This window comes from Epinephelus lanceolatus, chromosome 9 (assembly GCF_041903045.1).
Source record: "Epinephelus lanceolatus isolate andai-2023 chromosome 9, ASM4190304v1, whole genome shotgun sequence".
Classification (NCBI taxonomy): domain Eukaryota; kingdom Metazoa; phylum Chordata; class Actinopteri; order Perciformes; family Serranidae; genus Epinephelus; species Epinephelus lanceolatus.
Genome location: NC_135742.1, coordinates 27,738,247 through 27,799,194, shown reverse-complemented (window position 1 = coordinate 27,799,194; position 60,948 = coordinate 27,738,247). Strand labels below are relative to the sequence as shown.

Here is a 60,948-nt window from a genome sequence, read left to right as displayed (position 1 = left end):
GCAGTGCAAAGCATGGCATGGCGTATTTGATGTGAGGAAAAGTGATCTGAAATCAAATTTCATGAGGTCAAAGCCCCCCTGAGCCTGACACCTTGGAAAATAGAAAACCTGTGACTTTTATCCCCGACATCTGTCCTGGATTATCTAAGAATGGCTGCTAAGTAAATTACAGAGCTCAGGAACATTCCCATAATCCAACATCTTAAACCCCCATGCCACTGACCCACAGTTGAATACCAGTGCATGAGTGTGTATGTGTGCTTGCATGTCTGGAGCAAGTTTGTCCAGAGTTCACAGCTTGTGCGCGTGTGCATGTGTGAGCTTGTGCATCGGTGCATGGCAGTGTTTGTGTGTGTGTGATTGGGTGGTCAGTTTGTGTGTGTGTGTCACTGTTGGGCAGCCATTGAACAGACCCCCAGCTGCTTTTTAACACTGAAACAGCCTCTTTTTTTATATGCAGCTTGCTTCAGACTCAGTTCCCATGAAATTGGCCCTCCTTTGGCTCGGTCAGATTGCCTGCACTGTAAATGGCTTCTCTGGAGTCTGCCAAGGGCCAGAGGGGGCCGATTCAAAGACAAAAAGAGACAAAGACAGACTGACAGATCCAAAACTGCCTCACTGCCCCTGTAAACCACATTAACAATACTCTGGATTTTTGCTCAAATGTAATCCATCACAATTATGTGGGAAAGCTCGCAAAATAAATATTTTTATGTGCTTATTTTATGCTATTGACCCTCAGCTATCATGCATTTGCTGGTTGCATTATGTAAATAGTGGTGGTATGGTGCAATAACTGTCTTTCAAACAGCAAAGTGTATAAAAGTCGCAGTGGAAGGCAGCTGAAGAGCAGGCAAGTTGCCTTAAGAAGTGAAAATCAGGACAAGCAGGATGCACGGAGCAGTTACGATCAGTACGTGTAGCAGAGCGGTTACGTTTCCTCCAAAGTGACCCAGCTAGTGAAGTCATTATGCTTTCCACTCTCTCAACGGGAGGTGGGGCTTTATAGTGAAAACTTCTTCTACCCCGCTGCACAAAGACCAGTGTGCAGTCGCAGTCTCCTCCACGCTGTGAGTGCGCAGCGCCTGCACGGATCGCTCCAAATTGGAACTTAAGCCCACATTGCATGACCCCGCATAGCTTTACTGCTGTTTTCTCGGCCGTGAACGACCCTCGGTGTTCCGCTGTGGCTGTTTTCCAGCACGTAGTCCGACCCCGAAAACCGTCGGGACCAGTGAAGAGAGAAGTTGCGGGAGTGGTCTGGAAACTTTTGCCATCATGAGCTCGCAGACGGTCAACCTTGATACCTACAGCCTGTCGCTGCTCACGGCCAAAGAGGACATCATCAACCCCCGTTCCTCCACCAACTGGTAACACTGAGTGCTCTTGCGTTAAACTGCATGGGAATCCTTTTGGTGTGCATCTTAACATATAAGATTGAATGCCATTTTAAAAAATTCTGCGCTTGTAGAATGAGAAATAACAAAGACAAGACAACTTTATGAAACTTTAATGTTCTCCATCTCGTTTTACTGTCGTAGCTGTTTACGCACATCCAGGTTAGCGGTTGCGTAAGAAGAGGCTTGATTTCAATTAATCCAATGCGGGTTACAGAACTGGCCAACACAGGGACAGCACGCAACCTGGACTGTCTTTACAAGTCCAGTAAGGGCAAATGCATACAGGCTGGTTTAGTATCGACTCTCTACATCCCCTCGGAGAGCTGGCGTGAGGTGTGGATAGCCGTCCATTACGCACGCCAGGCGGCTGGTGTGGCTCAGAGCGCAGCACCTGGCCGGCGGCCCGCTGCCCTCACCGGGGCCTTGCCGCTCCATGACTTTGCTATTCTCCCCCAGGAGCTGTAAGGTTTCATTCTTTGTGCTGGGGATCATGTTTCTGTTGATGTGCTGATCTCTTGACAGGGGTTGTCTTTCAGGGAGAGGCTCTTTAATTTGACAGACAGAACGCAAGAGTACCACACACATGACTGACCAATAATACAGAATTGATGATCTATTACAGTGTCCAAGGTTATTTAAGAACAGAATCCAGGGCAGAGTCATCTTAGAACATGGATACAGAACCAGAGTTCAAGTATAAGGAAACACATGGAGTGTTTTCTCAGAGGCACTCACTCACTGCTTTAAATTTTAACATACATTTAGACTCTAGATGACTCTTAGACACATGAAAAGTTGAAATATTTCATTTATCCTGCTCTGGCAGAATATGTGAGACCATGCACGTCACGCTGTAACCTGACCACCTGACACTTGGCTTATTCTGTCCTTTTGTCACATAGTTTGGCTGGTCTGTAACCACAGTGATCTATCCATCATTTCCAAACAATACCCATCTCCCTGTCTCATTATCTTTCTCAATTTTCTTCCTCTCTTTTACTGTGTGTGTGTGGTGTTGTCATCTCCAGCCACAGACATGGGAGAATTAGATTAGATACTACAGTATGACCTGACTTTCCATGTAACTGCTCGCTTTGATGAAGTTATAGTTTAGAGAAATAGGCCAAGGCCCGAGCCCACATACACACACGTGCTCATGTGGAAGTAGAGGACTGATTCTGTCCATCTCTGTTTCATCTTCCTCTGCCTCACATCCCTCTCTGCCACAGGCTCTTCCTGCCCACTTACTTCCTACCTTCTTCCTGGCTTCTCATGACGCCATGCACACTTGATGAAATGGAATTCAGAACACTATGAGTTAACCCTGACAAGCTAAAAATCTGACATATTCTTGAATGGAAAGAAGTTCCCCATCCAGGCAGAACATGCTCAGTTTCCATTCTTTCCTGCATTTGGAAAATCTCTTAAAGTTTCCATGTTCAGTATCACTATGGAGGTTTACTCCCATGGCAACACCTCATGTTGATACTTCACTGATCCAGCAGTTTCTCATTGGAGAGCTTTTCTCTAAAGTTTCAGTGAACAACAGATCTGGATTGTGTCTTTGCCAACTCTTTGCCTGTCAAACAATCACACACACACACACACACACACACACACACACACACACACACACGATGCATCTTTCCACAACAAGCACGTGTTTGGTTGAGCTTACAAGAGAATAAAAAGAGAAAAAGACAAAAATCCCCCAGCATTCACTGAGCCCACTTTAGAGAGGCTAAATAACTCCGCTGTGACTGAATAGAGAGGTGGTAGGGGGACACGATGATGTCATGATTCCCACTGTCAAACCACCGAAACAGACCACCTCGCGTGCGTGCGTCTGTGTGTGTCGAAGGGATTTTATGTGAGTTTGCATGTGAATATATTTGTCACTGGGTGTGCATATGCTTCCTGCAGAGACTATTAAAGTGAGTTGGGGGTGTTGAGAAGTTTGCACGGAGAGGGGTAGGAGGCTTGTTTTGTTGAGCGGTCCCGCCCCCACTGTGTGGCCTTGAGGTCCCTCTGTGTATTATCTAATGACCTTGTGTCCTGAATGGGAAACAGACCCTTTGTGGGTGAGACTCAGAAGAAAAGAGGTGCAATTTCAATGCATCCTTCATTCAAATCTCTCTGCTCAACATACAGCCTTGGAGGTCTCTCCTCAGTGTCCCAGACCACTGAAGACTACAAAGTGTCTCACTTGTAGGCTGGAAACCTGCACTGTGTACATGTGTTTTGTGTTAGTGTGTGCTTTGGGAGACAGAAAGAAAAAGAAACAGTGATAATGCATGTTCCCAAGGACATTGTCTAATTCTCAGAAAATACGTCTAATTCCTAACAGCAGAAATCATGATTTATGTCCAGTTTGAAACTAATGACTCAAATAGGCACATTAAGTGAGGTCACTGTTGCTCAATTGGAAATGTATGTTAGCGACTATGCTGACATATTTCTAACGTATGTTGTAGTTTTAACACAAACTGAAAAATACTTTTAACAGTTCAATAAAAGTACCTCAGTGAATGGTTTGCTCTGCACATTTTACACTTGTTCACCTCCAATAAGACCAAAGCAGCATGCAATACCAGAGGTGTCTTCCTGCCAAGTATCAAATAGAGCAGCACCAGTTTAGCCAAGCATGATAAAGAGGAGGAGAAATCATAGAAAAATGTTTGCGCATTGTTTCGGCCTTACAGAGCATATCAGATGTGAATTCCCGTTGAGCTGTGGAGCAGTTTGACCACTAGTCATCATACTCGGGTGTAGGCTGAATCCAGACATCTGTGGGCCGTGGTGACTTTGAACACACCTTCACAGACTTCTGTGTTGCTGTCCACACTTTGAAGCTGCCTGTGCTGTGCTAAGTGTTTCACTGTGTTCTCTTGCAGGAGATTATAGTCAGCAGCCAGGGAGTGACGCATAAAGTAAATATCTGATTTCATTGTAGTAACAGAGTGATTCAGTTTATATGGAGTATTCACAGAGCAATTCATCTTGTCTTCATTCACTCTGGGTTGAAAGTCTAATTCTAGACGTAGGGCAAAATGTACTGCAGCCATATATTCAGAAAGAAAACAAGCTGCTTAGAAAATGACATTACAGTTTATTTTATATTACTAAAATGCTACATACTCTAATACAAATATCCTCCTAGATTCCTGGAAGAGATAAAAACATGAATCCTGTTTTAGCGCGACGCTTTTTGTGTGTGTTGGGGGCGGCACTTGACTCACGTCAATGATGCCGCCGGTGTGTTTTGGCCTTAAGAATTTCCTGAGAATTTCGGAAGAACAAATGTCATGCCTTCACTTGCAACTTTTTTTTTGTTTGGCAGAATGGTAGCCACAAAGTGATCTGTCATCAAATGATAATGATGACGAAACTCGAGATATTAAAGGTCCATTGTGTGGGATTTAGGAGCATCTATTGACAGAAGTGGTGTATAATATTTAACTATTATGTTATCTTTTGAGGGATTGTTGTGTTTTTGTTACCATAGAATGAGCTGTTTACATCTACATACAGAGATGGTCCTCTACCACATAGTCCGTCATGTTGTTCAACAGTAGCCCTGCAAACACAGGCTCTAGAGAGGGTCATTTGTGTTTTTGCATGTTTCCATGTTATGCACATGGGTGAAGTTTCAGTTCTCAGTACTGTTCTATGTTTAATATTGTTATGAAATAAAAAAAATAGCTGTGGCAGCACTTATTTTTAAAGGCCTCCACTTTATTGCAGTAACACTCTGTAAATAGTATCCAAGTTTTTGTTCTTTTGCTGCTGTTAGAAAAAAACTCTCTAGTATAATACAACACACCATTTAAGCTTCTGACTTCATTAATAGTCTGGCTACAGTTAATTTACCTTCATTTATCTTTTCTTTGATTTTGACAGTCTGTGGGAAACCCAAGTAATCACTTTTACTCATTCTCATCTAAGAAGCACCACGCTATCCTCTCCTCTCCAGGCCTCTGATCTCCTGTGAAGGGACTCTCCCGTTGATAAATGTCGGAGCCTTTATTTCAGCATCAGCCCGGGGTGTTTGCATTGCTGCTACTTGCCAGAACTTCCACAGGCTCATGCATGATTAACCGACACCTAAAGAGTTCCTTGCTCTAAAGTTACACGCTACATGAAATACACCTGTGGTTGTGGGGAGAGGATGGGAGGGAGAAAGGTAAAACGCAGGGCGGCCATTGTGTGTGAATGCACATGCTTAATTGCCTCTGCTTGTTTGTAGATGATCAGTATTTCCTGATTCAAGATGAAGATTATATCTACAGCAAGTCAGTTATCTTGTTTGTAAAGATAAACAACGATCATCACACAGTTATCAAGAAGTTGCTCACTGCCTAACTTCCTTGCGCAGGTTCTGCTTTTTACCCAGTTCCTTAATTATTCACAAACACCTACCTGTCAAAAAGAGACCGAATGGCACATTAATGGCAGCTGTCTACACATGAGCTGTCGTATAATCCTTATCTAGCTTGATAAAGGTTGCTGGGGCTTTGTACATTGAAACAAATTCCTCTGATCACCTGACTTTGGAATCCTGCAGATGAAAAAAACAAGCAGTCTGGTTGGTTTCCTATTGCTGCTCAGGAAAAGGCTTCAAAGACCACACATGGTGTTGTTATCAAGCTGAATGGCAACAGGACATGTTCGATTGATCCTTGATATAAATAGCATATGCTATAAATGGGAAGTCAAAGGGCGACTACAGTGGACCAATGCCCAGTCCCCTCTCTCACTATCTCTGTCCCGTCGAACTGTGTCTCTGTCTGTCTGTGCTTCCTGTGCAATACTGTGCAGTAGCTGTCTGTGATAGATCTCCAATGGTTTCCAAAGAAGCATGCATGCTATTGCTGAAAACCTTGAAGCAAAAACACACACACTATTTTGGTGTATTGCAGTTGCAGTAAGGCATAGGCCCTAAAAGCAAAAACATAGGGGCAGCCATTCACACAAGGAGCAGCAGTGAAAATCACAAAGAATTCCAGATTAGGAGAAATTTTACCCTAAGGTCACACCGCCGTTGCAAGAGCAAGCAGGACAGGAACTTGGCCCGACCTGAGTGGCTTTACTTCTTGGCTGGACACTGGGGCACTTGAGCACTAACTTGGGCTGACCAGAGTGGTGCTTGGGGCCATTCAAGTACCTGTAGTGGGGCACTAGGGCCGAAGTTAAGCATGTAAGTGTCTCATTAGGACACAGGCATATCCTGGTTGAATAAAAGTTTTTAAAAAGCGGTTGCATACCTCCAACATAGTTCCTGTTTCAAAGATGACAACAGCACTGTGTAGGTTGTGCCTTCTGCAAAAGAGTACCCTCAGCTTACCTAGTTGCTTGTGTGAGCGTGTCTGTGGGTGGCATGTTGGAAGATGATGGCTATAATAGCTGTTATATGTCTTTGTTTAGATGGATTTAGAGAATGATTCTAACAGTAATCACTAAACAACTGCTTACTACTCCTCTAAACATTGTTTTAGGTTCATTTAGGGTCTAAGATGAAGCTGCAGTGTAATAGTAGGTCTCAGGCATGATGAGACATGACTGCAGGAGTTTATACTGTACGTGTGTATTGTGTGTCTCTGTATGTTTGGGTTCCTTAGCGTGCAAACTGTTGGGTGCAAGACCACAAATTGACACCGTGTTGAAGTGTGACTTGTAATTGCCCCATAGAAGATGCAAAAGGTTGGTAATAAATGATTCATGACTTGGTGGCACTGCAGTGTTGTTATTCTTCTTGGTGTCAATTTTCTGTGTAAAGATAAACACAAAAGAGCTGCTGCCATGAAAACGTCATTGTATCTCGCAGGTGTGGCATCCCTGTTTTTATTATTGTGAATGTTTTATATAAAGATCGCTGTGAACAATAACCCTTGACGTTTTTTTGTCAGCCGTCCTCACACCTGACCTTTCTATCAAATCCTCCTTTTGTTCGTTCGAGTGCCTCGGAGCAGTTGACCTTAATCCAGATGCCCCCTGCACATTGTTTCCGCTGGAAATCTGTCCTTTTTTATGCCCACAGCAGCGACCACAACAAATATGTTATTGTTTCCCGTCGCAGTTCAAGATCAAGGCCGAGACGCTCTGCTGGAAAACTTTGGCTGCGTGTTTGTGAAACCAGATGAATTGTTCATGCAAGTGCTATGAAAAATGGAAGCTAGATTGAGCTGAATTGCTTGTTTAATCTAACTAATGAGCCTTGAGTGCATCATACGGAGTGGTATTTCCAAGGGTGTGTCAGATAGCTGACTAAAAACATCTGTATTTCAGTGTTTCTTCAAACATTGGCAAGAGGATGAATACAGTGCATGGTGTGCATGTGTTTTGGTATGTGTGTCCTACAGCCAGCTGAGGCACTTTTAGGGGAACCACAAAATGATATCACAGAAATAAAATCTTCCTCTGATATTAACTTGTGTCTTAGCTGCACAGTTTGCCAAAGATGTAATCTGTGGCACCAAGCCATCAGCACTCAAGTTCATTGCATCTCATATTATAACAGATATGAGTGTGAGCTACCTATCTTAATGTTGTCACCACGCTTGGATTGCAAACTGCTGAAGCAGGAGATAGTGAGACACAATGTTCTCTTGAGTTGCTCCCACATCTTCCAGAGTAGCTCCCACACAGCTGTTTAATTGCTGAAGAATTAACTCGGGAAAGATGGTCTGAGAATCAGGCCAAATGAGGGGTCATCTCTAAAAGATCCTTGTGGGAGAGATAACAGGTGTTTTGATGTATTTCCAGAAACAAACCAAATACGTGACATCTAGAAAATACTCTACATCATAGAAAAGTTAGGACGTGTTTTAAAAATCCATCACTTTTTTTCTGGCATCTGTAGCTGCTGAATTAGCCACAGCCTGCATGAATGTGGTAACCAAGCACACGCCGAAACATCACGTCATGTTCTGTGTTGCTGTGTCTCGTGTTTTTGCGAGCCTGCCAAGCACAACACCAGCAGCCAAGAATCTTTTGACACACGATAACATATTTATTGTTATTTCACTCTTAATTACACGGTCATGAGATCATCAGGCAGACGCACTGACACCTTCATACATATTTTATACAAGCGTGCATATACATGCAAAAACATGAAAGTGCACACACACAGACAGACTGAGCCACTTCAATAAAGACGCACCCCTTTCTCATTCCCATAGCTGTCCTGATGCTGTGAGGTATCATCACTACGCTTGCCAAGTTGCTTAAACAATTTCCTCCACTTCACCATGGTTACAAAGGAGGACCTTGGTTATAGTCATGACATTCTCAGGGTTAACTATTAGCGTCTTGCAAAGTCACACTGCAGGGCCTTGACTGGGAACTCCCCTTTCCTTTTTGCTGTCTTGTTTGTTCGCTTGCCGGTGGTGGGATTGGGCCGCGGGTGAGGAGAGCCGGGGAGCTCCGTTGTCCTGACGACCCTGGTGGGAAAGCTAGGTTGTTTGTTGAGAGAGACTGAATGAAGCTAAGGGAGATGAGTGGAGAGGGACTGAGGAGGCTGGGAAGAAGGTGCAAATGAATGGGCAAGGACACTTGGTAAGAAATATAGAGGAATAACGAGATGAGAAAGGACAACGCGTGAGAGGGAAGAGAAAGAATCGCAGTGAGTGAAGACGAGTTCAGTGGGGTGGTCTTGACGAGAGGCTGTTGAAAAGCAGAATCATTGAAGTTGGGGGAGTGATGGAGCTAAGAGGAGGGGAATGTGAGAGGACAGGTGGAGGGGTGAAGAGGAATGAGAGGAAGATCAAAGCATCAAGAGAGGCAGCAAAGAAGACGGGCCAAATTAGGTCTAAGTGGGTATGTGATACTTGAGAGAGTTTACTTTAACTGAAGGAAATGGTTGACGATAAGATGTCATCGTGTTTTTAATGGTCGCATAATAACTGTGATATAGAGACATGAGGCTGTGTGTGTGTGTGTGTGTAGCAGTGTGGGACAGCATGCACAGGAAATGCCAGAGCGATCCCAGTGGACCAAGATTTTATAGGATTTATCGTCATTCCTCTCCTCTCCTCTCCTCTCCTCCTCTCCTCTCCTCTCCTCTCCTCTCCTCTCCTCTCCTTTCCTCCCCTATAGTTCTCTGAACAAACCATATACCTCCCTTTAAGAGTCATAACAATTTACCCCATACAGACCCCTGTAATACTTTCATCAGCACACTTACCCCCAAAAACCACATACTCCTCTGCCCCCTTGGAAACCTCCAATACACTCTGGCTGTGTCCCCATTGTGCTCCATTGTTAAACGCGCCCCTCTTACCCTATCCATTTATACCTATCTACATCCCCTGGTGCCTTTCATTGCTTTCCCCAGTGTGAACCCTATCTTTGAGTGGCTTTCTCTAACCTGAATAGACTGGTGCTCCGTCTCCATGTGCCCCATCACTCTTAAGCCCACACCCTCCTGTCATTAAACTTCCTGCACTCATCTTATTCTAAACCCTAAAAAAAGAAAAAAAAAAAGATTTCACCACTGTTTCAGCCCCAAGCACTGCTGTCTTTTATTAACAAAGTCAAAAACTGGGCAAGACCGAAAATGCTTTATCTTACTTTAGCTGTATGTTTGAGTAATGTCATATATCTCTCTCACTGCACAGTGTGTGCACAGGGAGGGCCACGTCAGCTCTGCTTACACATTTTAGTCAGAGGGGAAAAACTTTTATTATGTAGTAATATTTAATAAAGGTTTTTGATTATCTTAACTCCAGTGCTGCATTCTCTAATGCAAATGCTCAGGTTGATTTTAGAAATAGGAAAGTTCAGGCAGGTAACTCAGCTCACATCTCAGCTACATCAGCTGATCTCAAACAGCTCAATCAACTGATTGATGGAAGGGAGTCAGCTGATAGATCACATGATTCCTTTCTATGCAACCAGTTGGCAAATCTCATTCAAGGCGCCCTATTTAAACTGCTCTGGTCTGCCTACTGTTGCTGCTTCCTCTGCAAGCCCCTTTGCAACTCGCCTCCACCCCAGCTCCTCCTTTTTATGTTGTGTCTGACTTATCAGTGTCATTTCTGTTTGTCATTGATGCTGGCTCTGTTTGGGAGGTCTTTACTGCTGCTCTCCTTGCCTTAAGCTTTCCATGTAGGCACATGGAAGGGCAGGGAGGTTTGCTTTCTCTGCCTCAAGCTTTCCTCATTTGCACATGGAAGGGCAGTGAGGTGTGCTCTCTCCACCTAATGCTTTCCATGTAGGCGTGTGGAAGAGTCTTTCTGCATAGGCCTAGGAAAGGCAGAGAGGCCCCAGAACAGAGCCAACCGCCAAATATAATACTGCAAATGGAAATAAAGTTTTCTTTGACTAAAGTGTTCCTGACTGAATTATGTTTAGTGCTGAGTGTTGACTTGGAGTTGAGTTGTGCCTTTGAGTGAAAACATACCTGCATCATCTCTGTGAACAGCTCACGTTTGACACACAACCGGGGGGGTACTAGACTCTTTCTCCTTGCTGAATTGATGTCCAATAGCTTTGAAAAACAAGGTATGGTTTTTGTGAATCCAGTGAAACTGAGCTGCTCCAAGCTTCAAGTTGTTGTGGTCATAAATGTTGCTCTCTCATTCTGTGTCATTCAGACACTCACCTATACTGACAGACACTTGCCTGTATGGAAAATGCAGATTATATTACACAGAGAGAAATGTGGAAGCTAAGTAATTCGTACACGTTCAGCTCTATTTACACAGTGACTGACTAGTGTTATCTGTGGATGAACTCATGGCTGTAACATGAGACCAACTGTTGTCCGTGCACCACTCCACCTACAACCTCCCAGTTCATCACCTGATGACATGTTCACTCCCATTCAGCTGTGTCTCAGTTGACGTGATAATGCTGTGTGCTTGTTGCAAGTTTTGAGACATTTTGAATCAACGACTAACATACAGCAGCATGCTATTTGTCCCCCTTTCTGTCTTTGTCCATCCCCCGCTCTTTTCCATCTGCCTCAACACACAGAGGGCTGTTTTCTCTCACTGGGCCTTGGCACTGATTTAATTACTTATTTGTTTAGTTTGTCATATTCTAAACTTCTCTGGCTCTGTGTTTTGCTGAGAACAGACATTTTCCTCCCTCCTCTCCTCCTGTCAGCATTCCATCCTGTCTCTCCCTCTGCCCCTCACTGCCTCACCCCCCACTGACTGATATTGTATGCACTGTGTTGTTATCTTTTTTTTTTGTACTTTTATAACCCAAGTTCTCCTACATTTAGTCTAGCTACAGTTTCTGCTCTTTCTTATAATTTGGTGCTCCATCGCCTCTGTCATTTCTCCCACTATTTACCATTCTCTTCAGGCCAAATAGCTTCAGTGGTCTGTAATAGTCTCCAGGGGTGTCTGCTGTGTCCTCCACCCAGTCAAACACCATACAGATCAGTCAGTGTTACTCAGAGGGTGGATCTGAGCAAGTAGTCTTATGGGTCAAATAGGCAGTCAGCTTATACTTCATATTGACTTGCGCAGCTGTCATCAAAGGAGGAGTTAAACATGATTTATCAACAGTATGAGCATTTCTCCATCAATGCAACATAATAAAAGCAAAGACATACTTTCATGCTTACAAAGTGCAGGTTACTGTAAGTTCTCCTTTTCAATACATGCATGTAGATCATTTTAGAGTTGAGTTTTACATTCATTTTTGAGGAAAACACCTAAGATAATCCAAATCTTTGTGACGGTTGGACTAAAACGAGGTCACATTTCCACCCCAGCATGTCTCAACATCCTGCAGGCCAACTGTCAAAGTTTTCAAAAGTATTTGAAACATGCAAAGCAAGCAGTGGTTTTTGCATTACTTTGCTCTGGAGTCACTCAAGTTTACTCAGTTGGTAGATTTCTGTTGATACAGTGAGACTTTTTAAAATATGTGTATAAAAAGTACCTCAGTTGTACATTAGCACAATAGCAGAGCCTCACATTGGCCAGGTGTTTCATTTAAATTCCATTAATTCAGAAGTGTTTCTATGGATTCATGTTTGATCCAGAAGTTTTGTGTGGATCTGAACTGTCAGGGTGTGAGGTGAAGCTTTTCAAAAACTTTTTTGTTTGTTGCGATTATGGTACTATTACTGTAGGCACCTGGATTAAACACAAGTTGAAGATCAAGTTTTTTTGTTGTGAAATGTCACGGAAACATAGTGGGTTTAACAGATGCATTGTTCCCCGTGTGGCATCAGTTTCACTATTAAAATGGAAAACTCTAAAGTGTTTATTCTCAGAGAGTATAAGTCTTTCGTCTGCAGTAACACTGCTGTAATTTATTACACCTAATTAAACCCTAATGTAGAACATTGACTGAATTAAACTCAGTGTGTGTGTGTGTGTGTGTGTGTGTGTCTGTGTAGCTGTGTGTGTGTTTCCAGTAGGATATCCTGACAGTTTGGCAAGTGTTAATGCTGTTGATTGGGACTTGGCACGGTTTGGTTATTGGATCAAGGTTTCTGTACTAGGCACTACTGTCACATCATAACCGAAATGTCGAGCCGCTGCCAGAGGTTTACATAAAGCCTTTTCCTGGAGCCAGATTTACTGCTGACACAATAATACCTGTGGCATAGACCAGACACAGACTGGAGTTTGACAGCATATGTTTTAAAATGAAAACATACTCCTGCTTATTATTTCTAGCACAAACGATGATTTCTTTGTACACTGCCCTTGCCGCGGCGCATTACTTGAATCCCATCTCAGTGGGAGAGCATTGTCTTCAGTTGAAATGACAGCAAAAGGATATTGCACCTTACTTGACAAACCACATAGTGCTTGCGAATGTTTGGCTTGTTCATGTGTAACTTCACGCCACAAACATCGCCTTAGTGATTTTCTTTGGTTTCTGTCTGTTCTGCCTTGTCACTCTATCAACAACATTGTTTTCCAATGAGTGATACATTCAAATGTAAATTATATTTCCATTTTTAATTAATAACCAAGATACGTTTCATATAAAATATAATTTTAAATGGTCTTTTAGGAGACTTCAGTGCTGTGTTTCAATCCCCTGCTGCTCAGCAGCTCGTATTAAGGGGCCCTGTTGCTTGGTTTGCAGGGATTACAGTGGTTACAGCTCACTCTCTGTAGGGCACCTGACTGAATCCTCTGTGGCCAGCTGCCATGAGCATGAGAACCAAGACTACCCCTTTTCTGCGTGCTTCTCCCCTCTCTGTTTTCTTTGCGACATTCTTCTCTTATTACCTGCTTTTCAAGAGACACTGTCACATCCTTTCTCTCCCTTGCTCCCTCCTAACCCTGTCTCTGTTTTTCTGGCACTCTTTCGGCAAGTGGGATATTTAATAAGCACAGAGAGGTGTTCACATAAACATCAACCCTCAGCAGCACTCTACATCATTCTGACATCCATGTTTGATCACTTAATGAGGGGCCAAAGAGAAAAGCACCCATTGGGTCACTGCGGTTTTAAGCACTGGGGATTGTGGGGGATTTTTGACAGTCCTTATTCCATGTGTAGGTTTTTTTGAAGCAGAACAATATAAAAACAAATGGCACTTTTCTTTATTTAAAGTGTCTATGTTTCCTAGCAACGTCTGTCACCACATTACAATAGTCCGTGCCTGTGGTCTACCATGCCACGTTTTTCAGTCATGATGTTTACAGTGATGCATCACCTTGGAGCACACTGTACCGCTCAAGCCAGACAAATGTGCCATTCTTTCCTTTTCCTGTTCTCTACTTCTTTGTATCAAATGGCCTAACACTCTCTTCGCTCCGTCACTTCCTGTCTCTTACTCACATTTCTCAACCTCTACCCATAAACCTCCACATGTCTCTGCAGTCCAGACGGACGTAGGAATGTGTGCACCGCTGGGGTCGCTGCATGGACAATATATGAGTAACATGCCGGACAAGGGGGGGGAAAATGACTTTTTCAGCAGTCGGGTCTGGCTGGACTTTTTTTGCCCATGTTTGGCGAGAGGAAATGAGCGCTGTGCGCTGTGGGGACGTCTCTGAGTTCCCCACTCCAGCACAGACAGAGAGGTAGACAGAGAGACTAAAAATAGCACTGGGAGCCCAGGTCAGCTTTGAGCCAAGAGTGAGAAGTTGGGGGCTGATGGGGGGAGGGGAGAAAAAGACATATGACATAAAATGAAATGAACAGAAGGGGGCTTGTGGAAAGGTAGATGAGAATGCAAATCTGAAAGAAGTTAGAGCATGAAATAAGCATTGAAATGACTCGACTGTTAAAATCACAGGTCTTGACAAATGCCTTGCAGGAGAGTTGGCGGGACCACTGGGGATGTGTGTGAAATATGTGGAAGAGTAAGGGGAAGAAGGAACGACAGAGCGATCTGATGGAGAGCCTAATCTGGGCAGTGAATCCTGGTGGGAGCTTCCAGCCTCTCATCCATTTTCTCATATCTTTCTCTTCATGCGCAGTTTATCATATCGCAACAGCGTGCATAACCACAAATCTCTCATATCTCCCCCGCTGGCAAAGATGGAATGAATAAATGACCCATGAGCCCACAAGATCCTCCTCTCAGAGAGACACGAAGGGTAGGAAGTGTGGAGTCGAGGGAGAAAAGATGAGGATGAGATATTGCTCTGGTTTGTGAAAGAGGTATGTTGTGCTACGGGATTTAAAGCAGGAGGGGAAGAAATATGTGTTGTAGGAGACGGGGGTCACAATAATGAATTTAGTAGTAATGATGGTGAGATATCAACGGAATATATGGAGAGAGAAGGCATAGTGAAGTGAACAAGAAATATGACAAATAGTTATTGGTTCTGGTGCTCAATATACACTCTCAATGACTCGTTTTGCTCTCTCTTATTGTATAACAACACACAAATACAATGAAATGCAATTCCCAAGAGCATCAAAACAAAATTGGATGAGAGCGCAAAATAAGAAAATCTACTGATGTCTCGCCAGAAATGACAACACGAGAGAAGTGTGTGCATTGTGTTCAAGCATTTCCTGGATATTACCACACTGAAATGGTTCATAGTGTAGCCTGGTGTAGTGGAATGCCTGAATAAGTGAAAACAAGGCCTTCTCCAGCACAGCTCCCCATCTGCTTCTGTTATGTTCATCTTGAAATGGTAGAGCGGAGCATGTTTAGAGGTATTACAGGGGCTCTGGTAGTCCAAAACAAACAGTCCCTATTGTTGCTGGCTCAGGCTTATAGTATATTTGGTGTGTGCGCGTTTTTGTCTGTGTTTATGTACTGTATGTACGCCTTTGTGTCTGTATACTCAGAGATAAATGGCTGTTTATTTGTTTTATAGCTGCACTGAGTGGTTGGCTGTGGTAATGATGCACAGATTTCATTCCTCATTGTTAGTTGCCTTAAAAAAAACAACAAAAAACTTGATGTTGTTTCAGATTGTGCCATCTTCTCTTCTCTTCTCTTCTCTTCTCTTCTCTTCTCTTCTCCTATTCTTCTCCTATTCTTCTCCACCCCTCTGTCCCTCCCTCCCTCTCTCAGAGCTGAGGTCATAGCTGGCTGAGTTTGGAGGTGGGTTGGAGTACAGACATAAGAGAGTCTGTTTTTCTCATCAGTCAGTGTAGCGCTCAAGAAACCTACATGTGTGAAGGAATGGGGGTCTATCTGCTCTCTTAGTTAGGGGAGATTTTACAACTATGAAATGCTGCTGCTGTAACAGAACAGTCACAAAGCTCATCAAGTAGAGAGAGAGAGATGGCCATCCAGTTGTCTTACTTGGATGTGGCATATCGTGGGTCAGCTACAAAAGAGTGACCTCAGAACTGTTTTGTCTTGCTCAGCTACACTTGGTTATACACTTGTAATGTGAACCTGACCCTTAAATGGAAACCTGACCCCACTGACCATTTGTATATCAATTACAGACTACACTCTTTTTCAGTTGTTGAATTAAACTCACAGGGGCCTACATTTACAGTAACAACAGCAAAACTTTACAGTAAGTTACAGTAAAACATCCGTTTACAAACTCTTACACAACTTGTGCAGTATAATACAAGTCTCATTTATCCAGTCGTATGCTCAGTACATCCTAAAAACATGCATTTTTGTATATGTTTGGGAAGAACTAAGCATATAAATAAATGAGATTTGGATTATACTGCACGAGTTGTGTGAGAGTTTGTGAGAATTTTCTCCATGTTCCGATTCTTCCCTCAACGCAATACAGGGTGAGTAACTGATAAACAAATGGTCATTTCAAGGGTGAAGTACTCCTTCCACAGTCTGTGTGGTCAGTGCTGAAGGAGCACCATCCCTCTGTACTCACTCCACCACACTGTTGGCATATCCAGATTATCAATCAGTGGTTCACCACCGGGTTTGACATTATCCTCAGTTACAGTAAATAGCAGTGCAGAAGAAGCATGGCTTTAAAAGCTTGTTATATTCACAACTGTGAACTTTTGCGGGCCTTCTTGTCAAAGATAATCCATTCATTTCATGTCAGCAGCGAGGATTCACTGAACCGTAGAAATACTATAATAGCAGGTTTCATTTAAATTTCAACCCTGCAGATAATCTTTTGATAAAACCAAAACAGTTCTTTCAGAGAAAGTATAGAAAAGGCTGAGGATGGTAACTTGATCCCCTCAATAAACTTTATTGTGCCAGTGCATTTCAGCGATATGTGTCCTCCCTCGGGGCATAATAATGAAGTTTATTACAAAGTGATCAGGTCCCATTTATACTTACAGAAACCGATTTCATAGATCTTAACCATTTCTTACTTTGGTTGCTTTTGTAAAATATTGCATTTGTGAACCCGTCGACCTTGTTTGTGTCCAAGACAGGGATTACCGTAAGTAAAGTCCTGAGGAGAAAAATGCCTGAAAATAGGATCTTTGCAAACTCCACCTCAGTCAAAGCCCTGGCGGAACAAAGAGTCTCCCACAGCACAGTGTATCCTCGTGTGCAAGCCTGTTCCCTGTGGGTGGAGAATTTGCACATGCAATTAAGACTCCTTCAGAGGCACAGCAACCTTCGACCTTGACTGCTCGTGAATGGTGACCTTTAGGAATGTCTTGAGGACCAAGGATCAGTAAATGTGAGGTGGTGTCTGAGCTCTGGATGCTGGTAAAGTTAATGAGGGAGTGGAGTAAGTTGTTGCTATAGTTTTGTGGCTAATCCCTGAGACGTGAATGATCTAGGTAAGCCTTGGCAATGTGGAGAAAATGAAATATAATAATATTTTTGATCGAATATCAATATTGTGGGGTTGACTGTTGGTGCTTTTACAAAAGATTTACACAGTAAGATTTTTGATAAATAATCCGTAATGTGGATATAATGACTAAGTGGGTAAAGGCAATGATAGATCAGCTGAAACAGTTCAGAAAATTACATTATTTTACTGTAATTCAGCCTTTAAAACAAAGAGAAGACAACACTTGAGATGTTACAATATCCAAAGTCTGAGATGATATCTAGTCTCATATCACAGCATTGATTTAATATCAATATATTGCCTAGTCAAAGATACAGCTGACACAAAACTTACGCAGCACTGGAACGCCCTGGTGAATCTTTCTTTCTTTTTTGATTTAAAAATACTTGGTTTTGCTTGATAATATGCTAGATATACACCTGTCCCCATTATCAGCACAATAAAAAGAATCTAAAAAAGAAAGAAGAGAGAACAGTTACAGTTTCAGCTGTGCAGGGCTGGCGTGCAGCTGGTTCAACAGGGCGCACAATATGGTTATTGTGCCCTCAGCACACTCACACACACATACCAATTGACTTTCGTCGCTCTTTGTTCTTTGGACAGAGACTTGTTGTCCCAGGAAAAAATAACAGAGTCATTCAGAGATGCTAACTGAGTTAGCCGGACAGTTGTCAGCCTTTATGCCAAACTGCTGTTGTTTTTACTGTCGACTTTTATAGTAGGCTTAAATGTTTTAAACTAATACATTGTTTTTTTCGCTCCCTCTCTGTCTCTGTGTCTCATTCTCACTGTCTCTCACTCTCTCTCTCCCTCCACCCGCCACACATCCACAAACACAGACCGTTCACCTTTGGCCCGCTGTAATAGCTGCTCATGGCCTTACACTCTTGCTACCCAGCTCCAGATGTTATTGACACACCCCCAGGAGTCCACCAGAGACAAGTTTACACAGACACACAGTCAGACACAGAAACGCTTCTATACTTACACACACAATAAGCTTTAACAATTCATCTCTCTGCAGGCCGCCTCGTAAAATCACTTACACTCACAAACACATTTACCCCCAGTTGTGCTTCAAACACACACATGAATCAGGATTATATTGGAAGCATGTCATGTCAAATAGCATATGGGTATCATTTTTTACTCTGAACTAGTGGTATAGATAACAGCCAGGAAGATGTGTAGCATAACAAGTACCATAGTATGAATCCCATTTGTCTTGAATTTTGCTGAATATGAAGTGACACATTCTGCAACAAAGCGAACACTTCACTCAATAACTCTGCACGTAGTTTGTTCAGCAGTGGAGTTATATCTTGCTGGTCTCATGCAAACACATCATGAGTTGTTGAGTTGCCACAGTGACCTGCAGTCTGACTGACTGAAGGGTGCGGTAGGACAGGTTTTCACCTGCAAAATGTCAAAAACCCTGTAGCTGTGAACAGCACTGACTGCATTTATTTAACATTCAGGAGCCATCCATCTGTGAGGCGAACACTGAGAATGTGCTGCCGAGCGCCTTCCTGTTTTACGCATGTACTGTGAAGACCTCTGGGAAAGCAAAAAAAGTGAACAAGTGCATGTGTCACAGTTGAGGAGAATTCATTTTTGCCGGCGCATTGTAGAGATGCTTTGTGCTGCGGGGAAGCTTGTTATGGCTTAAGACAAAATATGTGCAGTAAAACATCTGGCTATGCATGTGTGTGTCCCATGCACAATGCAAGACTGAACACATGGCGTACCCAGCTGTCCACCCACGCACGCTTGGATATGAATGTTTTGGATGATCCATAACTATTGGGCACACAGGAATCAAACAAGTAGTCGTTCAATCCTGAAAAATCAACCTGTGTTTTGATGACAGTCTTCATTACCTGCGCCAAGGAGGTTATGTTTCGGGTTCAGTTTGTTGTTTGCCTGTCAGCAGGATTACAGAAACTACTGGCCCCACTAGTTACAAACATGTCTGTTATGTCTTTATCACTCACATTTCTCAGTAGCTGACCTGTGTGTTTGTTTGTGTGTCCACAGGGCAGTATTCACATATGATGGATTCACCAACAAGCTCAAACTGGCTGACTCAGGAGGTAAGACGGGCTATCAAGTGTGGTATGTTTGTTAGAAATACAAACTCTAAAAATCATTGTCAGCTTTTTCTTAGAAAGGGATTCACATGTCCTCTCGCATTTAGAAAATAATCTAACATTCGTACAATTAGCTATTGAGAGAGAATGTAACATTTGTGTTGTCGACCCCTCCATCAGTCTCCCTTTTTCCTTTGTTCCCTCCAACTTCTCCCTATCTCTCTCTCCTCTCTAACAGCGGGTGGTGTGGCAGAGCTGGCAGGGAAGTTTCACATCTCCAAGCCTCAATATGGACTGTGCAAAGTGGGAAGCGCGGAGACAGGAGGCCCCCGGATTGCTATGATCAGCTGGGTGAGTGGCAGACGGGCTCATGGGGCTTAGCTCATGTAAGCACGGGCTTATCATGTTAAAGAAACACACATACCAGCACTAATTACACAAACACACGTAAGCTTTGCACATACATACAAAAATAGCAGGTACACACATAGGTGCTCACACACTCGCGTTCATTGAGATACAGCAAAGACATTTAGCAGCTCCAAGATAATGGGGTTTAACATCTTAAGTGGTCACATACAGAAGAATCTATACACTCATTAATCTGTAAAATGCTCTGGAGGAAATCCTAAGTTACTTGACTTATTCACATTCTATGGTCTTGTTTTGGCACAGGCTTATTCAGCATCTGACATGTGGGAAAGTGCTGTGAGAATGTGCGTCATTGTTGTACAAAAGTTTATGAATCACAGGGCATGTCTGATGTTTGTCACACAGTTGGAGGACGCACATACTTTGGTCATGAATTAGTCCATTAAACAGATGTTGGCAGAATTACAGTGTTGCTAAAGTTACTCAAAAGATAATGCTGCATACAGTAGTTCTGTGATTGTAATTCTTCATGACTTGTAATTGGAGCTTTTATATTTTTAGTGAGTCATCTGTCCAAATAGACTCCAGCAATGTGAATCCTATTGTTCCTCAGCCTCTCCTCCTCCTCTTTTTTTAGTCCCCCCCCAAAGAGAGGCATGATATGAATGTAAGTGTCGACATCCTGTGTTTGTCCGCAGGTCGGCCAAAATGTGGAAGACTTCCGAAGGACAGAATGTGCCAGCCACATCCCAGCCATCAGAAACTTCTTCAAGGTGCAGTAGCTCAAGATGTGCTCGATCTTACGTCACAAACCTTTGTACACGTCATGCAGTTTTTCAATTTTCAAAATGCTTTATTGGCATCAGTGTCTGGTGAACAATACTGTATAAATGTATAAAAGAACAAGCTGGTTTATTTAACTTTAACCTTAAAGGGGACGTAACTCCAGCTGACATTTTCAGCATTGTGGAGGGGCAGAAACAGTCCAGTACATGAAAAGATTGTGAACATAATACCTGGCACTCCTTGTTTACCAAAACCCCTGCAATAGAGAAAAAAATGTTCTCTGTTTTCCTTATCCCTGGACTCTCGACTTTGTGCTCACAAACTCTATATTTACTCTCGGTAGTTTACTTTGTATTGTTTTGAGAGCTTCCTGTCCTCAGTCCACTTCCTGTTCTATTGCAGTGTTTGGTTACGCGATTGGCCTATCTGCCATGTCGCTACCAGGGGGAGACAGCTGAGTTTGGGCTTGAAAGCCCCATTGTTTGTGGTTCAACCTGAAGTCACGTCACAAGCTCAAGTGGTGATAGGAGAGACAGGAAGTAAAGGGAACAGAGAATGGAGAACTTACGTATATTTTATGTTTCAGGTGTGTGGACAGTGTATCAGCGACTCCATCTGTCACTGTGTTAGCTGCAACTTCTCGTGTCCATCTGTGCTCTTCAAACTGTGTTTATTTAGTGGTAGGAGAGGTTCATCTGACCCCTAGGTTTACTGGTTTCCATATAAAGGCATCACCCAGTCAACTGCAGAAGCATCTGTGGAATGTTTGTTGTTTTTTTGTCTCTCTTTTTTTAAAGAGTGAATGTCGAGTCTGGGATTTTGTGACCCACTGTCTGAAAGTACCTAACCCCTCTATGTGTGTGTGTGCGTGTGTGTGTGAGAGAGAGAGTGATAGAGAGAGAGCACTCTTGGGCTTGTGTGCATATTCATGTGGGATTTCAAAATTGTAGAGAAATGATTACTCTGTGGTCAATATGGCATGGAGTGAAGAAAAAGAATATTGCCTTGCCTTCTGAGAATTGTGGGAGAATTGTAACCTCTGACCTTAGCAAACACACACACGTATACATTAACAGCAAGACCTGTGTCATGACAGTGCATTCAACTTGTGGTCACTACTGTCACTATCAACCCACTTGTTTGTGATAAAAACAAAACATGGAACAGAAACCTCTTAGATCAAGACCAAACTGTTGTTCTGACAGCTGTTAGCTTAAACTGCAAAAGAAGAATGTAAGTTCATTTTTCCTTTGCACAGCAGTTCAGACTGAGCTGTATTACTTTTTGCTGGTTCAGACTAAAAGAGAACACACTGTATCACCTTGCAGTGAGGACATTATAGCCAAGCATATGGATCGTATTTGCAAACACTGCAGTGATGACATGCTAAAATGCTAGCCTGTCTTCTGTTCATTCTGACTTTGCCAACAGATGTGATGTTTGTCACACTCTGTTAAGGCCACGTAATTGCCTTTATTCACCGTTCTCATCACGTACATTGTTCATGAACAAACAAGATCTTTAGAAGCTTACTTCATATGCTGGCAACGAATACCGTAAACATCATGGGAAGCTTGCACAACAGCAAAGTCTGTGTCATTCCTCTGTCTGGGAAATCAACTGGGATTGGCGTGTGATAAATTCCTGAAAAATGATTAATGAAACAGGTTTGTTTAGTGTCTAGCAGTCTTTACAAAGATTTCACAGCCAAGCAAAAATTAATGGTACAAAAAGTGACATTGTAAAGAAGTTAGTGCTAGTGCTAGTATCGATGAAGACCTATGTCGTGGTTCAAGGATAACAACCATGAAATTGTCCTCATACAGCGGCTTGTATGATATCTGACGAAATAGCACCCCACGAATGACGTTACATATTTAACGTAAAGTTACATAGTTAACGTCAAGTTACTCAGGTTAGGTTTAGGCAAGTATAGTTACTTAGGTTAAGTTAAGATGATGACGTACCATAAAACTACTCAAGGTTCACTTGGTTTCACACGGTTCTGAACACCGGTCTCCAGGGGGGGAGTCCTATGTTGTTGCTGTCTTACACCAATTTTCAGTCTTCTACCACTTCCTTCTTTATTCCTGTCAGCACATTGGTCACGTGATTGCAGCCTTCCTGATTCTGCAGGTTATATGTGGATTGTGGAGAGGGACTTTTTGTAGGTAGACCTCTGAACAGTTTGTAAGAACAGCCTGAAATTACTTATATTACAGGCTCCATTTAGTGATTCTTTGTCTTCTTTATTAAAATCCAGTGGCAACTTAATATTGATTGAATCTGCTTTTACTTCTGGAACCTCAGACGTGCCATCGTTGAGGACTTGGCTTCTTGGATTCTGGAGTTACTCTCTTATCCTGAAGCCTCCTTAAGGAATCTGATCCCGTTTGATTTGGCGATGGGAGCCTCTTGCGACTGCATGCCTTTGCTGACGTCAGCCCCAGTAGGATTCGAAACCCCGGACTTTCCGCATGGAAGACGAGTGCTGTAACGAGTGCACTAGGCCCCTGGCAACTTAAAATTGACTAATCAATTGATAGTCAATCAATCAATGAGTCTGTCAGTGCTTATTTTTAATTGAAAGTTTCCCTTATTTACTGAGGTGAAGCCATGAATCTGTGGGCTTGTGCTTTAGATGGATTTTTCATAGAGTAAAGCATGTTGGTGAAGATTCTCAGTCATCCAGGTCATGGTAATCTTCAGTGCTATATCGTAGGCAACTGGACTTGCTTGAGTTTCTTGAAGATGCTTCACCTCTCATCCAACTTAGAACTGAAGAAGCCTCTTGGGTGAGAGGTGAAATTCTTCAGGAAACTCAAGCAAGTCCAGTTGCCTACGATATAGCACGAAAGGTTTGAGTGAAGGATATGCAAAGTTTTTCCGGCAATGCTAATGCAAAGTCAAATCCATTGCATTACATAATGCATTCATGAAAACTCATAGGCTACCTGTTAAAGGTCACCTCTCTTGCTTTGATTCTTTTGTACTCTAAAACAATACATGACTATTTTCACATAGTCTCAGGGGGACTTGAGCACTAGTTTTTATGGGACAAGAATTTAAAATAGAGGGGTTGTAGGATAGTTGCTGGTATTATGTCACCAAAGCAAGATTGTATTTGACTGTCATCCACATCTCGATCAGATAATAAAACCTCAGCTAATACCTACTTGACCTTTTGGTGACTGGGAAACAAAACTACTGAGAAAACCCACATCCATAAATCGACTGATGATAATAACTGGAGGCTAAATTAGCTTGTTTTCTGAGAATCTTGGCTTTCATTGCTTTGGATACAGTTAGTTAGAATTCCCCTCGGCACTTTGTTAGTTCGTATTTGTTGGTTGCTTCTTTTCTTCTCTCTTTCCCTCTTTTTTTTCCCACCTTGTCTCAGTCTTTCAGGCTTGCTGTGCTGCATGTCCCAGCTGGCAGTGAGGGGGTTTTGTTAAGGCGAGTCTGCAGCAGCCGCAGATTTGGGTACTTTATGTACTGTACTCCAGCGTGGCATGAAGCTATGAAAACTAAATATGAATAGGCTGCAGATGTCTCTATTGTTTGACATTTTCACTGAAATAATAGCAGAATAAAGTGAGTCAGAAGGGTGTGTTGATTTTGTGAGCGATACACTTGAGGAGGAGGTAGATGTGAGAGTATCTGATACACAGTAATCAGATATGAGAAAGCGTTTTAAAAGGAAGACACGAGAAGTTGGACATTTTCTTATATTTAAATATTTAATTAATCAAAGTGTTATAAGAATAACCATATTTGGCCACATGGCATCCTGGAGCAATGCCAAATTTATTTTAAGGTGGAGCAGGGGATTTGGATTGCAACACCGAACAGTGCTTCTATTGTAAATATGGAATAAAGCAACATGTTCGGGTCAAGGCGCTAAACCCTGAGGCACTTTAGATCATTCACGTCTGTCATCGCGCCTTGACACACACTTGAGAACAAAGGATTTACTTTAAAGCCCAATTTCTGCTTCTGTCTCATTTCAGCAGAGGAGCTCTCATTACAAAGTGACGTTACTTTTTCGTAACCTTTATGAAAATAACTGTCATATAACTGCTAAAACTGTCGCCATATTTTGTAAGAAGTACAAGAATCCGGGGCGTCGGTGGCTTAGTGGTAGAGTAGGCGCCCCATGTACAAGGCTGTTGCCGCAGCGGCCCAGGTTCGAGTCCAGCCTGTGGCCCTTTGCTGCATGTCATCCCCTCTCTGTCTCCCCCTTTCACACTTAACTGTCCTGTCCATTAAAGGCAAAAAATGCCCCCCCCCCCCAAAAAAAGAAGTACAAGAATCCCGTCTTACTTTTCATGAATCACCTTACATTATTTTTTATATTATTATAAAAGTAAAATTTTCAAAACTAAAACAAAATCTAAATTCAGAATTCTACATATACACAATTACTTAAATTTATGATTAAATGATGCATCAGTCATCTGGGTCAGACTCCAGCTGGGGACACTTGAGTACCCACATCCACCTACTGCCTCTCACAGTCTGAACAACTCCTGAAGCAGTTCCAGAGAGCAGACAGTTTGTGCAGAGTTGAGCACTATTATATCAAGCCGGTAACTCTCAACCTGTCACATCACCTTGGGCTCCTTTTCCTCTTAGAGAGATTACATTCCTATACCCGTGGCGAGTTTTCATTGCCAAGGTCATTAATGCCACAGATCCTAAAAAGACTGTTGCATGCAACAACCCACTTGGACATTATAATGAGATTTTCCCAGGAAAATATCTAGGGCATGGATCGGGGTGATTATGACACATTTTCCTAAATAGAGCAGTTTACTATTAAAGCCTTACTGTGAACATACAGTAAATAGAAGAGTAAAATACGTAATGCTCGCTGATTTTGAGGTCATTAAACTTACAGCAAAACACATGTTAGTAGCTGAAACGGCGTGGAAAAAAGAGTTAGAAGAACAATGAAGGCAAAGTCAGGGACTGAGAGGAGGGTTGGGACTTTTTAAAATCTCAAACACTTATGATTTACATATTAAAGGGACAGTTTACCTAACCGAGCAAAATACTGTCAAATACCATGAAACCGATATAATTAAAAAAAAAAAAAAAAAAAAAAAAACGTGATATGAAAATTTTGTCATGCCGCCCAGCCCTGTTTTCCTCTTACCTGTGATGTCATGTAATAATCTGGATTGTTTTTATGTGGGTTGCCGAGTGTTGGAGATATTGGCTGTAGAGATGTCTGCCTTCTCTCGAATATATTTTGTATTTAATGGGAAAGGTTACAATCAGCATTCACTCATTAAACAAATGACTCAGCAGGAGTCACGGGTATTTTTTGGCTTGAGCTCCGATTGACTGTGATAGAAATACAACACCCAGGTCAGCACACCAATTGCAGCCCCTTTGCCAGTGCAATGCAATGACGTAATACTTAAACATTCGAAAAAATTCCAACATTCAAAATTAAGTCAGCACCAATTTTGAGAGACTGAGTAAGTAAGCAATATGAAAGAGATGTTGCCACCATAACATTTTCACCCGCCTTCATGCAGCTTTCTACTGTATACTAACCTGTTTTCTGGCCTGTCTCTAACGTTTAAAGGCATACTTCTCTGCAGAGCCACATACACTCCTGTGCTCTTTTTTTGGCACTGGGACAGCAGTCTGTCACCTATTTTTAATGGGTTTTCCCTGCATGCAGTCATTTAATGGAAAAGGGGTAAAGTTATACTACTTAGCACTCAGCTTGTAGTGCTCAAAGTGCCAAAAAATCAATTTGGAAAACTCAAAAGTAATGTCTCTTTCCAAAAATCATCAAACAGTTACTGATGATAATCCACAGACTTTGCTGGGAGCAGTTTCATGTTTGAATTATCTTCTTTCTACTGTGCTACAATTGCCATCCGTATCTACTGCTAGCTCACCTAGCACCATTATGCTAGCTAATGTTACAGCCTAGCTGGGGAGGACAACAGTGTGTAAAGAAGAGGGAAAAGAACATAGAAAGAAAGGTGAGAGACTGAGAGGATGGTTGGGACTTTTTTAAAAATCTCAAACACCTATGATTTACATATTTAAAAAGATGATAAAAAATGAATCCATGTCCTTTGTTATGGAAAAGAATAAGAAAATAATTAGAGGCAATTTGTGTGAAGTACGCAGAGATCCATGTGTCCATCTGCTAGACTCAACTGCACAGAGCTGTCTGAACTCTACATGTTTGATAATATCCATTTGCCCTACCTTTGGATGAACTCCCATGCAGTTCTGTGAGCACATTTATGTTGAGTATGGGTGATGCCGTCACTAACCCTGGCAGTTTTTGTCCGTCCTGTACTTAATGGCAGTACGCGAGGATGCAGGGCCAGTGTCAGTAATGGGCAAACATTCTCTGCCATTGAGAGCTTTTGCTGCAGATTGCGGTTCTGTCTGTTTCCGTGATTTTCCCAGCATCCCTGGCAGCACTGTGGACTGCTTGTCTGGTCTGTGTGTGTGTGTGCAGTTGGCAGTGACAGCTAGAGTGATATGGATTATACCCTGCACTGACATGTATTATAGGGCACATTGAATGCTCTGTTCAGTGTCAGTGTCAGCGTTGTCACTCAGATAAAGCTGTGGTTTCCTGTTGGAGGCTGACAGACCTGGCCCTCCATCAACAAGCCTGGACTTACATGGAAATTATTCTGAGGTCTTGGCCACATAAAAAATGCCTGTATACATGCATGAGTTCAGCCCACGTTTAACACCTATCCGTCCCATAGAAATAGCAGCAGAGGAACACTTTGTTTTGGTTCTGTGGTTTTTGATTGTGATCCGTCAGTAGTCTTATTTTTCACATCTCTTAATCTCCCTTGAGCTTCACTTCTTGGCATTGAGTAACTGTCGCATACTAAGTGAGAGACTGTTTTTTTTTTTACCTATATTTTTGCACAAACACATGCTTTCACATCCTCTTTTTCAAAATCTCCCTATCTCACCCCTATTTTTCATTTTTCCCATCCCCCCTCTGCCATCTATAACCATCCAAACCAATGCATTCCTGTCCTCGCACTAAAGCCAGGGAGTATTTTCATTCTCTCACAATCCTTAAAACTGAAGCAGTTGCACAACTGTTTGGCTCCAAGTTTGCATAACTCCAAGTCAGACCAAGAGAAAACCACCAGAGGGACTGTGTGTACTTCTGTATGGATTTCTAGCCTTTGTGTGTGGTTGTGTGTGTGTCCACAGTACAGTATGTAAGGGTGGATTAAATTCACATCTGTCTTACTTTACGTGCCATGTCTTTTTCATTCCCTGCCCTCCGTGTTGCAGGAAGCACATGTGTTCATTAGCGCAGAGAAGGTGGAGGACGTGACAGAGGAGAAGATAAGGGCAGAGCTCGGCAAGGCCCAGGCCAACACTCCCGCACAGTGGGTGAGAAGGAGCTCCAGGTCAGCGGACAAGGAGGAATTAGTGGTGGGTGTCCTGCAATACCTCATGTGCCCATCAGATGGAGACAGAGACTTTCGTATACACATTGTGACACAATTTAATGTAGAAACTTACTTCCTCTGTGACTTAAGTGTTTTACTTTTGCATTTGTATGCCTTATTTGGAAGTGTAACAACTTGTGGCACTACATTAACTATTCCTTTGTTCTTATAGGGTACAAATTACAGAAAAACAAATGCTGCTATGGAGATGAGACGGATAAACAGAGACTCATTCTGGGCACGTGCAGAGGTACACCAAAGTAGCTTGAATTAGCCGCATTTGAGTGGCTGAAATATAGTTCAGCTGGATGTTTACTGTCATTTAAACTTGGGAAGCTTTTAAAGAAATTAAAATTAAATTATTTTCCCATTTTTTTTCGCTGTGTGTGACAGCGTGAAGAGGAAGAGAGGAAAGAGGAGGAGAGGAGGCGAGCAGCAGAGGAGCGACGCCGCCTTGAGAGAGAAAGAGTTTTAAAGGAGCGGAGGGATGCAGAAGAGAGAGACAGAAAGATGGAGGAGAAGCTACAGATGATTGAGGAGCAGAGGTAGGAACAAAGTCTGCTTCCTGTCAACGGCGCCCTCTAGTGGCTGTATTTTTTACAGCATGGAAGAACAAAGTATATTCATGTACACAATAAATGCACTGTAATTTTGGATAATAATTTTTGGAAACAGCAATAAGTGGTGCTATTTTATTTGTTTTTCTGTCTGGTAGGAGAAAACAGGCAGAGCAGGAAGAAGAGATGCGCAGACAGGAGAAATTCAAATGGGTGAGTGACAAGATGTGTACGTATTACTGGAATTTCACAGTGTCTGCTTGTAAAATGATGTAATGTCAGTTTGGCAAAAGTGGTCGAGCCATGATTTCACGGGCAGAATGGACACCTGCTCTGCTGGCGTCTGGTTTTGCAGCTTGGTCAGACTGGCCTGAACTCAGTGACCCCTGTGCAAGAACTGAAATGACCTTTGGCTGGGTGAGGTCTGATTATAAAACTGTTACTGTCATTGAAGACATTAAAACTGACCCTTTTATCTGTGTAAAGGCCATTGCAATTCAGATTACTGCTTTATGAACAAACAGTAGATTGACTGTATCCACTGCTGGTCATTTAGTTTACAATGACATATTTAAGGGACTCAACAATAAGAACGTTATAATTTAAACATAAAGCTAAATAAATTAACCCATCACTGAATCATTGTCACACGCTCTGAACGCTTTCTACACATATAAATCACTTAACATGACAGACTTGTTGACAGTCGATAACCAATAATGCAGAACTTTAAATGCACTCCAAGGTTGTGGCTTCCATGTTCAAACTGTACAAGACTAAATATGATTTGTTTTTAAACTTAAGATAATACACCAGACATTAAACGACAGAAGAAAAATCTGTTTTGGAGGTGGGTTGTGTGTGTGACCATGGTTTGGAGTAGTGTTGTCAAAATATCAATTTATCCATACACACACACACACACACACACACACACAACTATAGTTGCCGCTAAAGCGCCGCCTCCTCTCACTTGCTGTCTCCTCTCAATGTAATTTGATTTAATGGAGCTCTAGTGCCATCGGAAACATATGTTTGCCAAAGCAGACTTAAAATAAAAAACAAAAATGTATGTGCAATAAGTAAAGTTTACTGGAATGAAGAAATATTTTTTGTTTTTTACTTGCACTCTATTGCATTTTGAATGTGTGATCATGGGCACTATCGCAAGAAGAATATTGTTTTCATTAATATAAAAAATGTTTTAATTATTGTTCATATTTATAATAGTCATTCTGCTACTAACCAAGAAAAAATCTGTCATCATGTCATAGCTGTAATACATTTATATATTAATAACAAAAATAAATCATGTGCTCTCAAATGTCACTTTTTCCCTGTGGTATTAAAAAAGAGATAATGAAATATATATTTTTCAAAGTATTGTATCAAATTTAGAAATTCCACTATCATGGCAACACTAGTTTGAAGGAGGCATTCCTCACAGGGTTACAAATTCACCTCCAGCCTTGGTTACGAGTGCAGACTGTATACAGTACATTTCTATCTATTAGAGTTATGTCTAAAGGTGGTTATACTTGTGTGTATTGAGAGGTTTGCAGATGTCAGAGATAAGTACTTGCAAGGTGTTGCTTCATTTGCCATGTTCAGAGTGGGCACTGATCGCTGTTTCATTAATTAGGGGACTAAATGTCAAAACACTCTTTGAGTTTTCACAATTTTCACAAGTCTTGAGTGTTGTGTCATCTACTTTTTTCAAATACTTCTATTTTAAATGAAGAGATTAAAAGTGTTAAAATGTGTGTGTGTGTGAATATGCAAATGTTTTTGCACTGACAGGAACAGCAGCAGAGGGAGCATATGGAAGATATGAGGGCTCGTCTTAGAAGGAGTGAGTCCATAGAGAAAGCAGCAGTAAGTGGATCTTAGACTACTACAAATCACAACAGCTAACATTACTTAATTTTGTTTTGAATCAGCTCTGTTTAATCATTTCAATTTCCTTCCTATACTGTGCATCACTTGACCTGCAGGAGGCAGCAGCATTAGTATCGCAGCGCTCCATGAACCCTCGGGAGTTCTTCAGGCAGCTGTCGTCATCATCATCACAGAGTCCCACCAGTCCTGGATCCTCCCGCACTGGTAGGTACACTGTGTGTGAGCTTGAACACAGAGCAGTTCTAGACAAGGTCCATATGAGTTTATTGAAATAGCCCTAGGATGCAGTCCATAAGTTTTAAGTTTTTGGGCATACAATGTGTATTCTTTCTCGGGGTTAACTTTCATTTCATTATTGTAGGGAACATGTACTGTATCAAGTGGGGAATCTGGGGGTCCTCCCACAGGAAATTTTGAGCATCAAACACTTTGTTTCTTGCATTCTGGTGAAGTTTTATGCACCAATTTATGGTGGAAATGTCTTTTATATATTGCTTTTAAATATTTATTCTCCTTTTGATCATTTTTTCTTGTTTAATGTTTTCCCTGCTGAGTCAACCGAATGTAGGCATTGTTTAGTTTTGGGGTCCTCCTTTGTCTTTTGATTGGGGAAGTAACCTCTTTTAACGTGCATGTGATTTCTGCTCATGTTCAAAACTTTTTTGTAATATTCCAAAATTAATTTAATACAAATGCAAATATGATGAACTGCAATTGCACAAGAATAAAGTCATAATTTTGTAAGAAAAAAAACTGTTTGCCCGAAAGACTGCTGTGCATCATCATGTTCTTGCTCTGCTGGTCACAAACTGTTCTCTTCCACTCCAGGCAAACCCTTCAGACGATACCAGCGCAGCCTGACAGACACGGCCTTCATCTTCTCTAAACCAGAGGGGAGCACATCATCGTCCCCTTACAGTTCACCCCTGGTCTCCCCCTTCTCCCGGGCTCCTCCCTCCCCCATCTACCGTGCCACATCTCCCCCCACGAGCCCCGATTTCCGCCCCGTCACCTCTCCACAAAGGCCCAGAGCCCCCATGTCGCCGCCTACATCACCTCCTCGCCCTGCCCCTCCAGTGTCAGCCCTGCCCAGCGTCCCACAAACGAAAAACGAAGTTCAGGCTGTTGTTGAGCCCAAACCCCCATCACCTACGGAACCTTCTGCACCTCCGGCCTCCCCGACTCTCTTGGCTTCCTTGTCCCCCGTTTCAGTAAAAGACAACCCCTCTCAGTCACAACCAGGGGCCCTGCCTGCCTCGCCCCCAAATACCCCGACCGAGCCAGAGCACTCATCTTTCTGCTTTGAGCCTGGTGTAGCTCCACAGGCTCCAACAGCTCCTCTTCCAGAGATACCACAGCCAAACACAGGTAGGGTGCAACAAAGAATTATACTGAGATCTAACAGTACAATTTTATTATATTTCTACTTTTTTAAGGTAATGTACAGAGAAGGTCTCATTACCGCAAAAACAACACAATCATGGTGATGGTGCAGTGAAGAAGAGCATAATACGCTGTTTATTACTTTGCCAAAGACATTAATCGTCTGACATTAAGTAGTGGTTGTTAAACTTTTTATTACAGGCTAAAGTGACTTAGATGCTTTTGCCAAAAACTACTCCGCACACTCCAGACTGTGTAAAGCAGGCCAGCGACTATGAATCAGTGGCCTATTATACAGAAATGACAGAGCACAGAATATTTTTACAATCCAGTCACAATTAAATATTCCTTAAGTAACCACATACACTTTTAGTCGTGCCAAGCTCAACTGTAACGTGCACCCAGAGAACCCGACTTTTGCATTCTTCATGGTTTTTCTACCCCACACACACACACACACACACACACACACACACACACACACAGGCTCTTTTACAACATGTAAGCTTATCAAAAACACAGTGGTGTTTTAATGATATAATTTTTCAATCAACAGACCTCAACACAGCTGCTTATGTGCACACTGAGCTGGTCTCAGACACTGGCTACAAAGTACAGGCTGTACTGGTGGAGGAGGACGAAGAAGAAGAGGATGAGGTGGAGCCCGAGGGAGATAAGGCTGAAACACAACCACAGCCTCGCGCTGTTACCACAGAGCCAGTCCAGGCTGAGGCAGAGGAGCAAGAGGAAGAGGAGGAGGAAAAGAAGGAGGAGAAGGAAGTAGACAAGGAGGAAGAGGAGGAGGAGGAATTAAAACAACAGGAAGCTGAGCCTGCACCAGTGGAGGAGCCAGCTGAGGTGGTGCAGGAGGAAGAGGAGGCAAGGGAAGATGGAGAGGAGAATGACCAATCAGAAGACATTCAGGCCCCATCTGAGCCTGCTGAGCTATCAAAGGAAGAGCCAACAGCAGCAGTCACTGGTAACAGTCTTCTTCTTGTATTCTGTTATTTTGACTTGATTGACATTTGTATAATGTTTTGTTTCACTGTCACACACCATTTCATTTTAAATCTTTCCAAAAATTAATATGACATTTCATGATATGTTGCACGGTGACAAGAGACTATCATTATTGCAGATGCTGAACCAATTTGTCAAGTAATCAAACACGAGACTGTCGTCCTGTCAGCCAATGGGATCACCAACGGAGAGGACATGCAGGAACAGAACGGCATAGGTTTGGCAACAAATCAGTATTATTGAGTGATGATACATTACTAAATTAATTCCCTGTGTTGGTTGGACTTTAATGAATGCTTTTCACACTGGTCTTCTCCAGAGCGATCTTTGAGTCCATCTGACACAGAGCTCAGCACACCGGAGCTGGTCAGGTGCTACGATCATCATGTCACGGCAGAGGAGGATGACGTCATTGAGGACAAAGAACAGGAGATCTCAGAAAATGGACAAGAGGTTGGCCTACTGTTTCTACCAATGCATGTTGAACTTGAATTGTGGCCCTATAAAAAGGCTGTCAGTATATACAAAATTCAGAGCATCTAATTCGTAGTCTTAACCAGGATTGGCTGCCCACGGCTCTCAAAATGGAGGGGGCTGAGCTGGGCGGCTATAAGCTAACAGTGCTAACAGCATGAAAAGTGCTAACAATAGCAACAGTGCTAAGAGAAAGGCATTACACTTACGCAATGTTGCCGTTATCAGTAATAACGATTGGCTAGCCAGTGGGATACACACACATTGATTCACATGCATTAACATGCACATGTGACTGCAATATCTACCACAACAAAAAAACAGAGAGGCTCAGATTGCAACACACACAGAGGTAGCATGACTTTCTCTGCTCAGGATGCCATTACGCCACCATATCTTTACATAGCAAATAGTGGTTTGTTGCAGTGTAGTACGTAAAACCTTTAACTAAAAAGAATATTGCTGATTATTTGGTCGGGTCCAAAGGTTGTCAAACTAGTCTGTCTCTCAGTAGTCTCTGACCCCTGTCTGTGGAGCTCAGCCTCAAGCCCATTGGTTCATGATGAAAATGTAGATCTTTAAAACTGTTCGTAAACATGTTGTTTAATTTTTAATTACATCTTAGTAATTTCCTAAATCAGCTGGGTACTTTAATTTTCAACAAATGTTACTCAAACAGGAGTACACAGTGCATTTGCTGGGAACTATTTTCAGCAGTGGATTAATACACATTCGGTTTAGTAATTAGTATTTACAGCAGGACAGTGTATGTGTGACTGAGAATAAATTACAGGCAGACTACAGGTGTTGCTTGTGTTTTTATCAACAATAAATGTTCTCTGCACAGAGAAATAATTATATAAATGAGGCTTTGTTTACACAGGTAATACATTTTTATGGGCTTTGTTGACAACATGAGGAAATATATAAAAAAAACACGCCTTATCTTTTAAAAATAAAGTTCATATGAAGAAAGTTTCCATGAAAGTGATTTCATTTTCATTCATCCTGTCTTGTTAGTTTTAGCTAAACAAGACATGTATTTCATGATTACAGCCTTTCTCTGACTGCATTTTCCCCTCCACTTCAGGTTTTAGCCGAGCGACAAATGTGTGTCCGAGCTTTGTATGACTACCAAGCAGGTAAGCTGCCATTTAGAGGATAATCGCCACGCATGTGCACACAAAGTGCCTCCACTTACAGTAATTACACCATGATTAGTGGGTCTTCACCATGTTATCTTGGCGTGTTCCCACAGAGGACGAATCTGAGATCTCCTTTGAACCCGGTGACATCATCAAGGACGTGGAAACGGTGGACAAAGCCTGGTGGAGGGGATGGAGCAAAGATGGCCGTCAAGGCTTGTTCCCTGCCAATTATGTGGAGACCATATAGGCAGGCAGAGACACACGAGCACACACACATACACACACACACTCAGGGACGCCATCTCCCCTCACATTTGTGCATGTTTTTACCTTAATCCTCCCACTGAAACTTTGTACTCTCTATTTTGTTGGAAGGATAAAGAAAGATGTGACTCCCTGTTTTGTATAAAGCGTAAAGAAATGTGTGACTCTCTATTTTTGATGTTCTTTGAGCAAAACAAAATATTCTCACAAGTATGCAGAAATTACCCAGCCTCATTTTCTTGGATAAAATAGCGGGGACCTTTTTCCTGGACCAAAATAACTTATTTCCTTTTGAGATACAGCAGGAATGTTGGTGGGAGGGATCAGATCACGGTGACAAAGGATCACAAACTTGCTTTTCTTGTGAGAATACACAAACAGATTTTTATAGTGTATTGTTGTCTTTTTGATCCACACATATAACAAGCATTCCATTCTGCTCACCATTTGCTTTGTGTGTTACATTGCTAAAAAAAAATAATTTTTACTGCTCTTGACTGGTATATATAATCAAGACACATGTATCCGACATCGTTTTATAATCATCTTCCTGTATTTCCTGAGTTATTTTGTAGCACTGTTTTGTTACTGACAGTCTCGCAGCACACTCTAATTACCAGAACAGTAGCATAACAAAAGATAAACAAGCAGAGGAAAAAGGCACTGTACTGACACCTGTGTTTCTCCATCACTCCTTAAGATGGGCCGTATATTTTGTTCATATTGCGATGTCCTTCCATACATTTTGTGATTATGCCTCTTCTTAATTTTTCCTAGATTTTAAGAAATTAAAGCATTCTGATGATATGAAAATAATCTTACTCTTTTAATCCTCTGTAATATCTTAATACTCTACACTGTATATAAGAATGTATAAAAACACATCAAAGATCTTTTCTTTTTCTATGCTTGTATGTTTGTATGCTGTATGCTTGTTTGATGGTATGTATATGTTCTTTGTATTTACTCCAAACTTACAAATATATAGCTTTTACAAACTGCTTTGAAATGCTTGTCTCCTGGTTTATTCTTCACCTTTATGGTTTTCAACAACCAAGCAGCAACTGTAACAATATTATCATTATGGTTTTCTATATTCTTTCAAATATTAATATATAGTGTCCCTAATATTTTGCCATGCTAATGGTAGTAGTCTTGTGCTTATTTTTAATCTCCAGTTTTATTCCTACATATTTGTTTTTGTTGAGAAGAGATCAAACATTACTAGTTACTCTGTTAAAAATGTAACAAGTAATATTTCAATTTCATTTTTATTTATAAAGCACAATATCACGAATCCTAATTTGCTTCAGAGGGCTTTACACCATACGACTTCCCTCTGTCCTTGGACCCTCACAGCTGACAAGGAAAAACTCCCCCCAAAAAACTTAACAGGAAAAAAAATGGTAGAAACATAATATAACTATTTTAATTACTTCATCAAAGTAATGTAACTTATAATATGGGATTACTTTTCTAATAAATACTTTGCACTGGGGAATAAAGCTGAAAGACGTCCGCAAACAGGATATGCCAAAAGAAGGCATTGCTGCACGGCAAAAAGATGCAAAGCAACAGAATGAATGTTACACACTACATAAAAACTTTTTTACTGAGAATAATCTAAATGAATATAACCCCATTGTAATCACCAACCTTTGATTAGTTGTTATTTAATTTCATAATTTTCCCCGTAACTGTTTAATAACAATAAATGTCCTTTTTGACATTTTGCAGGGATTCTAAATCATCCTATGTTATGTATAAATATGCCATGCCAAAGTAATTGAAAAGTCAATTCAGTTTTCGTAGCACACAGCATTACTCATAAACATGACAGTGATTATGAGCAGGTGTTGTCATAATAAGGATAGCACACATTTGATTTTGTCTCATAGGAAAACAGCTTCACACCCTGATGAAGACTCTTAAGTCGAAATGTGTTGGTTTATCCATTAATAAAGGATTTTTAACTATAGTCAGAGATGCATTTTTGGACTGCATGCTGGGACAATGGACTTTTACGCTGAGTGAGATTCCTTGTCCTCAAATAGCACCTGATTTTTTTACAACAATTACATAGTGCCTTAATTGAGTGCAGCACTCCCTGTTTTTTTTCTCAAGTCTAAATAGCTTATTTAACTCATTAGTGAGAGCATATTTTCAGCAAAAGTTTGAAATGTTATTGGTAGAATAAAGTTTTTCAATTTATTTTTAATCATTAGGTTTTTCATGAGTAAAACTGATTTAGATGATGTATTTTTTTCTATTGTACTTATTTATGCATTCATTCCTAAATGCATTGGGTAGAAGGGAAAAAAAAGTTGTTAATTGTAGTGTTGTGTTTGCACCTATAGGTGGAGACATTGCCTTTTCCAATATGTCAGCGACAACACATTTGAGGGAGAGCTCAGTGAAATGAACAGATTCCTCAGGACAAAAGGCAAAATATTTTGACAGGCAGAGAGGAGGCTCATTGTTACACACATTTCAGGAGTGGGATATCCAGACATTTCCAAAGCTAAAAATTGCTAATGCTGCTACACCTCAAACAGGATTTTCCCCTTAGGGTAATAATGATTGATTGAATATGACATTAATATTTCTTAACCATACACCTTTAATATTTATGTGAGGGCTAGGTTATGCTCTTGTAGTGCCAGTTCAATAACAGCGTTTGGCAGATGTGCCTCTGTTCGGAAATAGAGAGGTAATGTTTGACATGGGTCTCATCCTGCCTGAACTGATGCCTGTTGACAGACTGACTAAATCTATCCAGGAGACTATTCTGTCGAGGTTATCCCAGAAGGCTAATCACCAGTGATATGTGTGAAAAGGTGATGAGCCTCTTATGAAATACTAATTGGGTTGCAGGAAGAGGACCGTGAAAAGCTCAAATGAGCAAGATTGAGAGATAGAAAAAAAATAAGTTTTAAAAAAAGGAAAACTAGACATTAATCGTATAATATATATAATTTTACATCGGTGTGCACGAGAGAGATAAACAGCCACAGAGAGAGAGAGGACATCTGTGCGCAGAGGATATGAAGGCAAATTGATCTCGACAGTTTCGTCCCCTCTTCACTCACCTCGCCATATCCCCGTTCCCATGGTCATCCCCACAACTCCAGAGATCCCTTGTCTCTTCAGATTAAACAGAGTGATAGGAAGACAGCGGCTAATGTGCCAGTCAACCTTCCCTTCCCTTGCCCCTCTGTCTTTAGGCTGTTCCTTCCTTCTGTGACCCTCATCAGTAACAAAAACCCTTCAGCTAGGGTGCTAAACTAACAGAGAACGCCCCCTCCCTCCTCCTGACTTTCCCTTTATCTCTTATTTAACTGACAGAGCCTATCTGACCGGTGGAGGACTGACAAGTGTGGGACGGCCGAGGTGAAGTGGCGGTAGGGAAGTGCCACTCACTGTAGTGTTATCAGCACAAAGGCCAACAACAGACACCTAATCTGACCTGGCTGCTGATGGCTTGTGGCTTATTGGCTGGGTTTCTGCTCTGAAGCAGATTCTGGCAAACCTCGGAGGGGAGGATAAGCACAGGCACGCACATATGCACACGGGTATGGATACACACGTGAAACACACATACCATGAACAAACAACCGCAGACGCCCACTATTCTTAGCCTCCATTTCCGAGGCAACCTCCTTCTCCTTGCCACTCCTCAACCCCTGCCTGTCATCGTCTAACTTATAGTTTGCTGCAACTTTTTGTGATTAATTAAGTGTTTGGGAGAGTGTCAGTTTGTAGGAGACAAAAATCTTACCACAGCAGTCTCACAACTCTGTGATCAGCCTTCCTTTCTCACTGTACCGTAGCTGCGAGCACCTGTCTGCGAGTGTGAGTGAACGGGACTTGTTTTTTGGCTCATTGTTCTGCAGAGTTAAAACATGAAGGATCAACCCATCAGTCCTGAAGGCTTCAGGTTACCATACCAATATTTGTGCCAGTGGACGGTCTGGTTGGATCTTCCCCCCTCCAAAGTGCTGTGAAAGTTACACTGCCCACATTGCTCAGCTTTCGTAAAGGTTTGGCACAGCTCAGCCATGTGATGTTATTTTTAAAAGACTTAAGAAGCTCCTGTTTCTCTCTTCCCTTGCTGAAATAAAGATCAGTGTTGGTAAGCACCTGTATGTAAGAGCACTCACTGAGAAAATGGGTCTCATTTTCGTCTTGGCTCTTTGTTCTGCAGGGGCAACAGTTACCACAGGCAACATTTCATCCACCGCATCAAACATTACCCGCCGGCTATAGAAACTCCATTGCAACCCTTGGTGCTGTATCAAAATGTGAATCCGCCACTGATGCTGTTTGCTTGTGAGAGGATCTCAAGGCTACAACTGTTATCTGGGAAGAATTTCTCTCAACTATTATGCTTCCTCAACATAAATCAGCTTTAGCTTGGTGATAATTCCATCTGGTGTAAGTCTTGATTAAACCTTTGCTTTTAGACATCTCTCTTGTTCTTGACATTGTCATTTTCTGTTTTTCCCTTTAAAGATAATCTTCAAAACCGCTGAAGTAGATAACGCCTCGGAAGCTCCTGATGGCTCCAGCCAAGATTTTACTGTCAGCATAGAAACCGGCCCATTAACTTCTGAAGCCCTCTTTGGCAAAGATCCCTTTCCCCTCTATTGCCATCAAAAAGCTATTTCCCTCGGCCAGTCCCACACAGCCCTAACAATGAACAGAGGATTAGAACATCTCTGTGTCTTGAAGCAAAAAAAGTAAAAATGGATTTAAAAAAAAAAAAAAAAAAATCTCTTTTTACCAGTCATTGGTGAAGAGTAGTTGGCAGCATTTCCTCCCCGGGATTTTTCCTGACATGATTCCCACGAGGCGGTTTTTGCTTTTACGATACAATTCCTGCGCTTACAATCAGCCAACATGTGGCATTGTGATCCAATCAGAGAGATTTTTTTCTCCCCCTTCAGTTCGTAAATGGTTAAGTCTCTCAGTCTATTGTGAAGGAATCTTCAAAGTGGTTGGAAACCACAGGGGAACATTGGTAGTTGTTAATTAATGCAACAGACTCTGTACAAACGCTTTATTTTCCTGATTCGAAAGATGAAAAAATAAATCATGCTTTGAATCTAGCAACAGGCACGTCCAAATCTGTTACCTCATCTTCAAGCCGTTATCCTGGACAATGAAATGCTGTTGTTTCTCTGAGAGCCATACGTGATTTTTATTAACTCTGCTGTGGTTCCAGAAGAAATATCTCCCTCTCTGGTTTAGGTTTATTGGATTTTTCTTCATACCGATCATTTATGTTTCCATTCAGTAAATTGACGTAAAATGTGTTTTGCTAAAATGATCTTTTCTGGTTTTTATGACTATCATTGAATTTGAAAGAAATGGGAAACATGACAGAGGCTGTGGTAACCGCTGAAAGGCAACTAAAGCAAAATTGGCCCAGATGAATGACGGATAATGGGGTTTAATCTTTAGGTTTACTAAATTGCTTTCAATCCAGTAAATGACTTTAAATGTTTTGGATTGCTTGTGATTGTACACATTTTCATATTTTTTAATAAACAGCTAGAGTAAAAAATTCTATGACGAATGGTGAAATATTGTCAAAGTAAATCATGACCTTAAACTGAAGACTAAATTGTTTTCAGAGGCACAGTCGGCATGTAAACATGGGTAATGTCTCAGTGGTCAATAACGGGGTGAGCTGTCCCTAAAGACTAGCAGGGGTGAAAGCCCTCATTCTATTGGTGACTCACATACACACACACATGCTCTGGGTTTCACACACACTGCCTGTGGCACCGCAATCACTGCCAGATGCTGTGACTTTCTCTCAGACAATTCATTTCACAAGTATCTCTGAAGGAGCCATGCCGATGGTGGCATTTGAGGGAGACAAATGTACATAAGCATGCGTGTGTTAGTGAGTGATGGGGATATGCCGGTGGCAGTGCGTGAAAAGGACACATATGAGATCAGATAGAGTTGAAACTAATTCACAGCCTGGCCTGGAGACATTAAGCAGGATAAAGTGAGACATCTTTTCTCACACCATTTAGGCTAAGCCCATGGGGACACATTGTTTATTTCTTGGCTGAACTACATGATTTCAGGCTATAAGTGTGGCTTTGAAACACAGCAAAAATCATTTCATACAGCTGCAAAAAACATGTTTGTTTTAATGCAAATAAAAAATGTTCTAACCTAATTATTTCTCATTTTTAACCCCGCAATAAGACATGTACAAGAACTTGTGCTCACACTGCTGTTACGATGATTGTGATGTTAACCGTGCAGATTTATAGTGGATGAGACACCCAGAGCCAGCCCTTGGCAGGCCAGGCACGGTGCCCGCCCCAGGGGAGGTGGATGATGGAGAGCAAACAGCTAATAATTAATACCATGATTACACAGGCTGCAACAACACAGGGAGACAAACCTTCACACACCCAGGCAGGGACCTGACCAAGACTGATAGCACAGGAGCACGCAAGCACACACACAGATGCACAAATATAAAGACACCAGCTTGCACGCGCTGTATCTGTCACATACACATACGCACAGCAACCAGGGGCAGCACTCACACAATTTATAGCACAGGATCTAACATCTCTTTGTTCACACAGAGATCAATTAGGGAATGTGAAAGCCACACTGGAGCGTCACTGGCATTAGAAGAATAAAAAAAACAGTAATTTTACAATTGTATTTAGATTTAACAAGGCCTGTGCATCATGGCTACTCTACTCTATTGTGCTTTGCTTAGACGAGCCACTGCTGTTTGGTGTTTCACTGTAAACAGAGCACCAGTCCCTCTGTGTCAGTTTGGCTGCTGTGAGACATTTAAAGTAAATAAATCCAGCTTGCTAACCAACCACTAAACCCTACCTGCCATGTGTAGAGCTGATACTATAATTCAAAGGCTAAAAAGACCATAAAAATGTGTTTAGGCTGTAACAATACCGCCCAGACCCCCCTGTGCGTGTGTGGATGAAACCTCCCATCCTATACAGCCATTACCTAAGCCACACAGTAGGATAACAACATAAAAACGTCACGGTCGCCCTCATTAGCAGCCGGGCTGGAGTTCCTTTGATTTGTACGTGCATGCACGAGCTCCGCGATGGCTTCCATATGGGCACCCCTTCATTTTTTAATATAACCAGCATCACGTTACTGCGAGATGAGGTGATCCCAATTTCTCCGAAACCTCAAGTATTTTTCTAAATGTGCTCGACGGGGATGCAGGGGCGGTGTGTGTTTTTACTACAGTGCGGCTTGCTGAACTCCCTTGTAATGGTGTGTATGTGTGTGTGAGTGTGTCAAATCCAGAGAGAGAAAGACAGGTTGTGTGCATGAGTGTTTGTGTGTGTGTGTGTGTGTGTGTGTGTGTGTGTGTGAGCTATGAGATGCCAACCATGGAGGGGCCATGCAGGGCCCGGGGCCCACAGCCCTTGGCCACCACTTCCTCCCCCTCCGTGCCACATTGACTCTGTTTCCATTACCACAGTGGAAGGAACAATAAAGGGCTGATGTGTGGATGTGTGGTCTACTAGCACAGCAGAGGCATGGACAGCCCAGGACGGATTGGACTGAGCTCGTGAGACCTGGACAGCTTTGTGTGTAATGTGTGTGTGCATGCTGCATGTGCTCTACCTGACGACAGCTTGTCAGACACAGGAGAATAGAGGATTACTGCAGTAGTCTTATACGTTTTTGGCCCAATCTAATTTTAACACCTTAGTCTGTTTCGATCAGGTAATAACTGAACTTAAGTTCTCAGTATTGACCCATCTACTGTTTAGTTTTTCTTTGATTTCACCGACATATGGGTCTGGGTTTAGTATCAGACATGTGGATGCAGATTAAAAGAGCTACAGCATAGTTAAAACTGACAAAATTAAATTAAGATGAACATTTAAACCTGGCTGTGATATTACTGCCATGAATTAGCTTATGGTACACAAAAGAGTTTCTCATCCCTTTGTTTCTTTGTTTGAGGAGATGATGACACATTTGATCCTGTCTCGCAGTGTCACATGTCAACCTCCTCATGCCCTGTCACTCAGACAGCTCACAGCCCGCGAGGCAAAGGATCATGGGTGCTGTGTCAGACACAGCGGGGAGGTCGGAGGAAGGCAAGCTAAATGCATGATGTGTGTTTCCGTGTGTGAGCGTGCGCGTATGCGTCTGTGTGTGACTGTGTGGCACGTGTGTGCACGTGTGTCAGTCTGAAGGGATGGATGCATGCCAAAGGCGAGAGCAACACCATGTCAGAGTGCTAGCAGACGATGCCCATTTCAGATACACTAATTCAAACAGTCAGCTCAGCCATGAAACCATTTCCTCCCATGATTCCTCCACTCCCTTCCTCTCTACTCCATGTGCGTCAGCAGGGTATTGCAAGGTGTAGCAACAGTCATACCTTCGTCTAAGTTAGTTCAAGGTCCAGACAAACCAAAGCAACATCAAAGAGCTAGTGGCGACGAAGGCCGTCTATTGCATCACCTCGTCGCCTGTGTCTCATCCAAAAAGATGCACTTGAACACACCACAGAGACTAAAGCCAGCGGCCAACTAGCATGTTCGTTCTGCGCCTGTGTGAGAGGGAATAACTCTCCATACCAGCAGGTGGCGGTAGTCTGTGTTGGTCTTGAAAACGCGAAACCAGTGCTAGATGCTAGTTAGCCAGTTAGCACATTAACAACGCAACATGATGTTGAAAGAACAAAGGATTTTTACTTGTGCCAGCAAACAATATCACAAACAATTACAAACCGTTTCTGCTAAAGAGCTTCAAGGAAAAAAAACCCAACTAACTTGTGTCAAATTTGTTTGAGCTTTTAACTCCCTGCGCCCAGCTCCCTTTTAACTTAGCCGTTTGTTCGCGTTCATCGCTTCATTTTCTCTTCTCGTGCGCTAACTGAACTGCCAGTCAGAGTTATTTCTTTCACAGAGAGCTCTGCCATCTCTAACGCCAATTCAACACACTGAATCAACCAAAAAAACAAGCCAACAAGGGTCGACTAGTGCCAACAGTGCAGGACATACTGCAAAACTATGGCAACAGATGCTTACTGAAGGCCAGACATTGACCTCAGGTTGACAGTCAGCTTGGTGTGTTAGGGCCCCAAGATGATCCGGTTGCCAGTGCCTTCAGGAGACTTAATAATGTGCTTTAAAGTTTTTTAACCTTAAAACATGCTGTAGAGAATCAGAATGTGATTGACAGTAAACATCAAGCTTGCAGTCGTCGCTAAAAATATATGTGTAATTAAAAATAGGGGAGCATAGTACAGGACTTCTAAAGTGTGTGCATCTGTGCATAACTGTTTGGTGGCCCATGTCAAACAATCTGTTGCATAACCAAATAACAATCTCCAGCCAGTCAAAAGCAATAGCGACGCGATGTCTGAAGAAATTTTGTCAAGATGACTGAGTTTTGAAGTTTTGATGGCAATTAATTTTTACTAGCTTAGAGTTTTGGTGGGGCCTGCTGCTGTATATCTCTCTGAAGCTCCCCGGGCTTATCGGTGATGTAAGAGCCCCCTCAGTGGATAACCTATCAAAGCTACTGGTCATGACACTCTGAAGTTGATAGGGTGAGTGTGGGGGCATTGAATTTCTTGGCCGCGTTTGTATATGTACCCTGCAGAAGGCTTTCCTCCTACATCAAAGGGGGCTCTTTGTAGATAATATTTTTTCACATAATAACCGATGGATGGATTTAACAAATAACTGCCTGCAATGCACTGAGATTTATCCAGCAGATGTAGTGTTACAGTAAGTGTGAAAATGTATTTATTTCCATAAGTTTCACTTTCTATGTGAGAAACCCCAACCTGTAAACTGTACATCATATAGTAATTAAGTTTCTCATTCTGTCAGTCAGCTAAGTTTCTCTGTCATAACACATCTGCTGTAGATCCAGTTTTGCCATTGAATCAGACATTGCTTTGTTCTGACTATGTGCTTGTTTTGCTCCTGTTGTCTAACCTCAGGTCCAGCTCCAGACCCATAAGGCCATAACTATCACTTAGACTGACCAGCTCCTTACATGGCACACAGCGGTTATTTCACCATGACCATCCATCAAAACATATTTGAATATTTCTGTTGGCTGAACATTCTCTTTCCTCCTTCACACACACACACACACACACACACACACATACACAAACAGACGTGAAAAAGAAAAACTAAGTCATGGAGTTTTCCAACTTGATGGCTGAGCTTCCTGTAATATGTGGAAAAGTGTCTTCCTTTGTTGACATGACGATGCCTTAAAAGTCCATCTACAAATTTGGAGATTTTGGAAATAAAAAGAAATGCTAAATGACAGCATGTTAGTATAAATGAGACAAACGTCATTGCCATGGCAGCAATGGTATTAAATAAATAAATGACCGGGCATACAGTATAATTGTTCATCAGAGTCTGGAACATTGCACCATTATGAGATCTGTCCAACAAAGACCATTCTGTAGTTTAAACCAGAGAGCAATCATATTGCATACAGGGCTAGTGTGGAAATTGTGATGGCCTCATGCAAAGATATGAATAGTAGGCCCATAATAGTTGTGGCTTTGCCTGAATGATCCCTTTTGAACCAGCAGTTGGTTATAGCATAGCCTTCAAAATCGCTTTAGCTGTCCACCACTGTCAGACAAAAAGAGAACCACCTACTTTCAGTGTTTTGGTCAAGATATAATGCGTTTCACAGGTGTGGGAGTCTTGGGGTAATTGGTAACGGGCAGCGGTGACTGGGGCCCCTGTGTGCCACCTGGAGAATCACACTACCCCCGCCAACCGCCACCCATTTACTCCCACCCGGAGTCGCACACACACGCACACACAGTAGTCGCAGAAGGATGTTCCTTGAAAGCAGAAACAGTGAAAACTGGCTCTTGATGTGGATGGTATAAATAGTCCTCACAGTGCACAACATGTTCTGTTTTGATGTAATTATGGTGCAGGAAGAGCCTGGTTTAGCAGGGAACGCTCTCGGGCAAACGTTGTGGGGTCTTTAACAAGGGATTTGGTAAGGAAAACGGTTGCACCTGGCTGGGCTTGGTGTGTTTTGGATAAGAGAGAAAAAGGCAAGACGTAAGGTGGGAGAGTGAGTGAGACGGACGTAGATCAGGAAAGAATAAGAGACACACACACAGTTACAGACACCACACACATACTTTTGCAGAAACACCTGGCCTTGATGACTTAAACCTACTATTAAGTGGAAAACAACCAGAATTTAGTGGGAACACAAGCTGGGGTACGAAGCAGACACTTTATCTGTAATCTCATTCAAACGGATCATTTAGACCCCCCTCACAAGTCGGTGTCACTTGCCAACATGCTGGATTGATTAAATTTACACAAATCCCCTGAGAGCGATAGGCTTGTTAACAAAAGTTGAGGAGACATTTCATTGGCAGACTTTTCAGTTATGAGGATGGAGGACAAAATGAGGTAATGCTGACTGCGCGCTGAGAAGAAAGAAAGAGGCGTGCAAAGCTTTGTTCAGGTAGCCATAGTGACAGTATCATTTTAATGTAACCAAGAGTTACACCGTCCTACAGAGTATGATTACAGTTTATGAAACCAGATTGAGACAGGATTAGAAGCAGAAGTATGTGTGCCGAACACAAGGGGGAGCACTTATCCTTTCCCTGTGTTCCCATGGCCACACAGTCTACCATCACTTCAGAGCGAAGCAATCTTTTCCAGTCCATTGTTCCCTCTTATAAATCATGAAGTCCTGAGTGTGTGTGTGTGTGTGTGTGCGCATGTGTGTGTATGTGTGTGAAAAAATACTGAACACAACCTATCAGTCTAATCAACCTAATCACACCCACCCACACACATGCCACATAGATATGGAATATATATATAAACGAAAAACTTTTCCAAAAACTGAGCACTCAACCTGAATTCTGAAAAAAATAAAAAGTACAAAAAACAAACTCGGATACCGAGATGAAAGCTGTAACCTTTTCAGGACATGTAAGGCAACTGTAGTAATTCCAAAACACAGTGGAGCTCAACACGCTCCCTCTTAACACTTGTTCAGGCCTGTGGCATTGAATGATTTGAATTCTTACTCTGGTGAGTTTCCCCCCTCCGTGAATTAATTAGTCTTTGCCAAAGCGGGCCACATTTGTCATTCGAATTTATGCTAATGAGTGCCGAGGTCTCGTGGAAGAGCTGATAGGCCGGAGCAGCTGCTCTGTCCTTGCGGGGCCTAACTGTCTCCCCCTTTTTAACTGCTCCATCTCTCTGTCTACTCCTCTGTCTGGCTCCTCTTCCCATTTCTCTCTTTCAGGTTTTGTCTGCCTCTCTGCCCCCCCTCCCTTTCCCCTGTTCTCTCTCCCTTCAGCTCCTTCTCTCTGTCTCCCTCCTCCTTGTCTCTCCTCCTGTGGCCTTATCATCCCACCTCCTTCTTTTCTCCAACCTCCCGCTGGTCCTGGGCTCCATGACCTGTCAGTGGAGAGGAGACTGCCCGTGTCCTAGGCTGATAAGGCAGCTAATTATCCAACACTTCACACACCAGGGGAAATGGATCGGCAAACAGACAGCCACATGCATACAGAACTATATGGGCTGCAAAAACGGTGTCAGACATATGCATACACCACTAGGAACACAAAACTTGAACAACAACAAAGCAAGATAAATAGATAGACACAGTTTTTCCACATTGACACATTAATCAATTGCAAAAAAAAATGAACAAAAACAAAATGGTGAAACACGTGAGAGACCTAAAAGAATAAAAGAGGGATAAAGGGTTTGAACCAAACTATTTATGTCATAAATACCCCAACAAGGAGAACAAACAGAGAGGACCCTCCTCTTCACTCCTGTATTATACTGCTCTGTAACCGAAAAGCTGGTTGAAAAGTCAGTGGCATATCTTGGCAGCAATTTTAGGAGCTGAGCACTTCAATCCAGCCTCCCAGGCTCCCCATTTGATAGAGTAGAAATAAGCACTTTGGTGCTCTTTCTGCAATGTCCAAATGCACCATTGGTAGAGGGAGAGGTCCACATTCTGTAATGCTCTATTTTGAAGTTTGCTTCAAGTAGTGGCCAAGTGGTTGAGACAGTGTGTTAGAGGACAATCCAACCAGGCAATATTATGCATTTTCCTATTTTTTGTCCCTCTACAGTATGTAGCAAATAAAACGCTGTTTTTTGACCTGGGCTTTCACCACGGTGGTTTTGGTTGTTGCGGTGCATTATAAAACACAACACAGCATAAGAATGGTACTTTGAGAGTGTCTTGATCCAATGTGATCAGTTACATTAACTATAGCCTGTGTAAGCAATTTTCTATGATAATAACCCAAGGCTTCCTCTAAAGAAATTCTAGTGACCAGCATAGGATGATGAAAGTTTACCATAAATACTCACTATATGATAAGATTCTTTTTGACTGCTGAGGAAGTCAAACTATCACATGGACCAAAATTCATTTACTGTAGAGCTTCTAATTGGCTTAGCATGGGATGCTGAGCAGACACCATATTTATACTTTTTAGACTTAATCAAATTACATTGGGAACTTTATGTGTTTATCACATCGTTCCCAACACCCTAGAGTGTCTTCAGTAATTTGGCTCAGATACATTCCACCTACTCAAAGAGGAGAGTGAGGACTAATGTCATTTCGAGGGGATTATTGTGATCTTTCAACACATCTTTGGGGGGTTAAGCATGTTGTTAAAGAGAGGAAGGGAAGAGCAAGTAAAGTGATAAAACCCCACCATAGAGCCTCTGTTTTAACTTTCACATTTTCTCCCCTCTCTCTCTCTCTCTCTCTCTCCTCCGATCTCTCTCATTCTCTCCCTCACAGCACCAAAAGCCATATTATGTGCTTGTCAAGATGGATAAACCCCTCAGCCAAACGTTCAGATGAAAACAAATAAGTAGGAGACGTTCATGTAATCGCTTCTGCCAGAGAAAGGCTTTAAGAAGAACATAAACACTTTCTGGAAATGTGCCTCGCATGTACTAATTCCCTCACGCTTTTGTTTAAGTCTCATTCAACTTCAGGACCATTTCATACTGCGCCATGATGAGATGTCACCATTGGAGACACGCTTAAAACTACTTTGCAACACGGTTAGGAGCACCGAACAAAAATATGAGATCATATTACCTTGCTGCTTGTAAAACTGTCATGATTATATTCTGGGGAATTAAGAAAAGGATTCTTTAATTAACCTGGCTACAATTACGAACGCGGAGACAGCAAATTAAATAAATAAATAAAAATAAAAACTACTTTTTAAAATGATCAGACTCAGAGTGCCACATTATCAGGTCACGGATGCTCTTTGTTTGTGGCGGTGTGTTTTTCTATGGAATGGCTGGGCCCTTTTCACATGAGAAAAGTCCCCCAACTGTCACTGCACTCCCACAATCTTTCCAGCTAACCCCTCTAGTAAAGTTCCCATGGTGGTCCTTGGACAGCTCACAGACGAGCACTCCAACTGCCTCAGTGAGGCAGGGAGTTTGCCTGGGTTGTCACACCATAGTGTGACTTCAGATTCTGGTAGGGGATCATGGAGATGAGAATTATACAGACTACTGTATTTTAGAAAAATCTCAAAACATTCTCTCTTGTGTGTATTTTTATGTAAGCATAAATTATAAATATTACTTTAGTCAAGGGTGAGTGAGCATACTTGATCTAAGTCTCAATTAAAGGAGCAGTGTGTAGGAGTGTAGGATTTACTGGCATCTAGCAGTGAGGACTGCAGACTGGAACCAGCTTTAACTTCTCCTGTGTGCCGAGCATGAACTCTTGCTTAGAATTCCTTCAGTGTTCATCGTTAGGAGGTTTTTATTAGGAGGCGAATTATCCGCAGAGGTCTCTTCCTTTGTAAAAACAAACCAGTAAAAACACTAAATCAAGTAGATTCGTGTTACAAATTGGTGTTTGACTGATGCTGCTTGGCTCATTGTAGACACGCCACTGGCCCAGCACCTGTTAATGTGCGCTAACCTTTTTTCTCTGATAACTTAAGATCCAGACATGCAGGAGTTTTTCAGCTGGAGCTGAATTATCCATTGAGACTTCTTCCTCTCCAAAACAAACAGACCGCATGTCTCATTTATAAAACAATGCGTAGGATCCATACTAAAAATGTACATACGAACAAGAGCCAATAAATGATCGACAATTTCTACAATCAGGCTTCCACCTTACCATCTGCATCACCAATTTCCCATCTCCAAAATGTTCGTAAGAATGGATAAAAGTTTCTCCAATCAAATCTGTTTTTATACATCACCTACATACCTCTTTCAGGCCTTGTTTTGTGTGTACCCAGTGTTTATAAATGAGACCCCTGGTGATTAAAACTAGGGGTGTAACAGTTCGCAAAATTCACGGTTCTGTTGGATACAACTGGCACTGAGAGCATTATATTATTAAGTGCAATTTAGCTGTATATTTAATTTTCCAAATTTAATAGGATAGTTCAACAGATTGTTTTGTTTGTAGTGTATACTGAACCGAAAGTCTTGTACCGAATATTTGTATTGTTACACCTCTAATTAAAATAATAAATGAATAAAGAAAGTTCATGTTAAAATCAGTGTTTTTCAGTGGCAGTTTGTCTCGTCACTGAGAGGCTTCTAACTATGGTGGCCAACAGGAAAATGCAAACGGCTAGAGCTAGTGTTTGATTTGTCCATTCTGAGCTACTGTAGGTACATGGTGTTGCAACATGGTGGACTCTGTGGATGAAAACCCACTCCCTATGTGTGTATAAACAGCTTATTCTAAGGTAACGAAGACATGACAGTTCCTATTATACACTAAAGACAACATACTTATTCCATTGTATTCAATTTTTTTCGCCAATATATCCCCCCAAATCCTACACACTGGACCTTTAAATAAAACTGGCCTGTTAAAAATATCAGACCTGCATGACCAGCCTGCTCCTTTGTCCCTTTTACCCTGTGTGTTGCACAGATTGTCTTCTGCAGCAAAAGTAAAACAGAAATAGCAGGCAGCGAAAAAGAGAGAGAGAGAGGGAGAGAGAGAGAGAGAGAGAGAGAGAAAGAAGAGATGAGAAAAAACTATGGTGACCAAGAGTATGCTGAAAAGTTTCAGAGGAAAAAGCTCTCCTCTTGTTAAATATTTAAGTGATAGGACACTCAACTTTCCCTAACAACTTCCCTGAGTTTCTTAAACTCACTCAGTCTACGTGCGGTACATAGAGTCAATTTCTCTCTTGAATCCCGGCCTGAAACTAAAAGGTCTGTATCTTTTCCTCGCCTCAGTGCTCACAATTAAAGCTTTAAAGCAATGTCTGTTTCAGCTAAATGTCACATCTATATCAACAAATCAAGTAAACCTTACATGACTTTTAACGCTAAATCTACAATCATTTTCTGTTTATACAGTGAAATGGAGCAGCTCGAGAATCGATTTCTCCTCAACAGTCAGACGTCTAAAAAGAAAAATAGGTCCATGTGATGTGGTTGGAATTTCAAGGAAAACCGTAAAGCCTGGCAAAGGGTAAATCCCAAAAACTAACACTTGGCTTGTTAAAAGGGAGCATTGAGAAGTCGATGCTTTGGACTAGCCCGATTTCAAAGTGATGTAATACACACAGAGCGCAAATAGCAACTGGATGAAGGGCTGTGGCCATGACCTCTGTGTCTAGGGATCTCATTTTCATAGTAACTAAACCCCAATGAAATATCTTCCCTCGAATGAGCCAAGCCAGAGCACCGACCATCCAATAAAAGGGAGTGGGATACGTAAATATGCTGAACAGGAAATAATATTGGGGATGAAAAATGAAACTGCACAAACCTGTACTGATGACCTCTTTCATTTCCTCTGAATCATATTTAATCTGCCACTAATTCATGTTTTGAGAATAATCTGGAGGACACATTTGTTGGAATAAAAAAGATATACTATGTGCCTCCGCTTTATGAATCAGTGACATTTCATAAAGCTGATAAAAAGCTTCTCTTTGGGCATGAATTTAGTAGTGCAGAGCAACGGCATTTAACCCACTGAGCTGCTAAGATAAAATACTCAGATGGCATTATCATGCACTGAGCATGTCACAATGTGAGCATTGATTCACTTCAGTTCAATGTCTCCTCAATAAGACAGCCAAAAGGATTGAGCCATGGACAGCCATGTAAGCCTGGTTTTAGGCCTGTGGCGTGTTAACTAAAAAGCAGGCAGAGCATGTCAAGCCTGTGGGCCAGCTGGCAGGGCTCTAGTGTTTGTGTTGTGCTAGTTGGGATGTCAGGGCTAGAGTGGGCAGGAGGGGCTACAGGACGACCAGGCCTCCTCCAGACTTGGCTGCTCTGACTAAATGGACCAGATCAATCACATTGGACGGCCCTGTGACAGTGAGTTAAGGTTCTGCGGCACGGCACAGCGTTTTTGGACGCAACGGCCCTCGGCATGGCTAGCTGGCTGGCTGGCAGACGCGCGCAACCCGTTCCTCTCGCTTTCCTTGGGCTCACCAAGCAGATGGCGATGGCAAGGACGGAGGCGACAAGCCTGCCGTCAATCCCAAACCCCCATCCATCCGGAGACAAGTGATGAGAGAGATTAGGGTGTGGGAGATGTGGAGAAGGATGGAGCGGATGGTGCGCATGGAGGGTGGACTTGTGTCAGTCAGGTCTGGGCTGGATCACACACAGCTGGGCAGGGCTGGCCTGGCCTGAGGCTGGATCTATGAGGCGTGGCGCTGGATAGTGGTTTGGGGATACAGTGGCAATGGAGGTCCCAGACAGTGGTGCAGTATGGTAACATGTCTGAGGTCTGCCTGGCACCGCTTCTGTCGGAATGTGTGTGTATGTGTGTGTGTGCACGTCCCGAGAGGTAGTGCCAGCTCTGTGTTTGGTGGCATCCAGAGATGGGGCAGGGCTAGCCTCATGTTGAGACACTCAAGAGGCAGAGTTGGAGGAAAATATGACCTACATTGCCATAAGGGAGGGAGGATGCTTAGCTTTCACAATGTACACAGAGGCAATCTGAATACTTAATGTGTACGATAACTATACATCATGTACAATTTTATCTCAGAGACATTCCCTATGATATATATTTTCCAAGGAAGCCTACATTTTTCATACAGTATACTCTATAACTGACTTTTTTTCTGTGAAGTTGTTCAGCCTATTATATTTCAAGGTTGGCTGTAATGTTCTCATCAGTTTCTAGCACTGGTAAAAGATACATGTTTGATAGTATGACCCGATTTTCAATAAAAGTGTCTAAAGAAAAGATCCACAGAGCTTTGAGGTTTACACAGAGTAAATAATACCATAGGAGAATACAGTTATACCGGATGGTGTCCCTTGGTAAGTACGAAGCTTGCAATCTATACAGTTGTAAGGTGCATGTAAAACGCCATGGGCATTTTATTCTTAATCCAAATTTGATCTGATGCTTCACTGTGTTACACAAACTGTGGGGTATTGGCTTGTCACACTGCTTTGTTTACTTTCTGACAATGAATCCTCCCACTTACTTCTATGCAAGTGGCAAAGATTGTTTTTTTGGTTTGTTTTTTTTCCGGAGAAGCCAAATTTTTAATCTCCCACATACTCCATTACAGTGGTTTGTGTGAAATTTTGCAATGTATTCACTGTGCGAGAGGCTTTGCTGCATTCATTGATTTTTTTCTTTTCTATAATAATGTTGTCAAAATTGATTTTAATTATTATTCAATCCATGTGTATCAAGAGAATCTAATCCAGCTATTGAGCATCCATCATTCCTTTTCAATGTGCAGTACATGTGTTTGACATCATTAAATGGACTGAAATGAATGCCGTTGCAAAATGATTTCAAACCATGCACAATGGTTATACGGTAATATTGAATCCTGGTAATGGTTCTGGCCCTGCGACATAAATATATAAACTGGCATCTATGATCCATTTCATGTTGAAGGCAAATATAGCCAGAAATAAAAGGCAAAAGAAAACTTACAAAGTGCAGACAATGTAAAATAACAGCATGATCACTCTTACATAGACTGTTCCTTAAATGTAATTGTAACGTACATTGAACGGCTCATTTAGAACTAAGCCTTTATTGTCTCTACACTTTTTTTCCCCACTGTGTAGTTTGAGACCCTATGGAAAAGTATTTAACTCATCTCCCCCAATAACTTTGGATGATGACCAGCCCACACCAATGGCTTCTAAGACACATTACAAATATTTATCAGCACCGTCACAGCCGCCTGTGTCTCGCCGTGCTCTGGACACTGTAACTAATTGGAGATCCTTTTTTGTTATCGCTCCTCTCTTGGTGGTTGAAATGTAAACAGGGTGTTATGAAAGTGCCCTTATGGCGTGGAGGGAAGCGAGCGAGGCCACTCTGGCACTTACACGGCATGCCTTATAAATAAGTAATGGTACTGGACGTGTAGCGGTTAGTCATAGAGGAGGAAGGTCTGCGCATCAACCCCACCTCTGTTTGCCTTGTACATATTTCATAAGATGCTGGGGTGGAGGGAAGTGGGAGGTTGTGGGGCATATGGGAGGGTGGCTGAAATAAAAGGCAGCTCACACAGGCTCCTCTCTGTTCACTGTCATGGGTCTGTTACTATTAATAATACCAAGTGTCCTCTCTCTTTCTACTGATACAAGTTCATGGTGTTTTTCTCCTCCCTGCCTTCCTGTATTTGACAACAAAATAGAGCCAGCTGCCGCGTTGCCCACTGTAACCCCGGGAGAACAGAGTACAGGTTGCACAGTGTTAGTTTTAACAATTAAGACAAAGTTTCCTTTACAGACTCCAGATGACCGATTTCTCAAGGGCTCTGATCAAAGTTGGCGTGGAAAAGTACGCACAAGCTCTCAGACTTCAGACTGAGAAATGAAACGGTAAATCATATAACCATAACTGTGCTCTATTATGTCTCCTTTTGTTATCATTAGTATTAGTTTGGAAAAATGAGCTACACAACCATTTTGTTTTGGTTAAAGAGCTTTGGTTACAGTGGTATGTATTGATTAGAAACTGCAGGAGCTAGTCGATCTTCTTACCCCTCCATTCACAATCATGCTGTCTATTAAATGGAGCTGCGGATGAATCAACTTGAAAGTTGCTAATGATTTCCCACCAATCAATGACCTTCATGTCTTCATGATAACATAATGGAGGTCATGTTATCTGAATAGATCAGGATCCTGTTTACAGTTTACTTGCTGCTCAAAAAAACACCTTGAATTATTGATTGGAGGGAAGGAAGAAGTCCTTCAGAACAATATTATAAAAATACTTAACAGAAGACCACACGCACTAACAGGCAAAAGCAGGACCACATTAAGTGGCCTCTCTGTGGAAAGGAAAATATTATGCATTTGCCACCAGTTCACACAGTTGGACGTCTTTAGGTCCAAATAGTCACCTCTGGCACACAACATATAATTACAGGAAAATGTGCCTAGCTCTATAGCTTGTATTCCTTATAATACCAAGAATGAAAAAGACTGTGCCTTCTTTTCCCAGTCTCAAACTCCAGCGCTCTCATGCTGTACCTACCAGTATGATAAATGGCCACAGTACCGATCAATCCCAGGCAAAAGCATGCTCTCATACAAACGTTGATCTTGAATAATGTTGAGGATAGTATTTCCACCAGAAGAGTGGAGCAGTGGGAGCATAAACATGCCACATATCTGGAATCCTACTCTAAGTAAAACTGCTCATCTAGGCCACAGCTTCAATATCAGAGACCGCATTCATGCATGCAAGGACCGGAGTTTCCTCTTTCCTTCCCTTTCTTCTGGGTTGACTTTGTTAAGAGTCTTTAACCTCCAGTCTCCCACCTGCCAGTTTTCATACACACTTTGACAGAATTTTTTGCTAGAGGAGTGAGCGAGCTTACCCGACTTTCTCTACTGTGGCACACAGGAAATATATATATATTTATATAGAGAGAGATATTTATTTATTTATTTATATATTTATTTTTATAAAAGCACACAATCAGTACCTAACCTGTTGCCAGGTTACTGGTAGCCTGCAAACACTGCCTCTCAAGTTGGAACAAAGACAGAACAGATAGCTAGCAGAGCCTCAGCAGCACACCTCTAAATATAAAGTCTTCAGCTCTTGTCTGTTTGCAGTTCTCTCCCCCCTCTTTGGAGGAGGTTAATGGGAGGCGATGGTTGCGCAGTCTGTTGCCAAGGGCAAGTAAGCCTCAGGCCAACACACATCTGACTGCCCTTTGTGTATGTGTGTGTCTGGGTATGTGTAACTTACCAGTATATGGACAATGTTGGATTTAAACCCACTCGGAGAACAAAAAGCCAATTTACGCAGTTACTAGAGACAAACTCGCTCTAATTAAGCTGCAAGCTACTTCACAAATTACACAGACGCTGCACAAACAAGGTGATTATTCCTGTCTTTTGATGTCCTCATAGGTTCATGGGTCATGTGAGGACAGCCTATTCAAACATGTCATTCAGTTATTACCTGCTTATGGTTATTTAAAAATCATATTGTTTCTGAAATATTCATCTAGAATATAATATTTCATCACAGCACATCAAAGCTGTTATGTTAGGACATAATGTCACCAAAAGTGTTAGTTTAAGTACAAGTAAAGTGTTGTGAAACTTAATGTATGCTGGTGCTGTACTGTACCGTCGAGCTATGTGGGTCAGACATTGTGCTCCTGGGGGCCAATTGTAGCCTGCAGCTGAGGGATTTGGCTGAGTCAGCATCTCCAGTCCACTCTCTGGGACCGGGATGCAGCGCTGTGTTCCGCTGTGACTAGGCAACCAGCCTCAATGTTATGTGCACACATGCAACTGCTGTGCCTCTCTCTAATTTAAGTCTGGCGGTGTCCCACTTTTACTCCATGCAGTCAGGACAATACAGCTATACTTCATAGTGCGAGTCTACAGAGGTGACTTATGCAAAGGAAACAACATTGCATCCAGTTTCACTCTTTGATCCAATTTCTAGTTGCTGCATTGTTTATCACAGTGCTCTCTTCTTTTTTCTATTTACCTTGATATTTAGGTTATTAGGATTTACATTCAATTTTAATTGCCATGGGTAGTCATGTATCATCTAGAATCCTATTTTTGATCACAGTAGATAAAAGATACAAAGTACATGACCTTAAACAGGTGCCACACATATTCGGAAGAACTCAATAATGTTTTGTGTTACATTTTCTGATCATCAAACTAGAAACATGACCTAAAATGAAGATGATTTACTCCTGTGGAAACTAAAATCATCTCTTTTTGTCTAACTAGGCACCTGTGCCACTAAAAATCCCTTGAGGGTCACTGAAAGGTCAGTCCTGTCTTGCCCACATTCCTCACAAGTCCTCAGTTGAACTTAGATATTGTAATACACTGTTTTTGGTTTGTTACATATAGGCCCAGTAAGTGACAAAATATGATTTATAGCTTTAATCTAATCTTCTTAAATCAAATTTCTGAAACCAAAATAGCAATAAAATACACATAATGTAAATCCAAAGTCTTAAATGATTAAAACACAAAATAAAGTGAATTATAAACAGTCGATGTCCATACAAACAAAATAATCCTCCTCAGTTGCAGCAAAAGTTCATATCAAATGAAGGATGTTGTCTTGAGGTTGCAGAGATTTGAAAGCCGCTGACTGGAGCTGATATATAGAGCTCAATTCTTAATGCTGGGGATGACAGAGCACTGAGTTGTTAGGGTGATGAAAATGGATATATTGTGTTCAGTACCTTGCCCTGCCAACCTTGTGATGAATAATAAAGTTTTATTCATTTTCTCCATCTATGGTTCCATGTGATGAAACCTCACACTGACGTTTTCCCATTTCTTCTTTATGATAGGATACATGCAGGTGCCAGGGAAGTCCGGAAAAAAAGTTTTTTTCTTTAGAGTAGTGATGGTAGGTATTTGTTAGGTATCAAAAACATAGAAGTAAGGACCTATGTGAGGAACAAGAGGTGTGCAGCAACATTACCATTAAAGGTCCAGTGTGTAGGATTTAGGGGGATATATTGGCATCAGTGAATATAATATAATAAGTTTGTTTTCTTTGGTGTTTCGTCACCTGAAAATAAGAATTGTGTTTTCGTTACCTTAGAATGAGCCATTTATACCTATATAGGAGGTGGGTCCTCAACCACAGAGTCGGCCATGTTGCACTGTCATGTTTCTACAGTATCCCAGAATGGACAAACCTAACACTGACTCTAGATATGGCCATTCACGTTCTCACTTTAGCCACGAAGTTTAGCAGCCCCTCTGTGATTAAAAAAAAAAAAGTGTCTCATGTTTTTGCCAGTTTAAATTATTGGGTCCATTTGTTTATAAGCAGACGAGACCTCTGCGTATGATTCAGCTTCTGGTAAAAACCTCCTCAACGCCTGGATCTTATCAGAGAAAAAAGGTGAGCACACATTAGCACATGCTGAGTTAGCAGCCTGTCTGCGACAAGCCAAACAATGTTGGAGAAACACTGATTTGATTCTGTGAAACTGCTTCATTCAGAGTTTTTACTGGTTTTAATCATATGGTCCGCTTGATTTAGAGAGGAAACCTCTTCTAAAGCATTCTCTTGGTCTTGTTTTGGACATCTCTCTCTTTTTCGATGAGGTGGGGCCACATTATAGAGATATTGCTTTACTTCAGAAAGGTTACCGTGGATACAAGGCTCTTACTTAATCGCTCAGCTTGTGGCATTTGGAGCCACCGCTGGCTTCCCTCTATAATTACTCAATTCCAACAATTCCATCCATTGCTCTTATTCAGCTGCGATTTGAATAATTGTACAGTGAACCATTTTGGAGCCCAGTGGAGTGCCTCAGATACTGTTATGGGTCATTGTGATTAAGAGCTAGTGAGTAATTGTGGGAGCTTTTGGAGTCAGTTGAAGTTGATAGCATTGGCTGTCACTGGCCATCTGTCTCTCTCGCTGAATCAACACATTGGTTATGACGGACACCAGGGCATCATAGGGTTATATAGTGCGTTAGGCTGTGGCAGTCATTTGGATTGAGGAATTTAGTGTGCTTAAATTCCATCTAATAAGGGCACTGACATGCACTATTATGTAGAGACTAACTATCTTGGACCTTTTATAGACTTACAACATCTCCACAATCAGATATCTGAACCCTCAGCTTGAAAATGTTCAATATTTTGAACGTAATAAACACTCCAACCCTGTCTCTGTCTTGCGCTCACATTTACACACATGTACAGAAGGAAGGGAAAAAACAGTATATAGATTTGTCAGTTGGGGTGGTTGTCTCGTAAAGTCTTAGATCACAATGTGATGAAGTGAATCAAGACAACAGCAAGCAGCAGCGTTTCATTACATTTCATTTACAACTGCCACTCCATCAGCACGCCTTTATGGGCCCCCAGAACTCCTTTTTGTGTGGCTTTGCTATTGCATACTTTTGTGTGTGTGTATGTGTGTGTGTGTGTGCGTGTGTGTCAACAGCTCACATTTCACAAGCCGCCTGCTTTTACAGTTACTCCTGATGACAATGCCGTGGTACACAAATTACATACACATTTTTTTTCCCCCAGCCCTCCCCACAGGAATAACAATTTGTTTCGCCCAACGTAAACACAATGCCATAATAAGGGCTCATTATGAGGCGACCAGATTCATTTTGTCTGTAACAGGAGAAAATGCTCGGGAGATTTAACATGACAGCTCCTTTACGAGGATAAACATTTTCTTTTGATGCATTGCTGAATTTCTACATGTGGTATGTTGCAATATCAATAGCATTTCATGGAATTATTGGATGGGGAAAAAAAAAATGTGTGTGCCTCTCCTTTGATGAGAGATGAGAGTCATTAAGCACTTGATTCAGTTCCTATGGTTACATCTCGGATCAGTCTTACACTGGGTGATGAAGTGGACCAAGTAAACGGTGACATGTTGTTTTTCTGCATTAGATGTATGCACTGTATGTATGACTGCTTGTTAGGTGCATTATGATAGGATTGTAATATGATAACATAGAATCTGAGTAACCCAGATATAGTGAGTGTTAAATGCTCTCAGTAGACTTGGAGGTCTTTAGTGGACGAAAATCAAAGAAACTGACGCTTTCCTTTTGCACCCCCTCTGTGCCTTTGTCTTCCTTTAAGCCCTTGGTAGTCCTCAGCAGACAAGAGCAAGAGGCCGCTCGCTGTTAATTTAATGCTCTTCAGCGGAGAATTTATTTTAGCAGGGATACAGTGCATGATGCCAAAGGGAAGACTTCCTGACCCACAATCTGCTTAAGCCCCGACCAAGGGCACAGTGAGTTACGGCTCCCCACAGCATGGTGTCATGGAGAGAAGCATGGAGGAGCATAGGTCTGGGGAACAGCGAGGCGCGTGGCAATCGATTTCTCCTTGGGGGAATCCAACACAGACACTGTTGTCGCCTTACTGATTCCTCTCTTCCACCTCTCTCTGCCCTCTATCGCTCTCTCGTTCTCCTCACTCGCAATCTATTTATTTATCCTCTCTTTCGGCTCTCCTTCTGGCTCACTCTCACCTCACTCGGCCCACCTGCCAGCCTCAGATCCGGAGGGGTTACTCCACAGTATCTGCTTCCTCGGATCCAACAGCCTGAGCTTTGTGACTCTGGCCTGACCCAGCCCTAATTAAACACAATTAGATAAATCCCATGGACTCCGGCGTAATCCTCTGGACTGCAGCAGGAGCAAGAGAGAGCACAAGCAAGAGAGATAGTCGAGGGAAGGAGGGAGACTTGGCAGGAGAAGGGACAGCACATCCCTGTAGAACAAAGCCAAGCGGAGCGTCTAATGTATCAAACACATGGATTAGCGGTTAGCTGGGAGAGCTGGGGCTGAGCGAGAGCCTGCGGTTTCCAGCTTTCTTGGAGGCTGACTTGGCCCAGTGAGAGAAAGGGGGCCCCGGTTGGTCTTGTGGGAGGCCCAAAATCCAT

General features: G+C 42.1%; 1 protein-coding gene across 1 annotated transcript; it reads left to right on the top strand.

The window, feature by feature from the left end:
- The first annotated feature begins 1,013 nt into the window (after positions 1–1,013).
- On the top strand, positions 1,014–36,016 carry LOC117252808 (uncharacterized). The gene is given in 17 exon segments (XM_033620006.2): positions 1,014–1,259; positions 1,262–1,370; positions 19,586–19,641; positions 19,877–19,989; positions 20,709–20,783; positions 28,102–28,245; positions 28,435–28,512; positions 28,656–28,807; positions 28,978–29,032; positions 30,620–30,694; positions 30,814–30,922; positions 31,547–32,086; positions 32,658–33,080; positions 33,240–33,338; positions 33,441–33,574; positions 34,686–34,737; positions 34,854–36,016. Coding segments are annotated over 17 exon segments (2,484 nt in total). The 5' UTR covers positions 1,014–1,126; the 3' UTR covers positions 34,991–36,016.
- The last annotated feature ends 24,932 nt before the right edge of the window (positions 36,017–60,948 follow it).